This window comes from Lynx rufus, unplaced genomic scaffold (assembly GCF_022079265.1).
Source record: "Lynx rufus isolate CCGP_SWC_20201006 ecotype Redwood Valley unplaced genomic scaffold, mLynRuf1.p SCAF_1, whole genome shotgun sequence".
NCBI classification, from domain to species: domain Eukaryota; kingdom Metazoa; phylum Chordata; class Mammalia; order Carnivora; family Felidae; genus Lynx; species Lynx rufus.
The window spans coordinates 141,143,252-141,194,491 of NW_025814823.1; the positions used below are offsets into that span (position 1 = coordinate 141,143,252).

Here is a 51,240-nt window from a genome sequence, read left to right on the forward strand (position 1 = left end):
CACTTGTATTACCCATGTTTCAAAATTGTTTCTATATTTTATGGTGCATTCACATCCCCAAGACTTGCAAGACATAGGGAGTGGCTGCTCTTCCCAAGGTAAGCTAATTCCTGGAGATAGCAAATAACTTGATTGTGGAATTGCCTTTGCTATGCAGACCACACCCCCATATGTGTCCTTTCATGAGTGTCCTGAAATTATTCCCCCCACCCTCCCCATCAGCTCCTTAACGATAAATCTCCACTTCTCCTTGCATCTGGAGTTGAGTCCAATCTGTTTCTTCTATTGCAGTCGTCATGGCATCTACACCTAGGACAACGGTCCTAAATAAATTCTTCCTTACAAGTGTCAGAGTAACTTTTTTCTTTTAAGAATTCCAAGCCCAGTCTATACTAGAGAACACCAATGTGCATTTTCCAGCATGAAGACAGTTTGAGGGGGCTTCTTGATTGCCTGGAGTGAATGGTGAGGGGGCCATATTAAAGCGTATACCATTTCTCCCAGTATTTCTTTGTCATTCCTTATATGAAGAACAAAGAGAAATCACATTAAAATTGGTACATGGAAAAACTTCATCAAAGAGTTAAAATAAGATGATCACAATATCCCAGCTATCATTCCATTTATGCAATAAAGTTAACTTAAATGAGGATTCTAAGATGGGGATATACTTTTCAGATAAATGACCTTGCTCCCAGAGCCCTGTGTGTTTCTGAGGGCCGCACTTACCACACTATACCCCCATAATCTCTGTCTGAGGCTCCTCCAGGCCAGGGATGGGACAGGTGGGGATAGGGAGGTGCCCACAGGATCTGGATGATCAGAACCTCCAGGCAACATTTTGTCTCCTCTGATATATTACACCTACCAGAAGTTAATTCTCAAGCAGGGGAATCTTTGGGAACTACTAATGCTTTACTGCCACCTTCTGGTCGAAATGTGTTTTGCAATATATCTTCATGTTTTTGGGGTCCCCATAAAAAGGATTTGAGAGAAGTTAAATCCCTGTCAGATCAGCAATCCTATGTTGCCAGTGGCAACCAACATGGATAGAATAGTATATAATTCTTTAAAAACTTTCCAAGGATGTGAATGCATGTATATGTCTATTTATATCACACATGCACAAATGAATTCTGTTTTGAATCCGTAAGGGAATAAACCCCAGAAAATTGTAACTGTATTTCTAGAGGTTTTTAAAAAATAATTTATAAAACACTTTCACATTTGGCCACTCTATTAATTTGAGAGACAAGTAGGCATGATTAATAAAATGATTTTACAACAATCCCTTAAAAGAAGACGGGGGATTATTGACTAGCCTTTAAATTTCCTTACAGATATTTTGTGCTATTAATCTTTTTAACTTTTCTAGAACAATTCCATATATGCTTTCTTCATTAGTAAGCTTATTTTTGCACTTAAAATATAATTTTGTTTACAAAAGTGACATATACATTTTATGAAAAGATCTATTATGTAGGAAAAAACTTTAATAATCAGCATACATATATATTAATGCCTTGTGCATCATATTCAGTTTATGGTTCAAGATAATGGTGGTGTTAGTGGTGGTGATGATGATGATGATGGTGATAATGTGCGGAGACCTGATGGCATATGGCTAAGAGCACTGCCCATGAAAGCAGATTGTCTGAATTTGAATGTCAGCTCTGGCTCTCACTGGCTGTGTTATTTTAATGAGGTTACTAAACTGTGGACTGTAATTTCTTCATCTGTAAAGTGGAGGTGGTCATGGTCAGAATAGTACCTATCCCACAGGATTGTGATGAGAAACAGGTTAATATGCGTACGGTGCTCAAAGTACTACCTAGCACATAATAGTACGTAAATAAATTCTTTTTGTAAAGTAATTAGACAATGTCTGGTACATAGCAAGCACTATGTAAACATTTATTAAAGAAAGCAATAATCATATTAATTAACATTACCATGTGCCAAGTGCTAAATTTAGCACCTTACATGCATTATTGTGTTTCATCTACCCGCCAGCCTATGTGAAGGGTATTATTTAATCTCCATTTTGGGAATTAGGAAACTGAAGTACACTGAAATAACTTGCCCAAAGTCACGCAGTTAGCATATAGCACAGCTAAAATGTAATTAACCTGTCTCTAATTTTTTTCAATGTTTGTTTATTTTTGGGACTTCAAGTGTGGTCCAAGTGTGACCCCTCATTAGAGTGACCAATGTTTATTTTGGGGGAGGAGCAGAGAGAGAGGCAGAGGATCTGAAGCTGGGTCCACACTGTCAGCACAGAGCCCAACGTGGGGCTCAAACTCACATACTGTGAGATCATGACCCAAGCCGAAGTCAGAGGCTTAACCACCTCAGCCACCCAGGCGCCCCTAACCTGTCTCTTTCTAAAAGTTACTTTACTCATCCACACATGTCCCTGTGCACTTATACCACTTCACTAATTTATCAAGTTAATCTTACACTCAAATAGTGTAACTTAGAGGTCCTCTCTAACCCTAATGAGCTGCATAAACACCAAATCTTGTCTTTCTCTTTTAGGGTTTTGGCATATATCAGATGAGCCTTAGTTTATTCATAGCTGTGTTATATCAAGATACATTTAATGCGAAACTAAATACCATGACTGTTTAATCAACATGTGATGATAACAAAGAAGTGGTTAGGCCCACATTCTGTCCTTATTCTTCCAGAGACTGTTTCAACAAATTAATGCCATGACTTTTGTGATTAAAGAATCCTTCATTGTGATCTCCCATTAAATTCTCATGGACTAAAGCAAGGCAAAAAGTACATGTACTATAATCAATGATAGGATCATGTCCAGGCCCTGTCTCAAAACATCAAGAAGGTAGATATGTATTCTTGGCACTCTGATACATCCTTTGCTTAATTTTAATTTTCTGTCTTATATTCTTAAATACTTTTAATTATTACAAGAGAAGTCAATAGCTATTGCTCTATCTTGGGGAGAGAAGAGCAGGGAGGGAAGAAGACTCTTCCGGCATCATGATGCATTCAGTCGGCAACCCACACCTCAAGGACAAGTGTGCAATGCTTCTACACATGCACTCTGCTGGGGTGTCCAGTCTAGGACCCCCTCAGTCCTCTCCCTATCCAAGGGGTTCTCGGGTGTCTTGGGAGTATTGTATGCACTGGGCAGTGAAGTGGGGAGAAGGGGTGGTCTGGAAGGCCTCCTAGGTGATCAGTGGGGAGAGAATGCAGTAGCAATGGAGTCCTCATGGATTCCAAGGGAAGACAGTTACCCGAGTCCTCTGGTGCAGGTGGTGGAGACATTCCCTTGAGTCAAAGCAGGGCAAATTACAAGTGATGATGGCTCAGTTTCCAAGCAGTTCTTGGGCCCTGTGTCCATAGCCTTCATGGTGGTCCTTCCTCGGATCTACCTGCCCAGCTCTTCCAGGCCAGTGTGCACTCTCTCTTCTAGAGCAATGTTTCCTTGCTCCCAACCCAGCCCCTAAACCTCTGCTTTAGTTTAGCTCCTTAACTTCTCTAAGGATATTTCCTTTACTTTATTTTCTCTGATAATTTTTGTCCTTTAAGCATAACTTCCATTACATTTTTAGACTTGTGGTTCTTTGGGATAAATTGCATTCAATGGATGATATGTCTCTAGTGATAGAGTAATCTTGTTTTATAATTAAACTTTTATGTGATTTCTTAAGCACTGTCTATCTCTCCCACTAGACTGTAAATGACAGTGAACTCACTCTATTTTCATTCACCATTGTACCCCCGGAGAGCCCAGTAGTGTGCCTGGAACATAGCTGGTGTTCCATAAATATTTGTTGGACAAATAGATGTTGCCCAATTTTGCCTTTAAAGCCCACCTTGATGATTTTTAAAATGTTTATTTATTTTAGAGAGAGAGAGTTGAGGAGGGGCAGAGAGAGAGAGAGGGAGAGAATCCCAAGCAGGTTCTGCTTGCACTGTCAGTGCAGAGCCCCCTGGCTCGAACTCATGAACCATGAGATCATGACTTGAGCCAAAAATCAAGAGTTTGGTGCTCAACTGACTGGGCCACCCAGGTGCCCCCATATTGAGGATTTTGTTCATATTTTAGAAATAAAGATGAAGGAGAATATTGGCTGAACCATACTAAAGACCCATGTCTTCTTCTGTGTCCCCAAAGTCTCCAGTTCTTACCCAGACAAGTTAAAGCTTTATCACACATGATTGTTTCATTGATGGGTTATGGCACCCGGAATAGTTGTGTTGAGGATTATGAAGGATAGGGAGAATAAGAAGAAAGAGAAGCGTTGAGGATTTTGAAGTCAAGCCTGGCCTCAACAGGATCCTTCTATCCTTCTGGTTTGCTTTCCTTAGGGTGTGGTGTTCATGTTCATGATTGCTTCATGGTCACAATGAAGCTGCTCTACCTCCATCATAATCACCACTTTCCAGATAGGGAGAATAAAAAGAAAGACAAGGGCAAAGACAAAAGGTTGAATCTATCATTTTTTATTGGAAAACAATAGTTTCACAGGGACCTTGCCTCTAGACTTCTAATTACACCTCATTGGTCCTAAGTATGTCACATGGTCACCCAGCTGCAAGGAAGGGTGAGAAATACAGGTATTAGGTATTGTTGCTACACTAAACAAAATTTGGGTTTTCTTGTAAGAAGAAAGGAGAATGTCTATTGGATTGACCACTAGCAGTGTCTGACACACACACAAAAAAAAACATTTTAAAGTTAAATCCAGGAAGGGTTTAAGTCCCATGATCTTTGAAGGCAACACTGTGAATGAAGTCAACATTCTGAATAGAAGTTTTTTACAGGCTCAGTCTCAGGACAAAGATGTTTATGTTCCCAGCATTAGACAATTAGACATAGTTCAGAATAGGCTGGCTTGAGTGATTTTAAAGAATTAGCCAGGCACCTTCTCACTTATGCTGTAGGATGCCTGAAAGTCACCACCAAGCAATGAACGGCCTCAAAAGAATTTAGCAGGATGCATAGTTGCTAGTTTTTGCATTTTTTATCAAATTTTAACATTAACAATTCCTGACCTGATGACCAGGTGCATTCAAAGAAGCACTGTTCAAATAGCCTAGAATAGCCTAAAATCCCTAACCTTCAACTTGCACACCTTGAAAACTATTTAAGGGGAATCATTTCATACTACCCAGCAACAGCTCAGGCATCCCTTATTCTCTCCAGTTCGCTTCCAGATTTTGTTGTATTTTACAAAAGTATCAATCTACATGGATTGGAACTTTTTTTTTAATGGTCCTTCAAAGTGGAGTTTGAGAAAGTACTGTTCCAGTCTAAAGCATTGATTTTGCATCTTGAAAACCTAGAATTGGTCCAGTGGAGACAGATTCTCCTTAGAGTCAGCATTCTGAATATCAGTGATTTGTGTGGGGAGTAGTGATTTGGGTGGAGAAGGGGCACATGGGAAAATTTACAATATGGTAATTTTTTAAAATGTTTATTTATTTATGTATTTATTTATTTTGAGAGAGCAAGAGAGAGTGAGTGCAAGCAGGGGAGGGCAGAGAGGGAGAGAGAGAATCCCAAGCAGGCTTTGCACTGTCAGTGCAGAGCCTGATGTGGGGCTCGAACTCACAAACTGCAAGATCATGACCCAAGGTGAAATCAAGAGTCAGATGCTTAACCAACTGAGCCACCCAGGCGTCCCTACAATATGGTAATTTTTAAGTTCAGGGTACAATCATAAAATGAAGGTGCAAAATGCAAGTATTTCAGTTGGGGATGGAGAAGAGGGGCCTGCCTCGTTTCCTTTGGCCTCCTTCCTTTACCATCACTCCAGTGTTTTAGTGTTACACCCACTCATTCTTTCCTTGGGTCTCCAGTGGGTGGAAATAGGTAATGGTCAATTGACCAAAAGTAATATGGAGCAATAAATTAGAACTATTGAAATGCTATGGCTCCCCAGATATTCTTGTGTGACATCAAACAGTAGGATCAGATAAGAGAGAGTTTGCTACCCATTGGATCCAAGATAAATTATGACAGGTGAATGTTCATTAAGTATAGAATTGATGACATTCTAAATGAAATTGGATATAAATCAAGTTTTACATACTTGACAATATTCTTCTGTTGCAGGATATAGGAATATCTCTGGTACTTGGACTCTAGCCTGCTGAAACTTACAGGTTCCTGGAGTGGCTCTAGATCAGGTTGAGTATCAGTTAGTTATTGCTACATAAAAAATATCCCCAAACTCAGTGGCTTCCAGTAAATATAATTTATTATTTCTCACAAGCCTGGGGTGAGGGGGGCTCTGGCTGATGTCTGCTGGGATTGCCAACTGTCTAAGGGTTTCCCGGGATCTCTGCTATAGGATGACTTAGCTGGATTATCTTAGCTGGAACGAATCTGTTCTATGTGTCATTTATCCCCCATCTAAGACCAGCAGACATACCTGAGTATGTTCCTCTCTTGGCAATGGAAGAAATCCAAGAAAGCAAGCAGAAATACTAAGGCCTCTTGAGATGTAGGCTCAGAACTAGTCCACTGTTCTGGAAATCACCTCACTCAACTAGCCAAAGCAAATCACATGGCCAAATCCAGATTCAAAGGTGGAGGGGAGTTTCTGACTCTTTAGCAAAGGGAGCATACAGCCATTCTGGAAAACAATGTGGTGGAAATGAGTGAAATGTTCTCCCTAGGAACCAGAGGTCACATGCCTTGCTACATGTTCTGAAGAAATGAATGCACAGGCCAACAAAGTGGGATGAACAAGGGTTTCCATTGTGGTATCAATGGAGAATAATTCATATCTCAATAGGAGATAACTTAGATGTTGACAACTAATGGATAAATTAAATGTGGTATACTTACACTTTGGAATACTATGGAGCACTTAGATGTATACATAGCAATATATATGAATTTTAAAAACATCTCTTAATGTGGAAAAATAAGAAACAATGTAAGATTTAAAACCAAATATGATTTATGTAAAATGAATGCACACACAAAACATATAAGGATAGATTTATATGTAAAGACATATAGGAATGCCTGGCTGGCTCAGATAGAAGAGCATGGGACTCGATCTTGGGGTCATGAATTTGAGCCCCATGTTGGGTGTAGAGATGACTAAAAAAAAAGTAAATAAAGTTGAAGACATATAGCAGACACATGAGAGTGGTTACCCATTGGCAGAAAGGAGGTAATGGGACTGGGGACTGGGGATATAGAGTGACACTAGGAACCATTCACGGGCCAATGTTGATAATGTGTCGTGAACTAAGAACTATGACTAAAATCTGAGGTACAAAATAATGACTAAGAAAAAAAACATTACAAAAGTAAAATGAAATTGTGAAGAGCATCACGTAGTATGCTTCTCTAGGGCACTGGCCCTGCCCACTATAGTAAGTAACTGTTGTTCTGAAAACTACCTGTGGTAAAAACTGATGATCAACTACTCACCATATATATTCTCTCCCATTCTTATAGAACCCTTTATTATTGGGAATAAACACAATTCCTAGCCACACTTGTAGCAAAGGTGGGTATTGAGATATAAACAGAAGTCATTGAGTGGAGCTTCAGGAACGTTCTCTTGTACCTTGCTATCTTATACAATTAATTGACTGGAAGGGTGGAAATAATGCTCTGAAACTAGCAGAGCACAGAGACAGAGCCTGGTTCCTGAAGACCTGGTAAAGCCACTATACCAGTTCTGGAAGCCTGTATCCTTACATCTTTAATGTAATAGAATAAACTCCTAGTTTGTTTACTGTAGACTAACAGCTGTTACTAACCTTAATGCAATTACTGACACACTAGGCTTCCTCTTTTTTTCTTTAAAAATGAAATTGTCATTCTTTTCTTCCAGACTAATGGTCAGAAGTTATAGAATGAGCAGCATGATGAAGCCAGAATTTAGGCTTAAATGGATTACCTTTAAGACAAACGAAAGAAACACTTTTTCAAGTTGTAGCTAATAAATATTTATTCATTCAATAGCTAATAGTTAACACTTGAAATTTCCCATCTGTAAAATGAGAACCTAGGAAGTGAGCTCTGTCTCAAAGCTACCTTATAGGTGGTATTCATGGGATTTCTTACCCCCCAAAGGTGGACAGAGTGGAAGATACAGCTTTTATTTTAAAAGGTTTTGATAAATTATTGACCAGAGTCATAATGCATTAAGGTAAGTCTGATTTTTTTTTTTTTTTTGCAGGATATCTCTATTTTACATGAGGGAGGACATACTGTGCCTTCTCACTAAATATCCTTTGATGGCTAGGATATCACTGTTACCTTGACATAGGGTGCCTTGTAGAAGGGCTCTTAGGGACTAAAGTATAATGTATGCAGGACTGAGAAAGGGGGGATCCCCACTGCAGAACTCACTGCCTGTGACTGAAGTTGTGGGCAGTGCAAGTGACAAAAAAGCACACTGAACTAGGACATCAAACGGAATTCTTTTGTTTGGCTGTGTTCAGCAAACACTTAAGGAAAGCTGCTCTGTGACAGCCACTGTGCTGGACCCTGGAAAGGACTGGCGAGGCATAGTTGCTGACCTCCAAAGGTCTCAGGCACATCCTCCTGAGCTCAGGCTGTAATTCTAATTGACCGTGGTGAAAGAAAGATACTTCAAGAGGCCCTCATCAGTTTAAAGGCTGGTGAACAAATGCCTGTTCTACACAGGTGAAGCAGCACATAAATCTGCTGAAACAGAGCATTTTTCTCTCCCGTTTTCACAGGATATAGCTGCTTATTTTCTCACCAGAGATGTTCCTCTCTGCAACTCGGCTCAGACTTAATGAATCTGCTTTCATCTCCTGGGGGCCTCAACTCACAAAATCAGCAGAAATGGTAAGTAAGCAGAGCATCCGAAAACTATTTTCTAGTCCTTGTCTGGCATTATCTCTATAAACCATGACAAATTATTTCTGGAGTTTCAGTGTTCTCATCTGTGAAATGAGGAGCTAGAAAGTGGACTCTGTGCAAAAAGCGTGAAAACTTTTTGCTCGTAGGTGAAGGGGTTTAGGACAGTTACTGCCTCCCTCCCAATATGCCACTTTGCCATGTGGATTATCCTGAGCTGAAGTCACTTGAGGCCCTGAGAGCTCGAAGAAATTTTTGTCCTTCCTTACCCACAGAAGAACCTAAATTGGGTCTTTTCCAGAATAAGGGTTATTAACAGAGATAAATTTTATCCGAGTGACCCATCTGCATGGTAGGGCAAACATCTAATTACCAAACATCTACCCATTTTATCATTCTATGGAAGTGCATTCCTTTCCTCTTAAGTCCCAGACCTCTACCTTCTTTTTAGTTCAGAATGACATAAAAACCTCATTTTGCTTATCTTTGGAATTTCCTCTTCTATGTGGATTTCCCCATACCTACGCCTATTAAATTTGATTTTTCTCTTGTTAATATGTCTCATGTGAATTTGATTCTTAGAGCAGCTACAAGGACCTTTGAGGAGACACGAATTCTTGCTCCCTGACTTAGGCAAGTGCAAAAAACGCAACCAGAGGAAGCGACCTTCAACCTAGCTTCCAGGGCCTTGCACACAGTTTCATACCGATTCTCTTCAGGCGCACAGAGAGGTTGGGTGGTAAGGTAGAGAGAATGCGCATGTGTCGTAAGGCCCTTCCCAGTTCCCGTAGTTTCCTTTTAGGCTTTGGCCCCGCCCACCACCAGCGTTTCCGGCTCGGCCCAGGAAGCTTCCGAGTTTCTGGCCACTGCTCTTTTGGCCGACCATTTCGCTTTCGCCATCGTCTTTTTCAGCTTTTTCGGTTGTGGGGAAGGTAGCTGCCAATAAAGTTTCCCCGTTTCAAAGTCTGGCGGATTGGGCCGGGCTCATCCTCTGTCCCCTTGCTTATTGCCCGCAGTCTTTCTAGGCTACTGGCAAGGAGCTTTAAGGTGTCATGGCCAGGGGCCGATCGGGCCCGGCCGGTCTGAGGCCAACTTCGGTTGCCCGCGGGCTCTCATGGCTTTTGGTCCCTCCGGCGACCACCTCAGCGTGAGCGCAGTCCCTCCACGCCCGCGGGCCGCCTTGCGCAAGACTCCATGGCCTCCGAGGCTCCGTCGCCTTCGCTGTCGCCGTCGTCACCACCCTCCCCCGAGCCTGAACTGGCCCAGCTGAGGCGGAAGGTGGAGAAGTTGGAATGCGAGTTGCGGAGCTGCAAGCGGCAGGTGCGGGAGATCGAGAAGCTGCTGCATCACACGGAGCGGCTGTACCAGAGCGCAGAGAGCAACAACCAGGAGCTCCGCACCCAGGTGCGCGGTCTGCTTCCAGCCTCGTGCCCCATTCCACCCAAGGCGATGCCTCCGGAGCCTTTGATAGCCTTGGAAGGGCTGCCTGGCAGGGACCCAGAACTGCTTTATAGAGTTACCTGAAATAAAAGTTCAGTGCTGTTACAAATCCAAGTACTTTTGGAACTAGCCTAAGAGTTTGGGTTCCTCGATTTAGACAAGTGCGTGAGCTGATGGTGGGAAGTGAACTTCCATTACCTTAGTTTTTGTTCTCATTTGTAACGTTCCCTTGGCGTTAGGAACATTTATACTATTTTTTCTAGATCGTTTTTGAGTTTGTTAAAGCTCTGGCCTTGAAGTAGGATCCCATTTATCACTTGGTGTGAACTGATGTTGAGCCTCGGTTGGCCATAAAATGAGAATGTTGGTACCACACAAGCAAATTAAGCGTGAGCAAATGGTTTTAGAGTTTTACACACTGTTGAACGCTATATATTTGCCAGGTTGTTATTCTGGGCATTTACCATCTTGAGTTTTCTGGTGAAAGTAGGGAGGCCCAAACTGTCTTTGTTAGAGACTTTAACCAGCTGACTTCATTTCCATAAAATGGAGTAAGCATAAATATTTAAGCAGTCACACTTCTTTTTTTCTCACTTTTAAAAACGAGCATATTTTTTTCCCTCAGCTTGGTTTGTTGGGTAGTTACACTCTCCCAACAAGTTATTTCCCTTTAATTATTAATGTCAGTTAAATTGTCTAGTTCTTTGTGATATACTGGTACATTTCCCAAAATTGCACATAAAGGTTCTACATGAAATGGTAGCAAACTTTGTTATGCTTTGTTATCAAATGATCTGTGAAAATAACGGCCGAGATGCAGTGACTTGTGTGTCCGTTGTATAGGTTGTTGATAGGACATTATAGAAAATATATTTGTTTGCTCAGTAACTAGTTCTTGAACACTTAACATGAATGCATAAGGACTATGCTAGGAGATTACTCAAATGGTTAAAATATGAGGGAAGGGGAGCAAAAGATGACAGCCTTAAAAAAAAAACCTTTTATAATTATAAATTGTTAAAGTACAGCTTGTTACAGAGATCTAAAAGAACATTTTTTAGTCTTCGAAGAGCCAGCATTTTGTTACTAGTATTAATTTGATATGGTGGTCTTAACATGAAAATTGGAATGCATAAAAAACCTTCAGTCTACTGTTGATAGTAACTCCTCTTTACCCTCCTCCTAGTGAGCCTCCCCTGGTGGTGGGTATGGTTTCAATGTTAACGGTCATCCCAAATCACTAGTGTTTTATTTGGAGTGGCTTGAGAATTGAGGGTGAACTGATAAACATAATACAGGTTTGGGAGTCAAAAGAACTTTGTGCAAATTACTTTGTTCAGATTTCTCATGCAAAATGGTGATTAGGATCACTATTTTGTAAGGTTTTTGGAAGAAATAATGAGAGTACTAAGTTCAGTGCCAAGGATGTAGCAAATACTAAGTAAATTATCTAGTAATAGTGGTAGTAGCCAGAGCCAGGACTGGGGCAAGGCAATCAGTAACCCAGGGCAAAAAATTTAAGGAGTACTCATTGTCTGGTACAGACCCTCTACTTCTGTGAAACTGAGAATGAGTGCCTCCTTAAATTTTGTGGTCTTGGTGCCTTGTTTGGTTCACTCTAGTTCCACTGGGTGGTACTAATAGGATCTGATAACTAATGAGGTGGCTAGATAATCTGTGTGTAATCAGATTACCACCTTTCGCCTTTTAAGCTTTATGTGTCATTAAATATTTAACTTTTTCATTTTTTCTTTTTGTTTTTTAGTTTTATGCCTATAATAGACGTTGTGTCACACTGGGATCTTTCCCAAATGAGATGTATTTATGGGATTGCTTCTCATCTGCTTATGGGTGTTTCCATACTGCTGCTGTGACCTTGGCATTCAGTGAGGCACAGGAGGATAGATAGCCCCCTGAGGCACACCTCCATTCCCTTTTGCTGCAGTTACTTAGTCATGAGACTGTTTAAAGAACAGACTGTTTAAAGAACATGTCTGCTGTTTAAAGAAAAAAAGTGCATTAAAGCATATGAGTATTAATATATTTAGGTGAATGGTTAATTCCGGGTGGAGGACACTGAATGATACTAGATAGCTTCATCTGATGAGTAAGAATTAATGTTTTTTTAAATTAATTCTTTAGGGAGAACTGATTAAAATTTTAGTATAAAAACATTTGTATTGTTAGAAATAAGGGATCCTTTTTGAAAAGTCCTGTTAATTTAATTCATCTGATTTTTGGAGGAAATATTTTGAGATTTGGCAAGAGAGTATAAGAATAAAAACATCTCTGGACTGCCTGGCTGGCTCAGTCGGAAGAACTTGTGACTCTTGGTCTTGGAGTTGTGAGTTCAAGCCCCATATTGGGTATAGAGATGACTTAAATAAAAAAAATTTTAAAAACCTAAAAAAAAGAAAACATTTCCCTATGCAAATGTGAAAGGTGAAAGAAAGTCAGTTATAGCATTTTTTATTTTTATGAAAAGGGGACTAGCAGCTTTGGTGCTTCTCTAAAACTTTTACCAAGAAATACAATTCTTATAATTTCAGGAGCATGGTGTGTATATTATTAGGTTGCTATATGATTTATTTTCCTTAAGTCTTGTTTTCTTTTAGGTAGAAGAGCTCAGTAAAATACTTCATTGTGAGAGAAACGAGGATAATAAAAAGTCTGATGTAGAAGTACAAACGGAGAACCACCCTCCTTGGTCAATCTCAGGTATTCAGCTTATAATGAAGTTATCTTAATGCTGTTACATTCACATCCTGCTAAGGCAGAGTTTTCTTTAAACTTAAAATAGACAAATATCGAAATAAACATGAGAACTGTTACATTGACTTCTCTCCATATGATTTGATGTTTTCAGGTAATCTGTATGCTGCTCTGGTGGGAAAATAGAAATGTCATTCCTGTAAATATGTAGTATTGCTAATATGTTTTCAGTGGCACATTAACTGAGTAATGTTTGCCATGCTGTGAACCATCTACTCATATCTGGCCTTCCTTGTGACCAGGCACATGTGTTTTCTTGTTGATGCATTCCACTTAGTGTTGTGTTCAGTGCCATTCTCTTAGGCTCTTGTGAGAGTGATGAGCTCACTGCTATGACCTCATCAATGACATTGTGAGGCAAAATAACTGAGCAACTGAGTTTTAATAAATACGGATCACAAGAAATGATCTTTGCTTTAAGTTTTGCTTTTTTTTAATTCAGTATGTGATTTGACTAAATTGTTAAACACAGCAGCAGAATTGACATTACATATATGCATGATATATATATATCATATATAATATGATCACACGTATTATATATATATGACATACAATATAACGTATGTAACATGATCATATATATATACATATATATACACACACACACACACACACACACACATTTAAGTCAGCATCATGAAAGAAACTTGACCAAAAAAAATCAGCTTGATCTTTATCCCATGATCATTTGATAGGCAACTATATTAAGGTCGTACGTGATGAGAAGCTCATTTCTTTTGACAACACGACCTATATACCTTTTTTCTTTTTTTACTTTTGCTATGGAAAAATCCAAATCTACCACTTTTTTTCCTTTTTAGTTTGACAGCAGGGGTACTGAAGGTGATGTTACAATCAAAGATACCTACTTCTGCAGATTTATCTGCACTATCCATTTTAATCTGTTAAATTGTATACAGTTATAAAAATACATTATGTTTGCCTTGTGTGCTGTTTTGTGTTCAGTGCCAGTGGTTTGGAATTAACTTCTTTTATATATGTTTTTCTAATATGATATAACCTAATTTGTTTTTGCTACAGATTATTATTATCAGACATACTATAAGGATGTTAGTCTTCCAAATAAAGTGACTGAACTCTCAGTTCACCAAGATCAGGATATTGAAGCTTCTACTTTTAATTCTGAAGACCAGTCACAAGTAGAAAATGATGCTTATGCTGGTACTGATATAACAGAACATGTTAAATGTATGGAAGACCATTTTGCCTCAAATTCACAGGTAACGTTTAGCGTGAAACTGTTGATGGGGCATCTGGCTGTCTCAGTTGGCTGTGAGTTTGAGTCTCATGTTGGGTGTAGAGACTACTTAAGTAAATAAAACTTAGAAAAGAAAAAAAAAAACTGTTGATGCCTGAAACATATCTTTCTCTGTTGTTATTATATAGAAAAATAGACTTCTTTGGTCCCTTATGACACATATCAGAGTTATAAAAATTCTATGCATAGTTATGCAGTGAATACTAACAGTTTTTGGGAAACAAAAATTGGAACTTGTTAATATATATAATTGTTTTTCTACTCTATTGTGTTCTAAAAATTTGTGATATAAATAAGCTAAAAGAAAATTTATCACTATATTTTGACCCAACCAAAAAATTTTGGGCAATGGCCACAATATCTTGTTCACACTAAAAATTTTTTTTTAAGATTTTATTTTTTAAGTGATCTTGCCACCCAGTGTGGGGCTTAAACTCACAACTCCGAGATCAAGAGTCACATGCTCCACCAACTAAGCCAGCCAGGCACCCCCATACTAAAATTATTTTAATTCTTATTTAATGTCAAATATCTTCCCACTATTGCCTGAGTGTCATAGAAATGTGTTTCTTCACTTTCAATCAGGATCCCAGGATCCGAAGATATTCTTAAAGAATATATCAGAGTCTATATTTTGTAGATTATTACCCTATAGTATCAGGCAATATTTTTGAGTAATGGTCACTCACTCACTTCTAGTATCTTCAAAACTGGGTCAAAATTGAATTAACTAAAACACTAGTAACTATTTTTTACACTGGACCACACTGTAATTGATAGCCATTTCTTTCTATTGCAGAAATTGAAGTCTTACTATTTAAAATTGCTTTAAGTCTATTTTTTTCTAATTCTGCCAACTTCTTTTTTTTTTTTTTTTTAATTTTTTTTTTTTCAACGTTTATTTATTTTTGGGACAGAGAGAGACAGAGCATGAACGGGGGAGGGGCAGAGAGAGAGGGAGACACAGAATCGGAAACAGGCTCCAGGCTCTGAGCCATCAGCCCAGAGCCTGACACGGGGCTCGAACTCACGGACCGCGAGATCGTGACCTGGCTGAAGTCGGACGCTTAACCGACTGCGCCACCCAGGCGCCCCTAATTCTGCCAACTTCTAAATTGACACAAGGAAGTATTGGTCTTACTTGACATGAATGTATCTTACCTAGGAGCCAGCGTCCGTATTAGCAACAGAAGATACATCCTTAGAAGGTTCTTCTTTAGCTGAAAGTTTGAGAGCTGCAGCAGAAGCTGCAGTGTCTCAGACTGGATTTAGCTATGATGAGAACACCGGACTGTATTTTGATCACAGCACCGGCTTCTATTATGATTCTGTAAGTATCTCCGACCTTTCAGTGTTGTATGGTTGTGTCCTTGCTGCTCGATACCAAGTATTCAGCCTTAAACTGAATTAAGAAAAGCAAGAGGCTGTGTTTAAATTCAAAACTGTTTGATTCAAAGCTATTTAACATGAGTAAAGAGTTGTAGAATAGCTTATGATTATACATTTCTATTTTCTTAACTAAATAAGTTAATTGTGGTTATTATAGATTAATATTTCCGAAAGGTCTAATAACCTTTTATATGTCAAGTAACATGCAGAGATGTTAGGGTATCAATACACTTGATCTTAGCCAAAAGGCCAAGAAGCGATCTTAGAGTATTAATAAAAACAGTTAACTATATTGTTGTACAATGTTTAAAAACCTAAACTAATATTTTTTCATAGAATTGATAAGGAAGTGACATTGTTAATGCTAGGCGTGGCCTGAGATACTTTAGAGTTGTTTCAAATACTTAATCCGTTTGAGCCCCAAAGGGAGTCTTTTTCTGGAATTCTCAATACCATGTTTATTATTAGTTTAAAACTTCTTTGGCTTTTAAGCATTTCTTTTTATTTTTTTCATTTTTATTTTTTTAATTTTATTTCTGAGAGAGAGAGCATGAGCAGGGGAGGGGCAAAGAGAGAAGGAGAGAGAGAGAATCCTAAGCAGGCTCCACATTGTCAGCACAGAGCCTGACATGGGGCTTGATCCCATGAACTGTGAGATCATGACCTAAGCCGAAATCAGTAGCCAGACACTTAACTGATGGAGCCACGCAGGTGCCCCAGCATTTCACTTGGTTTAAAAATCAATGTTAACAGTGAGAACTAGGGATTTAGTATGGAATCAGACATGTTATGCGTGTAATGGACCACTGACCAGGACAGAACGAGAAAACAAAGTTCATGATTTATAATTCAGTATTATGGCTGTTGCTGTCTGGTACTTGAAATGGGATTTCATTTAGGATTTGATGAAAATGATGATGGCAGTTCCATATGTATATACCTCAACCTCAGTGGCTTAGGCATGTGATCTCCTCAGGAATTATAGAATGTGGTACCCCAAAGTGGAGCAGATGTTCACCATTCCAATCACTGGAATTATTGTTAGCTAATTGAAGGAACATAATGATAATACTAAATAGTTAGATGAAAGATTTCATTAGCTTGTCAGTTTGCTCTTGGTTTTCTTTGTAAATCCCTTATGAAGAAAGGGTTTTCTTCCACAGAGGTATGCTAATTGACAATGCTAATTAATACCCAAAAAATTAATGTTTTTTATTACCAAAGAGAGTAGCTGATTAAATATTTATTTGGTTTTGAGGAGATTACAGAGTTTGTACGTATATGATGTTAGTCTTCATCATTCATCTACCTTCCTTTCTGTCTCTTTCCTCCTACATTTCTTCTATAAGTGGTTATGTGTAACATTGTGTAGGTTGTGTTTTAGTAAATTAGGGACATCATTGTTTTGCCCTTTTTATTGTACCAGTTTTCATTTTATTTTTTTATTTTAATTTTCATTTTTCTTCTATTTTTGAAAATGTGTTTTGGACTGGAAGACACGAGATTAAATAGGTTTGAGTTATAAAAGTTTTATTATCATCACTTCCATTCAGTTTTTTAGTTTCAGGAAAGATAGTGAGAATTCTAAGTATTTTTGTAAGAGATCCGCAAAGTGAATTAAACACAATAAATTGCAGTAATATCAACTCTTAGAAAATAGTCTTTTCCAGGCAGGTTTAGTTGGTTAACCTTAGTATATTGTAAGATGTTTCCAACTCTGATCTATATAGGTTTATGATGTAAATAAAACATAGATTGTTCCATTAAATCTTAATTATAAAATATGGGCCAGTATCTAATAAATATAGATGATTATATAAATTAATCATTGTGGTTTTTATCCATAATTTGCCAAAATTCATTTTTGCATAGCTCTTTTACTTAATTGCTTACGGTAGAATTAGTAAAGACAGTTATTTATCACTTTCTTTATATAAACTATTATGTTGTATTTATGAGCTTAATTTTTGTAAGTTTGAGGGTTTGTTTTGTTTTGTGAGAGAGAGAGAGAGAGCAAGCAAGCACAAGCTGGGGAGAAGGACAGAGAGAGAGAATAGATCCCACAACCCTGGGATTATTACCTGAGCTGAAATCAAGAGTTGGATGTTCAACTGACTGAGCCACCCAGGCACCCCAGATCTTAATTTTAATTTCAGTTTTTCTTCAGAGCTTTTAGTCGTGAACACTAAAAGGCAGATGTTTGTTTCATGACATTGAGAGAATGGTTGGGGGTTTTATACTACCAAACCATTATTGGGTAATCATAAGGATAATAAGTCTGGAATTGCTTTTATGGTCAGCTGTTTTTGATGCATGCCTTAGTTTTCATGACTTCTGAAAGGTTTTTTTGTTGTCATTTTTCATTAATGTATTAAGTTGAACCATATGAAATTCCTGTTTTTGTAAATGTGAAAATGGTCAAATATTGCCAGTTTTACGAGATTCAGTTTAATATTTAAATGTATTCGTTTTTCGTACTAAGAAAATCACTGCAAATATTGCATGGCAAAGTATTTTGGAAAATTATAAGCATTTTCCTATCTGTCATCTTTACTCATTATCTTCAGAAAATACTAGAAACATTTATTAAAAAAAAAAAAAGAAACCTTTACTATTTTTGAATGTATTTGGTTTATGTTGTTTATTTTTAAATTTTATTTCATCTTACCTGATTAGAACTTACTGTTTTCTTGTCTTTGAAAGGAAAATCAACTATATTATGATCCTTCCACCGGAATTTATTACTACTGTGATGTGGAAAGTGGTCGATACCAATTTCATTCTCGAGTTGATTTGCAACCTTATCAGACTTGTGGCACAAAACAAAGTAAGGATAAAAAATTGAAGAAGAAAAGAAAGGATCCAGATTCTTCTATAACAAATGAGGAAAAGGTAATGTCTTCATAATTTTAAAAATTTATATAATGATGTAATTCTGTCAAAGTTTTTGATGAAACTGAAAATCATAATTCAGTAACTATATTTCAAGCATATCAAGATAACAAGATATCAGAATCTATCAACCAAGGAGCATTCACATGGGGGCGAACATATACTTTTTCACAAATTCTCAGCCACTACAAATAGAAGGAATTTCTTAAAGTTTGAAGGAGGTAGATATAGGGCAGATAAAATATTCATGTGTTACATAATTTGGAAGAAGAGCAGTCAGACCCTCAGTCAATTGTGTAATTGCACAATTTACAATAAAAGAAAAGCACAGATTGTATGTAGGTGTAGATAAAAGTTCAACTTCTTAATCATGTTGAGCTATTTCTTACCTGTTATGTTAGCAAACATTAAATCAGTTGCTAGCAAATACAGGGTAGTTACATATTTATTAGAAGTGGAAATTGGCGTGTTTGGGGAAAGTAGATGGGCCCTTTGTATCAATCACCATAAAAATGTTCATATTCTTTAACTGGAAAATCTCATTTCTAGTAATTTTCAAAATCCAAAGGAAGAAAAATACTTTGTTATATAGCAGTATATTTTTTTTAAGTTTATTTATTTTGAGAGAGACAGAGACAGCATGAACAGGAGAGGAGCAGAGAGAGAGAGAGAGAGAGAGAGAGAGAGAGAGAGAGAATCCCAAGCAGGCTCCATACTGTCCATGCAGAGCCCGACACAGCGCTCGAATTCACAAAACCGTGAGGTCGTGACCTGAGCCGAAACCAGGAGTTGGATGCTTAACTGACTGAGCCACCCAAGTGCCCCTATATAGCAATATTTTTAGGAACAGAAAAAAATGAAGAGTTCATATGGCCTGCAAGATCCTGGTTAAGAAAATGATAGTATGTTTGATTGAAAAAACATTCTTTAGGTCTTAAAATGGTAATATATAAAGACAGAGGGGAACTTTAAAAATGCTTGTGATACTAGGGGCGCTTGGGTGTCTCAGTCAGTTAAGTCTCCAACTTCCGCTCAGGTCATGATCTCACAGCTCGGGAGTTCAAGCCCCAATTTGGGCTTTGTGCTGACAGCTCAGAGCCTGGAACCTGCCTCAGATTCTGTGTCTCCCTCTCTTTATGCCCCTCCCCAACTCTCCTACTTGAGTGTGCTCACGTTCATTAATCATTTTATAGTGATAAAATGTTATTTATATATAATAAATGATAAGATTTTGTAGATACTAGGTAGATAAAATAATAAAATGAATTTCACCTGCTTTTACCTTTTTACTGTGGTTTCTAGGAAAATTTAAAGTATATACACGGCTTATATTATATTTTTGTTGGACAGCAGTGGTCTAGGCTGTCGCATGGTCTAAGCAATATGTGATAAGAGCCTGTACTAGGACAAATGATAAGGAGAGAGAATTGGGATAAAGTATAAACATAGTCCATAGCACTTGGTAATTGATTCCATGTAATAGTGAAGGGGATGTCAAAGATAACTATACGATTTTTGATGTGGATGGTAATGTCATTAAGCAAGAAAGGGAACATGAGAGGAAGAGGGGTTATAGGTAAGAGCTGTTGTTATTTCATATATAATGTACGTATATCTTCACTAATTCATTGAAACATTTGGCATTAAACATTAGAAGATGGTCGTGTTTAAGACATTTTTCTCTGTTCCTACCTCCCTACCTACCTCTTTCCAGGATTTGAATTCAGAAGATCAAAAAGCATCCAGTGTTGAACATATAGGCTGCAATGAGGGAGAAGATTTTGCAAATGTGAAAAAGAAAGCCAAAATGGACATTCATTACAAAAACAGTCCCACCAAATTCACTGTTCCAGTTAGTGGAAAGACTGTAGAATCTTCTCTTAATGAAAACATTTATAATTCAATGTCATTTAAAGATGAGAAAATCGTGGAGACTGATAGTGAGCCAGAAGAAGGTGAAATTACAGACTCTCAGACAGAGGACAGTTATGATGAAGACATTACCAGTGAGGACAATGTAACTGCAGAAGATACTGAGGATGAAGGTGAATAAATAACCATTGTTTACTTTTCTATAAAGAACCCAGTTTGGTCATTGTAAAAGAGCAAGATGTTAAAAATGTTAGAAACGCATGTAATGTATCTGCCAAAAAATAAACTGTTTGAAGCTGATTATTTTAATGATAGTGTTGAAAATTATGTGGGCTACCACTTGGTTATTTTTAGAGGGAAGGATTTGAATACATGACTAATACTTGGACCTTTAAAGTTTTATTGCATCGAATGGCCTAATCAGTAGAACAAAACCAAGTTACATATATTCTAACCCTAAAGATACATGTGTTGTCTGTCTGAGTGGGCTAGATCTTTGGAGGCCACTTATGAAATTGAAGGGAAAAAATAAATTGCCTTTAAAAACATGTAGTCCATAAATTAAGCTACGTAAGTATTAGGGTAAGTCTTAACGTTTCTTAACTTGAGGTCATAAAGGCATACTTTTAAAACCCAAGATTTCATATTAGGCCATATGAACTTATTTTCTTCTTGAAAATAGTCACCCCCTCCCCTTTTTTTTTTTAAAGGAGGACTCAGTTTTTGTATATTAACTTACTCAGTGTAAGTTAATATAAGAATTCTTGGGGCGCCTGGGTGGCGCAGTCGGTTAAGCGTCCGACTTCAGCCAGGTCACGATCTCGCGGTCCAGGAGTTCGAGCCCCGCGTCGGGCTCTGGGCTGATGGCTCAGAGCCTGGAGCCTGTTTCCGATTCTGTGTCTCCCTCTCTCTCTGCCCCTCCCCCGTTCATGCTCTGTCTCTCTCTGTCCCAAAAATAAATAAACGTTGAAAAAAAAAAAATTAAAAAAAAAAAAGAATTCTTGTTTAGGAGAAATTTGTTGTTGTTTTTGTTTTGAGAGAGTGCTAGCTGGGGAGGGGCAGAGAGAGAGGGGGGACAGAGGATCTGTAGCAGGCTCTGTGAGGACAACAGAGAGCCTCATGCAGGACTTGAACCCACAAACCTTCTTAAGATCGTGACCTGAGCCTAAATCAAGAGTCCGATTCTTAACTGACTGAGACACCCAGGTGCCCCTAGGTTGATCCCTTTAAATCTTAAGTGTTAAAGCCTTACTTATTATGTATGTCATATAGCAGAATTTAAGAAGGTGGTTTCAAACAGAATTAAGATTTTGATCAATACATTTTATTTTATGGATGCTTCTTATTCCTGCCTAGAAGTTAGACATCTCTAACTTTTTCCTATAGCATTTGGATTAATACTTTACCGATTTTTTTCTTTAACAGATGAGGAAAAAATTTGGCCCCCATGTATTAGAGTAATTGTTATTAGATCACCAGTGTTGGAGACAGGATCACTTTTTATCATTACAGCTGTTAATCCTGCTACAATTGGAAGGTAAAAATGTTTAATGTTACTATGTTTGTATATTTATCTTATTCCAGTGGATTGTACATTACTCAAGCTGTTACCTTGAAATGTGCAAACACTTTTTGCCGGGCAGACACTTAATGACATCCATGTTCCTCCCTCTTCCACTCAGAAAATATTGTTGATACTTAGGTTTTCTCACAGAGATTTTGTCATTTTCTTAACTTTTTAGGTTTAAATTACTTACTTAAATACAGTGTTCGTCTGGTATTTAATCTTCCTCCTCTGTTTCTTTGTGACTCATAACCAGCTTGGTAGAGAGGTAGGTTTCAATCATGAGTAGGATAATTTCATTTTTTGCCAACCGGAAAGAAAAATCTATTCTTAATTCAGATTCTATATAGTATCTTAACTTTAAATTCTTGAGAATAGTATGGTCCTTTTATATGCAGTAATAGAAGTGGCAAATAGTCAACAGATTTGGAATAGGTGATTGATACTAGTACATAGGATATGTTGTCCCACTGGATGTTTTATTATTATTTTTAAAAATTTTTGTTTTGGGAGTGTGTGTGCATGAGCGTGGTGGAGGGGCAGGGAGAGAGGGGGAGAGAGAATCCCAAGCAGGTTCCACACTCAATGCAGAGCCCCACGTGGGACTCCATCTCAGAATCATCAGATGGTAAACTGACCCGATATCAAGAGTCAGATGCTTAATGGACTGAGCCACCCAGGTGTCCTACTGGATGTTAATATTAACTTGGGGTAGATGTTTCAAAAAGTAAAAGTGATCCTGGAACTTCCTTTCAAATAGGAAATTTAGAGTAGGATTAAGGAAACTGGACTTAGTATAATAGAAAGGCTTGTTTTTTAACATTATATTTTAAAACAACAATGACAGAATCTTAAAAAAAAAAAATTGTTGGGGTGCCTGGGTGACTTAGTTGGTTAAGCATGTGACTTTGGCCTAGGTCATGATCTCACAGTTGGTGAGTTTGAGCCCTGTGTCGGGCTCTGTGCTGACAGCTCAGAGCCTGGAGCCTGATTCGGCTTCTGTGTCTCCTTCTCTCTCTGCCTCTCCCCTTCTCATGTGCATGCACCTGCTCTCTCTCTCTCTTTCTCTCTCTCTCTCTCTAAATAAATATTAAATTGTTTCTTTGTTAACTATAAGTGCTTAATCTATATATATGGTTCAAAAATTGTTAAAGACATCTTACTTTGCAGAGAGAAAGATATGGAGCATACTCTCCGAATCCCTGAAGTTGGTGTTAGTAAGGTAAGCTCTTTGGCTTTTCAAATGTGTAGCTTCATAGATATTGATTTTATGAATCTTCATTAGGGCAGAAAACTTAGGGGCTTTTTCATTTAGTAGAAATTTAATAGTTTAGGGAGTGATGGTAATGAAAACAATTTAGATTTGTTTATTCCACTGCTTGAGAAAATAATGTTTTATCAAAATTTGAGTAAACAAAATTATATTTAATTTTTAACAGTTTGGAGCAGGAGTAGAAATGTGGATTAATTTAAGTATTAAAGTAACACCCATTTAACAAACATTTATTAAATGAAATAAATGTGCTAGATATGATTGTAGTTTAAAAATGAATCAGACCTGGATTCAGGCTACGTTATTAGACGGTTGCGATTCAGGCTGTTACTAGACGGTTGTGTTTGAGTCCAGAGTATTTTACAACTCCAGAACAATCTGTCCTCCACCACCCAAGGCTCTCCATTTATAACTCTTCCTAGTTGCTCCTGTAATGGTTTCAGGAAAAAGAACACTTGGGTTTTCAAATGACACAGTAAGAACAGAGTTACAATTTTAGTTACAAGAAGAAAAACAAAAGATTTTGCTACTGAGACTCTGTATAGTTGATATTATCTTCTTGTGTATTTTCTGTTGTTTTCTGCTTCTCTTTTATGGTTGTTATCTTTTTTCTTTTTCTGATCTTTCATAATCACCATTTTGTTTCTATTTAGTAGAATGTAATATGGATTTAAAGTATATATTTTATGTGATTTTTGTCTTGTGGGGATGAAACTTGTTTTCCATTATTTGTTCAAAAGTGTACTTTTTACTTTGTTTTGACTCATTTAGAAGGGAGGAAATTTTCATAATTTTAACCCTGAGCAAATTATCTTGCTTTTTTACTTTACTATGACTCTTAATTCTTCTGCCTCCAAAGAAAACTGTGATTTAAATAGCAAAGAAGTCCTTCTCCCACTCTATCTAAAATATAGGTAGTTGTGTGGTGGCGTTTCTGCCTTTTCTTTCTTTCTTTTAAACTAAGGTGTTCAGTGATGGGGTAAATAGTTTCTTGCTGTGTGAAATCAGTTTGACAGTATATATCACACATTTCCAAGTTGATGAAAAAATTTTAAAAAACCCACACACTTAATATTAGGGGAAAAAATAGAAACACATATTTAACCACTGGATAGGAGAAGAACTTCTAAGTTTAGAAAAAGGAAAAAATCACAGAAGACAAGATAATTTTGAATAATTTAAGTTTGAAGTTCTTTTTTAAACAAATTCAAAAGGCAGACTAGGTGGGGCACCTGGCTGGTTCAGTCCATAGAGCATGTGATTCGTGATCTCAAGGTCATGAGTTTGAGTCCCATGTTGGTTACTTTAAAAAATTTTTTTTTTTGTTTTGAGAGAGAGAGAGCATGAGCAGGAGAGGGGCAGAGAAAGAGGGAGACAGAGAATCTGAAGTAGGTTGCAGACTCTGAGCTGTCAGCACAGGTCCCAATGCAGGCTCAAACCTATGAACTGTGAGATCATGACCTAAGCCAAAGTCAGACACTTAACCAACCGAGCCACCCAGGCACCCCATGTAAACAAAGTACTATGGAGCAAGGAGGGAATGCTTGGTCCTGAGTATTGAAAATCTGGAAAAACTTCCCTGAGAAGTTCATCTTCAGGGGCTTCTGGCTGGCTCAGTTAGAGCATGTGACTCTCAGGGTTGTGAGTTTAAGCCCCATCTTGGGTGTAGAGATTACTTATAAAAATAAAATTTTGGGGCGCCCGGGTGGCTCAGTTGGTTAAGCATCCGACTTCAGTTCAGGTCATGATCTCACAGTTCGTGACTTTGAGTCCCACATTGGGTTCTGTGCTCACAGCTTGGCGGAGCCTGCTTCCGATTCTGTCTCCCTCTCTCTCTGCCCCATCCCCACTCATGCTCTCTCTCTGTCTTAAAAATAAATAAAAACATTAAAAAAAAATTTTTTTAAATAAAATCTTTAGGGGTGCGTGGGTGTCTCTGTTGGTTAAGCACCCAACTCTTGATTTCACCTCAGGTCGCGATCTCACATCAGGCTATGTACTGATACCACGTAGAGCCTACTTGGGATTCTGTCTTCCTCTCTCTCTGCCCCTCCCTCGCTTGCTCTGTATCGCCCTCAAAATAAGTAAAAATAAAGTTAAAACAAATAATAAAATCTTATAAGTTCACCTTGAATATTTTCAATCAACTTTTATATTAAGAATTTTCAATGATAAAGACCAATACTTACATTAGGTGAAAAATAATTTCAAATTGTTGTTGTAATATAATCTGAACTATGTTATAAAACTAGAAAATGTAAGACACACACTAAATTATTAATGGCAATGATAGACGGAATTATAAGGAACTTTTTTTCTGTAGCCGTCACATTTCTGCCAGGGGTATTACAATATTTCTGTATTCAGAAAAAAAAAGTATTAAAAATAGCAAAAGTTGGGGCACCTAGCTGGCTCAGTTGGTAGAGTTTGCAGCTCTTGATCTCGAGGTTGTGAGTTCGAGCCCCACATTGGGCCTAGAGCTTATTTAAAAACAATTTTTTTTAAATAGCTAAAGTTATCAGAGCCTTAAATCTATCTTATCCTATCATAGAGAAATTATCTGTGGTTTAAAAAGTATTAAATTTTATAATTACTTCAGGGTTTTTTTGTTTTTTTTGTTTTTTAAGTTTCATGCAGAAATTTATTTTGACCATGACTTACAAAGTTATGTCCTTGTGGATCAAGGTAGTCAAAATGGTACAATTGTTAACGGAAAACAGATTCTTCAGGTGAGTGTATATTTATTAATTACTTGCACATCAGTTTTAAAAACTGAACTGAAATTTTTATTCCTGAAGGCCATAGTTATTATACTTATCATTTGGTTCAGATTACTGTTCAAGCCCAAATGTATTACATGGAAGGGGGTTCCCAGAAACAGCTGAAAAATGTATATAATAAGTGGATACCTAACTCTTGACTTTTATCATAATTGTATATCTTATCTTATTTTAGAAATAAATGCATTTTAAAGCTATTCAGAGTAAACATTCTTACAGTAACTTTAGGGGCACTCCTTTTTTTTTGGTGTTTTTAAAAAAATTATTTTAATGGAAATACCGCTAAACTGGAAACTCCTTGAAGACAGAGGCTGTGTCTATCCAGTGAACTCTTTAAGGTGCTTATTAACACATAATAAACTATATGGAAGGGAGTGGGGAATACCTTAATTTTTAGTCTGTAAGAAAAAATGAAATAAAACTGAATTATCAGAGACAATAAGAGGAAAAAAGGGAAATGTGCCCTTATCCCCTTAACATTTTATCTTTTTGACTGTGATGGATATTTGTTTTGGTAATAGATTGTTTGATGTTTGGGTTGGGTATTTCTATAGGATTGTGCATGGAGCCAGGGAGATTAGGGGATTTGATAATATAAAAGTTAGAAGTTGCTCAGTTCAGCTTTCTTCTCCTTTAGTTGAAAGTTCTGTCATCCTCAAGTTGTGGAAATGTATGCCGTATGTGCATGTGTGTGTCTTTCTCAGTGAGAACCATCCTAAATATTTTTTTTTTAAATCAGACATTACTTAGCATAGACATAAAATAATCTCATGTAATACTTGGGTTTCTGTTTTGTAATTTTTTCTTTTAGCCTAAAACTAAATGTGACCCTTATGTACTTGAGCATGGTGACGAAGTGAAAATTGGAGAGACTGTACTGTCCTTTCACATCCACCCTGGCAGTGATACCTGTGACGGCTGTGAACCAGGACAGGTTCGAGCTCACCTTCGTCTTGATAAGAAAGATGAATCTTTTGGTACGTGAAATGTATTGTTACATGAAAGCATGATAAGTTTTTTACTTAATTCACTGGAGTGTTCTAAAATGTATCAACTACCAACTTTCATATCTACTTGATATAACACTATATTGAGATACATTTGGATTTCAGTGAATATTATCACATGAGACTAAGGAATGACATATAGTTGAAATTTGAAACCTAGACTAGTAGATTATGATTTTAGTTGATTTTTCTGTGTAACAATTTAGCTGTGCTGTTACAGCATTAGGTTGCTTTCTGACATGTAAGGTAATGATGAGCTATTTTTGTTAATCCAGTTTAGTAGGCTTTGGAGGCAGCACTGCAGTGATAGCTAAATGTCCTTCAAAAGAATAATTGTGGGGGCGCCTGGGTGGCTCAATCGGTTAAGCATCTGACTTCCACTCAGGTCATGATCTCATGGTCTGTGAGTTCGAGCCCCGCATCAGGCTCTGTGCTGTCAGTTCAGAGCCTGGAGCTTGCTTCAGATTCTGTCTCCCCCATTCTCTCTCTCTGCCCCTCCCCCACTCACACTCTGTGTCTCTCAAAAAATGAATAAACATTTAAAAAAATTTAAAAAAGAATTGTGACATAATTATAGTAAAGGTTAGTTTGCTTTTGACTTCTCTTTGGGGATATGAAGAAGTCATCCACAAACTCTGTCAGATAATAACATAGAAAATAATAGACCAGGGTATTAAGAGTTATTGGTTGATAACATTTGCTTTCCTACTTACAGTTTGTGTTGATATATCATTTGTGTATATACCATTATTTTCTTTCTTTCTTTTTTTTTTTTTAACGTTTATTTATTTTTGAGACAGAGACAGACAGAGCATGAATGGGGGAGGGACAGAGAGAGAGGGAGACACAGAATCGGAAGCAGGCTCCAGGCTCTGAGCCATCAGCCATCAGCCCAGAGCCCGATGCGGGGCTCGAACTCACGGACCGCAAGATCGTGACCTGAGCTGAAGTCGGACGCTTAACCGACTGAGCCACCCAGGTGCCCCAATATACCATTATTTTCTATAGTAACACCGTAAGAGGTTGCTATCTTGCTTTAAAATCCACTCATCCAAGGGCACCTGGGTGGCTCAGTTAAGTGTCCGACTCTTGATTTGTCTCAAGTCATGATCTCATGGTGAGTGAGATCAAGCCCTGCTGATAAGCACAGAGCCTGCTTGGGATTCTCTCTCTCTTTTTCTTCCCTTCCCTGCCTCCCCTGCTCATGTGTGCACACTTGTGTGTGTATGCATGCGCACACATGCGCTTTCTCTCTCTCAAAATAACATTAAAAAAATATCCACTAATTTAAGGTCACCCAAGGACCCCCTATTTTCTGTTTTCTGATACTAGATTATGAAAATGAGTTACAGTACATTACACAATAATATGAATCTTGGGTTCAGTGATTTTTCTTTCGAACATGCCTGTATTCCTTTGGAAAATTAACAATATTTCTCCATTTAGGATTCTATTAAAATAATATTAAAAAATTAAGATAATATTAAATATGATAATATTAAAAAATTCAATGTTTCTTTTGGTGTCCATACTGTAACATTCTTATAACTTTTGGGTTTTGGTTTATTTTCCAAGTAGATTTAGTTACCAAAATGCTGAAAGGACATCACCACAACCCAAGATTCTTTTATATTAATGCTTATTTGAACTTTTAGTTGATATGCAGGTGGATTAGTATTAATTTTATTATTAAACAACACTATTTTATGTAAAATCTGTCAGGTTTAGTTTTTTTTTTTAAAGAAACTCACTTTTTCCTTTTAGTTGGTCCAGCACTAAGTAAGGAGGAAAAAGAGTTGGAAAGGAGAAAAGAATTAAAGAAAATACGAGTAAAATATGGTTTGCAGGTAAGGATGTTAAATATTGTTACATGTATTAATTGTTCATCTGGTTCTAAGTTAAAAATGTCTTTAGGTATGTTTAGTCCATTTTATATATAAAAATAGAGCTGTTTATAATGATTTTGAGATTTATGTGATTTCTGTAAGTTGGTTACTGTTTACCTCAACAACTGTTGAGGCTAGAGTAGAAAAATGATAATAATATCCAACATTTGAATAGCCATTTCTGGTTTTTAAAAAATATGCATTAAAATGGTACCTTTGAAGGATGTTCTTGGAGGACTGGTACTGCCTGATCTCAAGACTTATTATAAACTACAGTAATTAGTACAGTATTGGAATAAAGATAAATGGATCAGGGGAACAGAATAGTGACTTGAGAAATAAATTGATAGGTAGATAGATAGATAGATAGATAGATAGATAGATAGATAAACGAACGTATGGGGGCGTAATGTGTATGATTTTTAGCAAAGGTGTGAAGGCAGTTTGGTGCAGAAAGGATGGCCTTTTTCAATAAATATGCTGGAACACTTGTACAGCCATTTGCAAAAACAAAAGAACTTTGATCTAAACCTTGTAACTTATAAAAATGAACTCACAATGGATCATAAATATAAATTTAAAACTTTAAACAATAAAGTTTCTAGAAGCATACCTTTAAGAAAAACAAGTAGTTTTGAAGATATATCTACACCAAAAGCACAGTCCATAAAAGTGCAAATTAATGAATTGCACTTCCTCCAAAATTTCTGTTCTTATTATAAGGACACTATTAAAGCAAAGATAAGCCACAGACTTCAGAAAAATATTTATAGATCATATATCTGATAAAAAAAAAATCCTAGATCTTATATCTGGAATGTATAAAGTACTCCCAAGACTCAATAAAAAAACTATTTAAAAATGAGCACATGGGGGCGCCTGGGTGGCGCAGTCGGTTAAGCGTCCGACTTCAGCCAGGTCACAATCTCGCGGTCCGTGAGTTCGAGCCCCGCGTCAGGCTCTGGGCTGATGGCTCAGGGCCTGGAGCCTGTTTCCCATTCTGTGTCTCCCTCTCTCTCTGCCCCTCCCCCGTTCATGCTCTGTCTCTCTCTGTCCCAAAAATAAATAAACGTTGAAAAAAAAATTTAAAAAAAAAAAAATAAATAAAAAAAAAAAAATAAAAATGAGCACATGGTTTGAGTAGACCCTTCAGCAATGCAAGTGTACAAATGGCAACTAAGCACATGAAAAGATGTTCAGTATTACTGGGGAATTGTAAATTAAAACCAACTAAAAAGACTATCCATACCAAGTGTTGGTAGTCATGTAGCAGAATAGGAAATTCTCATATACTGCTGGTGAGAATATAAAGTGGTTTGATTGCTTTGGAAAATAGTAGTTTCTTTAAATGTTAAATGTTCACCTACCATGTGATTAACCATTTACTCCGAGGTATTTACCCAAGAGAAAGTATATGTTCAAAGACTAGTAAGCAAATGTTTGTGACAGCTTTTTTCTTTCTTTTAAAAAACTTTTTTTTTTAATTTTTAAAATTTTTTATTGCCATAGTTGACATACAATGTTATATTAGTTTCAGGTGTACAGCATAGTGATTTGACAATTATATACATTATGTGACGCTTACCACATAAGTGGAGTTCCCATTGGTCCCCAAATAATGTTATTAAAATATTCATATTCCCTATCCTTTACTTTTCATCTCCATGGATTATTTATTTTGTGACTGGAAGTTTGTACCTCTTAATCTCCTTCACCTATTTCATGCATCCCTTACCTCCCCTCCCCTCTGGCAACCCCCAGCTTGTTCTCTATATTTATGAGTCAGTTTCTGGTTTTTGTCAGTTTGCGTTTTAATAGTCTTTATGTAAGTGAAATTGTATTGCATTTGTCTTTCTCTGACTTATTTCACTTAGCATAGTAACTTCTAGGCCCATCCATGTTGTCACAAATGGCAAGATCTCATTCTTTTTTATGGCTGAGTGATATTTGTGTGTGTGTGTGTGTGTGTGTGTGTATACCACATCTTTATCCATTCATCTATTGATGGACACTTGGGCTGCTTCCATATCTTGGCTGTTGTTACTAATGCTCCTGTAAACATAGGGGTGCATATGTCTTCTTGAAGTACTGTTTTCATTTTCTTTGGGCAAATATCCAGTAGTAGAATTCCTGGATCCTGTGGTATTTCTGTTTTTAACTTTTTGAGGAACCTTCATCCTGTTTCACACTGTGGTTGTACTAATTTACATTCCCACAAAGAGTGCATGAGGGTTCCCTTTTCTCCACATCCTCACCAGCACTTGTTATTTTTTGTCTTTTGCATATTGCCCATTCTCATTAGTGTGAAGTGGTATTTCATTGTGGTATTAGCAGCTTTTTTTCTAGTAACCAGAAACTGGAAAAGACTCATGTATCCATCATGAATGGATAAACAAATTGTAGTAAATCTATATGGTCAAATACTCTTTAGCAATAGAAAAGCATGAACTGTTGATACAGGCTGCACTACGGTAGAAACTCGAAATAATTATGCTGAGAGAAAGCAGCCAGACAACAAGAATACATACTGTATACATCCATTTATATAAAATTCTAGGAGAGTGAATTAACATATCATGACAGAATGTGTAGTGGTTGCCTGGATACAAGAGAGGAAGGATGCACAGGGAGAGTCTGCAGTGATGGATTACAAAGAAAGATGAAGATACTTCTGTGGGAGATAGATCTGTTTATTATCATGATGGTGGTGATGGTTTCATAGGTATATACAAATCTCTAAAGCACCTAATTGTATATTTTATGTGCAATTTATTATAGTTAACTGAATTGGAATAACAATTAAAAAAGGTGGTGGGGCTGTTACCATTTAATCCCATAAGTGGACCAGGAAGGTAATTAGTATTTCCAGTTTACATTTGGGAAAGTAGGCTAAGGGTCACCCAGCTGCTAAATGACAGAATTAGATGTGGGGGTTTTTTTTGTTTTTCTGAGGGAAAGCATGTGTGCGTGCGAGCAGAGGAGGGGCAGAAAGACTGGGAGAGAGAGAATCTTAAGTAGACTCCATGCCCAGCACAGAGCCCGATGTGGGGCTCGACCTCACAACTGTGAGATCATGACCTGAGGCTTAAGCCAAAATCAAGAGTCAGTTGCTTAACTGACAGCCACCCAGCTGTCTCCATTCATAAACATTTCTTGAGCAGCTGTCTAATCATATAAATGGAACACTGTTGAAGCAAAAAGCTATTATTACTGTAAAAGAGTACCACACTTTTTATATTTTTCCCTTTCAAGGAATAATGCCACACTATTTTAGGTCCTTTTGAACTTTGATTTCCTTAGAGAAAAGGAGAAAGATTTTTGCCAACCCCAGGGGTTCTACATGTTTCTTTGAATACTGTCAGTTCATATGAGACTATGAATACATAGTATTAAGTCAAGACATACAGTATTTTCACTGTATTATTTCTTATGATACATTTTATGATTTATGTATGATTTATATTATCTTCTACATACAGTTTATGTTCTACAACTTGAAATAATACAAACTTTTTTGGAGAGGAGAGAGCACACACGTGAGCAGGGAGGGGGGAGGGGCAGAGGGCAAGGAAGAGAGAGAATCTTAAGCAGGCTCCATGCCCAGTGTGGAGCCTGACACAGGACAAAATATAAGCATTTTAAAGGAGATAGAATAAAAATAGCATACTCTAACATAATTGTATCAATTTATATCATGGCCTGCTTTGTTATTTTAACAGAGACCATTTTGAACCATATTTCCAGGTAAAGCAAATATGCAGATAGTACATTTGTATGTATCAGTTTTATTTTCTTCAATGAATATTTCATGTTTATAAAGAATACAGACTATGAAGATGAAAAGGCATTGAAGAATCCAAAATATAAAGATAGAGCTGGAAAACGTAGGGAGCAGGTTGGAAGTGAAGGAACTTTCCAAAGAGATGATGCTCCTGCATCCGTTCACTCGTAAGTACTACATTTGAATTGCTTGAAACATTCTTTGTACCATAATCACATTTGTAGGGTAATATAACTTACAGGGTTGTATATTCTGATAAGTAGCCTTTAAAGGAATGGCTCATAACAAGGTGGAAGTATTCCTCTAATTAGAATTTCATTCCCTAGAAAATTGCTTAGCATATACATAAGTACACATACTTAAACATACATATATACACATAGCTAACATTTTAGCCACCCACTTGAGTAAACATATTTTTGTATACTAGATATCTAGAAGGTTGGGCTAGTAAGAAATTAGTATGGACTGGTATCTTTTATAATCATTTCAGTACTCATCCACTTTTATTCTTGTTGACCCTGAAATACTATTTGTCTTATTTTTTGATTCAGTACTGTTCTTTGGGTAAAGTAGCAGTGATAATATGAAGAATATAATTTTGAGGCCTATACAATATGACCATATTTCTGCTTTTAATATTTTATCAGCTACATTTTTTTCCTGAGAATATAAATTCAAGGTTTAGTTAGAATTTAAATCTTTCAGGTAGGACTGGCAGCTAATTATAAACTTTTATTAAATATATTTTATTAGTTCTAAGATACACTACTAGGATAGAGTTTTAGTTACATAGGACAGCAGTTTTTTTCTTTATGGTACATAAAACAGCATTGCATCTTATATCCATCAGATTTGATAGAATATAGCATTCTTAATTAGGTAGACTCAACAACATGGCACATTTTAAAGTTTAATATTTTTTGATGTAATGGCTGGAAAATATGAAGATTGTATTAAAGTAAAGGCAGAAATAAAAATGAAATACATTGGTCTGATATTGCTTGGTTTATTGTTATTGAAGAGCTAATTTAACATATTTTGTAGTACTGAAAATACAATGTCGGAACATAAAATACCCTTAAACTAGCATAAAATAAAATGATAGAACAAAATGCACACAGTGAAGGAGAGCTTTTATTTCATTTTGTTTTTACCTTTTTATTGATATATAACTTACATACCAAAGAATACACAAATTAAGTATCAATTTTAATAATATATTGTATGATTAACACATTGCAGAATACACATTTATCAAGAAATAGGAAATTATCAATAACCCCCAGAAACCTTCCCTCCTAGTGCCTCCTCCTGATAGCTATTTGTTTTTTTTCCTTTCCAAAGGCAGCCACTCTCCTGACTTCCAACAGGAACAGATTAATTTCACTTGTTTTTGAATTCTAAATGAGTAATTCACTGTTTATTTTGTGTCTGTATTCTTTTTGTCCAACATTATTTTGTTAGGTATATTTTATTTTCAATGCTCTATAATGTTCTCTTACGTGAGTATGCCACAATTTATACATATTACCATTGATAACATCTGAGTTGTTTTCAACTTGTAGTTATTATTAGATTTGCTGCAGAAACATTCTTGTACATATCTTTTTGGTGCACTACTTTCTGTTAAGTAATATGGGGAGGGGAATTTGTGTATCTTTATTAGGTAGTGCCAAACAATTGTCTTTAGTATTTGCACCAATTACTTTTATTATTAGTTTATTATAAATGTGACCTACATGTTCTTTTAGAAATCAACAACTATCTTAATTTTCTTTAAAGTGAAATTACTGATAGCAACAAAGGTCGGAAGATGTTGGAGAAGATGGGTTGGAAGAAGGGAGAGGGCCTAGGGAAGGATGGTGGAGGAATGAAAATTCCGGTAAGACTTGTGTTTTCTTTCATTCTTTATTCTTATAGCAGATATATTTACTGTGTTCCTGCTATGTGCCAGGCATTGCCTTACGTTTCAGGAATATAATATCAAACACAGACAGGATTACTGTTTTTGTGATATTCACAATTACCAAATATATATATGTGTATGTGTTCTGTTTTTAACGTTTTTTGGAAACCCGTTAGAGTTTTTTCCTTCCTCCAAGCTGGGATAGTAAATGTCATTTCCTGAGCCATAGGTTCTTCTGTGTCTTTTAGTTGTTATTAATGACTTCCATGCTATGTCTGGTACTAAATAGTGTAGGAACAATCACAGTGTTACTCTACAAACAGGCAGATTCTGTATTAGATAGATAATCTGTTTTAGATTTAAATAATCAGGTCATGTAACAAGCAGTAGAGGGAATAATGTCTGGAAGACAGTACAGTGGTTTAATTCTGCAGTCCCCATGGTTCATCAGAGGTTTAAATTTTTTTTTTTTTCCGAGACTTTTTTTAAATGTTTATTTATTTTTGAGGGAGAGAGAGAGAGAGAGACAGAGCATGAGTGGGGGAGGGGCAGAGAGAGAGGGAGACACAGAGTCTCAAGCGGGCTCCAGGCTCCAAGCTGTCCACACAGGGCCTGATGTGGGGCTCGAACTCACAAGCTGTGAGCTCATGACCTGAGCTGAAGTTGGATGCCTAACCGACTGAGCCACCCAGGGGCCCTGAAATTTAAATTATCTTTTACAAAAACCTTACAAAGTAACATGATTAAAGAACTTTCTTGGGGCGCCTGGATGGTTCAGTCGGTTAAGCGTCTGACTTCAGCTCCGGTCATGATCTCACACTCCGTGAGTTTGAGCCTCGCATCGGGCTCTGTGCTGACAGCCCAGAGCCTGGAGCCTGTTTCAGACTCTGTGCCTCCCTCTCTCTCTGACCCTCCCCCATTCATGCTCTGTCTCTGTCTCAAAAATAAATAAACATTAAAAAAAAAAAAAAAAAGAACTTTCTTGATAATTACCTGGTACCTAAAGAAGTAATGGATACATCAGTATGAGGTTTAATGTGAATTTTCTTTCTTACTGAGGTACAATGAGAAGAACATGGGTTTTGTAGTCAAACCTACACTAAATAGAATTATTTTGTTAGAATAGGTGCTCTATCACTTACTAGTTGTGTGATGTAGGGCAAGTTTGGACTTCAGTTTTCATCAGTAAAAATGGGGATTATAAGGATTGTTTTCTAAGAGGTGTCATGAAGGTAAAGTCCCAAGTGGGGTACTTGACATACAGTAGGCATTTAGTAACTAACTGGTGGCTTTTAATGGTTCTCAAAATAATGAGAAGTCCTTTCCCTCTTTTCATGAAAATAAACAATCAGGTTCTCTTTATGACTCTCTTTGTCCCTCTTTATGACTCTTAATGTTTAATCTACCCATTCACTTTCTTAGATAAGGCTAGGATGATAGTAGTATTACCTTTTCTTCTGGCTAGAGTGGGATTAATGACAGATTGTGCAGCATCTCATTGAAATTCGGTGATGGCTATTTAAGGAGCACTGTATTTTCTGTATTGAGACAGCTGTAATTATTGATAGACAGTACATAGACATTATTGATAGACAAGACATAGTAGAAAAATGAGTTCAAGTTCTGTGTATAATCATGTATGTATTTCTTTATGTATTTGATGGATTTGACAGGTTTTTATTTTGCATCAGTCTTTCTAAGTCAGAGAATTAAAGTACCACGTTAGGTACAGCAGATTTCAATGTATTTAGACTCCACAGTAAGTCATCTCACTTTTTGGTAACAGATCCAGCTTCAGCTTCGGCGAACACATGCAGGCTTGGGGACAGGAAAACCATCCTCAATTGAAGACATTCACCTTCTCCAAAACAAGAGCAAAAAGAACTGGGAGAAAGCACGCGAGAGGTTTGCCGAAAACTTCCCAGAAACTAAATCTCAAAAAGATGTGCCAGCGACCGTCCCTTGGGTCAAAGGGACTGTAGAATGAATGTCAGTCATAGAACACAATTCAAGCTTTTTTAAAAGAGTTTGGAAACTCTTACTTTATTGCAAAAGTTTTCCCTCCAAAAGAGTCCGTAACATGAGGGAACTGTATCACAATGTACCCCCTCATGATTCAGAAATGTGTAATAAAGGGTGGTTTGCAGCTTTTAAAAAACATTTTTTTAAAACTAATAAATAGTAACTGAATTAGATTATGCTGTGAGCAAACTAAAGTTCACAGGGCACGGCTGAGTTTATCAGACTTTGTTATTTTATCTTGTCATTTATAAGACCCATATAAGCAAAATTCATATAACCAGTAATTTTAAATGTACATTTGTCCTTGTCTCCATATATTCATCATTATAAGATATACAACAAGAGAAACATCGGAAGTTTATAAAAACAAGTATGATTACAAGCATCCTTGTTTATGCCCTTTAGAACCTAGGTGGAAAATGTTGAGAAAACAGGGGTAGTGGTGCATAAATTTTATTCCTAAAATATCCTAAGTAATATTGTTGAAGAACTAATGAACAGGTGATATGTTATAGAAAATTAGTCTTTCATTGTTTTCTTCTGTGAAGAATTTGTTGGTTTGTACTATACAATAAGCATTTACACTTGGTTTGTTTTATAGCTGAAATATTTAGATATGAGCAATTGAGTACAGTATTGAAATATTCCATGTGCTGGCATTTATAGTTTTGATAAATCCCATTGCTGGCAATGGAGTTGTGCCAGAGAAATCTGATTTCTATTGCAAAAGGATTGCCTAGCCCAGGCCTCAAACTCAAGATATTTATTGAAAATGTCTTCAAATGCAATAAAAACATTATAATCATAATATCAAAAAGAGTGATTCATTAAACCAATGTTTTAAATATATTGGTCTGCTTTGAACTCACGACCAGCCAGAATTTTCTCTTTAAATTGGCAGAGTAGTAACAACAGGAGAACTTCAAATATTGGAGAACTGCAGTGCAGCTTTCTGAGTGCAGATGTCCCTGCCCTGCCAGTTATCACTGTTCTTTTCCTCTCCATTTAACTTCTGTCTCAGCTTTTTGCTGGGAAATTACTGCTGGGACTTTGTCTTTCCTGGCAGTGAATATCAGCTATAGCTCCCCTCTCATCTACTATAAAGAAATATCTTCAAGATTTAGAAATAGGAAAAGAAAGTTCTGAAAAAAAGTATGTAATGGGGAAGATAATTCAGAAAGAAAGACGCCCTGTTGGAATTTCTACTCTGGATGGTACAGGGTACTTAGGAAGAAAAGAGGAGTGTGGGGAAAGAAAAATAAGTTTATCACAAAAGATGGGACATATGACCAAACAAGTTGTCAAGACCCTACATGCCTAAACTGGGATAATCAGAGGCCCTATAACTCCAGATCTGCAAAAAGTCATTTTCTGTATTGTTTCTAGCCACCTACACAACCCAGCACTTCTTTATGTACATTAGACTTGAAGGCAACAGAAGTGTTCTGCATTATTTTCTCTAAAATAGAAAACAAAAATTTACATGTGTTTCTGGCACTTGGGCCCTGTATATAGGTAAGAGTATAGGAGGCCCAAAGTAGAATTGTGGTAGATTTTACTCACTGAGTAAAGTACAACTGTGTATATAATATTTCCCATTTTTATTATTAGATTGTAGAAAACTTTTTTCATTGCTTTCTTTTGTTAAGAAAATGGAGACTTGAAAATGGTGATAAAAATGGAAATATATGTGACATTTATGTTATTAAAACCCTTTGCAAATCTAAAGTCTCAGGGCTATACTATATGGTAGATAAAGGACTGAATAATGTCTAAGTCTATTTCCATCTGTGAAATAAGAATAATATTTATCTCACGTGTCTGTCTTGAATAGAAAATGAGAAAATGTATATAAAAGCAGTTTGTACACTGTAAAAGTACAGAGATGTGAGCTTCTGTTTGTTTAGAAGCGTAGATGTGAATTATGTAGTTTGGATTACACATAAAATTGTTTTGTGTCTCATATTTTAAATTATATTCACACAGTGTAAATTAATTATGGTAGCCTTTAAGCGTTTATTTTTTTATTTTATTGAAAAAAATTTTTTTTACATTTATTTATTTTTGAGAGACAGAGAGGACAGTACGAGTGGGGGAGGGGAAGAGAGAATGAAACACAGAATCCGAAGCAGCCTCCAGCCTCTGTGCGCTGTCAGCACAGAGCCTGATGCGGGGCTATAACTCATAAACCCTGAGATCATGACCTGAGCCGAAGTTGGATGCTCAACCAACTGAGCCACCTAGGCTACCCAAAGGTTTATTTTAAGTGGAGCTACAAGTTGCTGAATTCTTTTTGCCAGAACATGAGAAGCTGGTGAAATTTGAGAAGAGAAGAAACCGTCAACATTAGAGTAAAATAAAGAAATTATTTTGTAGAATTAAATAGCTAGGTAGCACTTTTTCCTCATAATGACTTTTCTCCCTGCTTTTAAAAGTTTTTACTTGTGATGTTTCATTTTTATTCTGTTCTGAACTTAATGAAAATTAATGGCTCACCCAAATCAAACACCTTCCAACTTTTCATGTTAAAGATTATTTCTTAGGGGTGCCTAGGTGGCTCAGTTGGCTAAGCGTCTGACTTTGGCTCAGGTCATGATCTCATGGTTAGTGAGTTTAGGGCCTGCATCGGGCTCTGTGCTGCCTGGATCCTGCTTTGGATTCTGTGTCTTCCGCTCTGCCCCCACCCCACTTGTGCTCTGTCTCTCAAAAATAAATAAATGTAAAAAAAAATTTCTTTTAAAGATTATTTCTTAATTTGGTACATTTTCTTTTTTTTTTAATAGTATTGTAAACTTTATTTTCTTGTTCATCTCTTTTTTTTTTAATATATGAAATTTATTGCCAAATTAGTTTCCATACAATACCCAGTGCTCATCCCAAAAGATGCCCTCTTCAATGCCCATCACCTACCCTCCCCTCCCTCCCACCACCCATCAACCCTCAGTGTTCTCAGTTTTCAAGAGTCTCTTATGCTTTGGCTCTCTCTCCCACTCTAACGTCTTTTTTTTTTGTTTTTCCTTCCCCTCCCCCATGGGTTTCTGTTAAGTTTCTCATGATCCACATAAGAGTGAAAACATATGGTATCTGTCTTTCTCTGTATGGCTTATTTCACTTAGCATCACACTCTCCAGTTCCACCCATGTTGCTACATAGGGCCATATTTCATTCTTTCTCATTGCCATGTAGTACTCCATTGTGTATATAAACCACAATTTCTTTATCCATTCATCAGTTGATGGACATTTAGGCTCTTTCCATAATTTGGCTATTGTTGAGAGTGCTGCTATAAACATTGGGGTACAAGTGCCCCTATGCCTCAGTACTCCTGTATCCCTTGGGTAAATTCCTAGCAGTGCTACTGCTGGGTCATAGGGTAGGTCTATTTTTAATTTTTTTGAGGAACCTCCACATGGACTATTCTACTAGCTTCCCGGCTGGTCGGCTTGCAGTCACTCTGTCCTCCCTCCAGTCCATCTTCTACGCTGCAGGCACGGACAGTGTCTTCACAACCCCTCTTTCATCATTTCCTATTTAAATCCTCCTGTGGCTTTCCATTACTCTTGAGGACAGAAAACAAAATCCTAGCCCATAACATTCTACCTGGTCTAGCCACTGCCAGCTTTTCTGGTCCCTGTCAGAGCAGGAACCTTTTTTTTCAGTTCTCAAACATGCCACACCTTCTCTTACCCTAAGGCCACTTTTATTCTGGTATATCTGGAATGTTCTTCCTATACCCTTAGAGTTGACGCTGACATTTAGATCTCTGCTAATTGATTTTCTTCAGGGATGGCTCCCTTGTCCAGTAGACTGGATTGCCTTTGATAAATGTTCTTGAAAATCTGTATTTGTTTCATTTAGACTACTTATTTCAGTTCACATATATTAATGTGATTAGTATAGCGTTTGTCTGTGTAGATTCTTACATGTCATGTAGGCAAGGCCTGGGTTTTTCTCACAGTTGTATTCCTAGTACCCAGCCTGGCTTGTATACTTAAAGGCAAACAGTGAAAGAGCAAGGTGGGTTTGGGGAACTGCAAGCGGCTTGATACAGATGGGTTTTGTGTGACTGAGGAAACATGGAAGGAACTGAGGCTACATAGAGGGTATGAGGTAGTGGGTTTCAAACCATTTTGACCATGGTCCATGTTAAGAAATACAGTTTATATGACAGCTCAGTATGTGCCTTGTGTATGCATTTATAGCAAGTTTTATACACCAGTACTTAGCTGTTAGTTCACATAATGGACTCTTTATTTTGTTTTCCAAGTCACTGATTCCAGCCACTAAATTGATTGTATAATCCACTGATGGCGTGTGTCCCACAATTGGAAAAATGTGGATTTAAAGCTTGGTTTTCAGATGGTTTCACAGAATCTATGACATTGACACTGCCTTACAGAACTGCAGGTGTGTGTGTGTGTGTGTGTGTGTGTGTGTGTGAGAGAGAGAGAGAGACAGAGACAGAGACAGAGAGACAGACAGACAGAGAGAATGGGTGATGGGGGTGGGAAGGGGTTGAGGTGCCAAACTGGTGACTCTCGTTCTTGTGTTGTTACCAGAACTGGTCTACATTGACTGGTTTACAATTCAAACTTCCAGATAGATTTCATATGGAGAAAGGTTTTACCTCTTTAAGAGGAGCCAGTGGGAGGGGCACCTGGATGGCTCAGTCAATTAAGCCTCTGATACCAGCTCAAGTCATGATCTCACAGTTCTTGACTTCGAGCCCCACTTTGGGCTCTGTACTGAGAGCTCAGAGCCTGGAGCCTGCTTCAGATTTTGTCTCTCTCTCTCTGCCCCTTCCCCGCTTACATTCTCTCTTTCAAAAATAAATAAACATTAAGAAAAAACAAATTAAAAAAAAAACAAAACCAAAGAGGAGCCAGTGGGGAGGGGAACTGAAACACATACGTACAGCTATTCTCAAATATTGTGTTAAGAAATTTGGATTTTTTTGTCTCTTCATCAGTGAGGAATTCCTGGAGGATTTTAAGCAGAGAATCTAATTCTCATTATATCACTTTATAGCAAAATAGCTATGACTGACTGAAGAGGGGCAGAGTGGAGGCTGACAGACCTCTGTGAGGGCTTTTCCCCCTTTATTTGGTATTTATTGAGCACCCAATTATTGAGCTGTGCAGACCTGTGAAGGCAGGGACCTTTTTGGTCTTATTCTCTGCTGTATCTTCAGTACCTATCACAGCATTGGATGTTTAGGAGGTGTTCAGTGAGCATTTGTGGTAGGATGAATGGAACACACATTTGTGCTATGTCAAATACTGTGCTAAGCACTTAACGTATATTATCTTCTTAATTCCTGCCACTATTTTATGAGTTAGAAAACTGAGATTTGGAGACCTTTTTTTATTTTCTATGTTTTATTTATTTAAAAAAAATTTTTTTGATATTTATCTGTTCTTAGCATGAGCAGGGGAGGGGCAGAGAGAGAGGAAGACACAGAATCCGAAGCAGGCTCCAGGCTCCGAGCTGTCAGCACAGAACCTGATGGAGGGCTTGAACCCACAGACTGCGAGATTATGACCTCAGCCGAAGTCGGACACCTAACTGACTGAGCCACCCAGGCACCTCTAAAAAGTCTGTGTGGCAGAGTGGTAGAGCTTGGGTTTAAATCTTTATTCTTTTCATCCCAGTGGACTATTAAGAGCACCGGCTTATGAGTCTGACTGACCTGGATTCACATTACAGTTCAACCACTCCTGAGCTGAGTGATGTTTAAAAGTTTATTTAAGCCTGTATACTTTAATTAGTCTTCATGGAGTTACTGGGAAGTTGAGATAAGGCCTATGTCGTATTGAACACTGCCCGGTACATAATAAGTCCTCAAATATTAGCAATTTTTTGTGTTGTTATGCCTTGCTACCCCTAGCAAGGGTACAGTTTTAGGAGTAGCATTCTGGAGTGGGTATGGTGGTTATTGAAGTGAGAGCAGTGGGGCAAATAAGTGGATGGGTCATCTTCATTCCTTGAGGTGATGATAGATAGGTGTGGATAAGAAGGCTGACTCACGAGCTGGAATTCTTTCTTTCTTTTTTTAGTTATTTAATGTATTTCTTAATTTACATCCAAGTTAGCATATAGTGCAACAGTGATTTCAGGAGTAGATTCCTTAATGCCCCTTAACCCATTTAAACCATCCCCCCTCCCACAACCCCTCCAGTAACCCTCTGTTCTCCATATTTAAGAGTCTCATATGTTTTGTCCCCCTCCCTGTTGTTATATTATTTTTGCTTCTCTTCCTTATGTTCATCCGTTTTGTCTCTTAAAGTCCTCCTATGAGTGAAGTCATATGATACTTGTCTTTCTCTAATTTCACTTAGCGTAATACCCTCCAGTTCCATCCACGTAGTTGCATATGGCAAGATTTCATTCTTTTTGATTGCCGAGTAATACTCCAATGTATATATATACCACATCTTTATCCATTCATCCATTGATAGACATTTGGGCTCTTTCCATACTTTGGCTATTGTTGATAGTGCTGCTATAAACATTGGTGTGCATATGTCCCTTCGAAATAGCACACCTGTATCCCTTGGATCAATACCTTTAGTTCAACTGCTAGGTCGTAGAGTAGTTCTATTTTTCATTTTTTGAGGACCCTCCATACTGTTTTCCAGAGTGGCTGCACCAGTTTGCATTCCCACCAACAATGCAAAAGAGATCCTCTTTCTCCGCATCCTCGCCAACATCTGTTGTTGCCTGAGTTGTTAATGTTAGCTGTTCTGACAGGTGTAAGGTGGTATCTCATTGTGGTTTTGATTTGTATTTTCCTGATGATGAGTGGTGTGGAGCATTTTTTCATGTGTTGGTTGGCCATCTGGATGTCTTCTTTGGAGAAGTGTCTATTCATGTCTTTTGCCCATTTCTTCACTGGATGATTTGTTTTCTGGGTGTTGAGTTTGGTAAGTTCTTCGTAGATTTTGAATACTAACCCTTTATCTGATACATCGTTCGCAAATATCTTCTCCCATTCCGTCGGTTGCCTTTTAGTTTTGCTGATTGTTTCCTTTGCTGTGCAGGGCTTTTTATTTTGATGAGGTCCCAGTAGTTCATTTTTGCTTTTGTTTTCCCTTGCCTCTAGAGACGTGTTGAGTAAGATGTTGCTGCAGCCAAGATCAAAGAGGTTTTTGCCTGCTCTCTCCTCTAGGATTTTGATGGCTTCCTGTCTTATATTCAGGTCTTTCATCTATTTTGAGTTTATTTTTGTGTATGGTGTAAGAAAGTGGTCCAGGCTCATTTTTCTGCATGTCGCTGTCCAGTTTTCCCAGCACCACTTGCTGAAGAGACTGTCTTTATCCCATTGGATATTCTTTCCTGCTTTGTCAAAGATTAGTTGGCCATACATTTATGAGTCCATTTCTGGGTTCTCTATTCTGTTCTATTGATCTAAGTGTCTGTTTTTGTGCCAGTACCATACTGTCTTGATTACAGGAGCTGGATTTCTTTTCTCTTTTTTAAATTTTTTTAAACATTTATTATTGAGAGACAGAGACAGAGCATGAGCATGGGAGGGGCAGAGAGAGGGGGAGACACAGAATCCGAAGCAGGCTCCAGGCTCCAATCTGTCAGCACAGAGCCCAACGTGGGGCTCAGGCTCACAAACTGTGAAATTATGACCTGAGCAAAAGTTGGACGCTTTCCCGACTGAGCCACCCAGGTGCCCCCAGGAGCTGGATTTCTTAACGAGTACTGCAGAATGAGCAGGAAACTAGTAGATGATAGAGAGTGAGAAAGGGTAGAAGCTATTGTATGTGACCGTTTGAGGTCATCCTCCAAGAAGGGTGGATTCTGCATGACTTTGGGAATGAAGCTTCTGGAGAAGGTGACAGGGACATTTAGCAGGCCCACCCTGGTGTTCATTACACTCTAGAAGCAGGAGAACTATAGGGAGAACTGAAAGAGGAACTAGATTTCAGACAGTAAAAATCTTTCAACAGCACACATTCATTCAGCAGATAACCTTGGGGCACTTAATACAGGCCAGGCACTATTCTAGGCACTCAGGATACAGTAGTAAATGGGACAAGACTGTCATCTTGGAGCTTATTTTTAGATGGTATTTGTAGAATGTAAAGGCCAACTGGTCACATGAAGCCCTTGATAGTTCCTGAGTGTTAAACAAAACAGTTTCTGTTCATTTCAGAGTTTTTGCAAAAGTTCTTGGGGTGGGAGGGGAGCAATTTGTGTTTTTCAAATGTTTTCAGATCTGTCTCTAAACAGGACCTTTTTAGGGGAATCTTATCATCTCTGTCTTCAAAAAATTTGTATTCATGTTTTTGAGGGTTTTGGATATATAGACAACAGTAAAACCTTACTGAGGCTGCAGCCCTTCATTCAATTATGTATCTCCTCTGGTTACCTGAGAGTGATAGTTACTCTGCCTACTCAGACATTGGGTATGGTGGCTCTTAGTCTGAACGATAGATCATTGAAGTACCAAAAAAACAAAACAAAATTAAACAAAACTATGAATCAGGTCATTGGAAATTGGAGTTGATGGAGAACATGTAAATCAGAAAGTCCCTGGAAGATGAGAAGCAGACACCCTGGGGAGGAAGTTAATGTGAATGGAGGCATACATTGTCTTCTGCCTGCTACCTTTTTTCATCTGCGTTAAGATGCCATGGTATTTCATTGTCCAGAAAGCAAAAGACAGGGAGAAGTTGGTGGAATATTATTAAATGTATTCAAGCTAGTGACAGTGTGTTACTTAGCTTCCAATTACTAGTAGACTTCAGAGGCCAGGAAGGTTTCCAACTCATTCATCTGATCATTACTTATCTTGACCAAAGGCCCAGGAGAATATATACCGAAATAATAAAGCTTTCATTAGCACTTAATGCTTTTCCTTAAAGCCTTTATTTTAATACTATGAAATCAGATTTCAGAGAATGTCATAATTAAGATTTTCATGAAAAGAAGCATTTAATACTTTTTAAATATGTAATGACTCCCAGTGCTATCTGAATTAATTCACATCATAAACCCACTAAAGTGAGCTTTAATGTCTACTATGGCCAAGCTACCTTTATTTAACCTTAATATATAACACTATCAAGACCAATTTATGAACCACACAAAAATAATGATTGCTTTATTATAATCACACTTTATTAGCCTGAAATGTTAATCTGGTTAACCATCTACCATATTTATCAGGCTGGGTTCTGAATGACTGGCAGCTTTTTTCAAAAATCAAAATTTTCCTGGAAAGGTGAGTATTTGCCAACTTAATTATGTTTTAAAGAATGTGTCAGAGACTCTGAGAGCAACTCTAAAAGAGGAGTTCCAGAGACGTTTTAAGCATGGAAACATTTTTGGAATAACTGTTTAGTCTTTCCTTTTTTTTAATCGATTTTTTTTTCATATTTTAAATGAAATTTTGAAAGAGAGACAGAGGGAGAGAATCCCAAGCAGGCTCCACACCATCAGCACAGAACCTGTTGCAGGGCTCGAACCTGCAAACTGTGAAATCATGACCTGAGCCAAAATTGAGTCAGATGCTTAACCGATTGAAGCCACACCCAGGTGCTCCAAAACTATTTAGTCTTTCAAAGTGACTACTTTGAAGAGAAAAGCACTTAGATGGATAGATTTTGATATATTCACTTATAAGACTGTCAGACTACTTTATAGTCACAAGTCATACAGAATTTTGACTGGATTAGCTCATTTGCGATAACAGGTATGGAACTTATGTCTTGATAGAAAAGGAGTTCTGTCGTGAAGGAAAATGACTTGGCCAACTTTTGTGGCCTGTGAGCAGCTGCTCTCAGGAATCATCTGAGGGAACCTGCTCTTTCTGAGATCCTTTGGATTGGTTTTGCACTCCCATTCATGTAAGTAAGAGAGAAAGAAGGCATAGTTACTGAGTTTAAACTCTGTATCAGAATTTGCCTGAATAACATCTTACTTAGTCATTATAATAACTCTGTAAGGTATGTATTATCTCCATTCTACTGATGAGGAAGCTGGGTTTCAGAGAGGTTAAGGTGGTTGCCAAAGTGACACCTAACATACCCTGGTTGGGAACTGAGATTTTTCAAAAGTATTTCAATATTTTTCTCCATTGTAATATTTGAGTTCTCTTTCTCTTTTTTTTTTTTTTTTGAAGCTTAAATTTTAATTCATATCTGACTCCAAAGGCTTGATCAGCTCTTCACATATCACCACCTGGCCTTCCTAGTCAGCCAGATCCTAATTAGTGCTCAGATATTTAAATATTTAGTTCTCGACATTATGGAGGCCCCTGATTAACCCCCAAGGCATCCTTCACACCCACCTTTCAGGTATCTGTCTCAGAAAAGTTTGTGAGTACTCCCTGCACCTGCATGAGGCAGATTTACAAGGCAGGGAAGGTTAGGACCCCCACTAAAGTATTGATTTCTGGAGAATAGGGGCCCCCCTTCAAGCTTTGCCTTTCTTATGTACCCTCAAACCTGAGCCAGGCAGGATAATGCTGTGGTAGGCAGATAATAGACCCCCACCCTTGCCCCCCAGCAAATGTTTATGTCCTAATCCCTGGAAACGATCAATATGTTACCTGGCAGGGAAGAATTAAAGTTGTAGAAAGAATTAGGTTGTTAACCGACAGTAAGATAAGGAGAGAGTCCAGTAAATATGGAAGAGGGTAATAGAGTGATGCAATCTGAGAAAGATTGGCCCTTGCTGACCTTGAAGGTAGAAGGGGCCAGAAGCTGGAAAAGGTGGCATTCCCACCCAAGGCCTCTAGAAAGGAACACAGCCCTGCTGACATTGAGTTCCATCTCAGACTTCTGACCTGCAATTGTAATAAACTTGAGTTGTTTTTAGCCACTACGTTTGTGGTAATTTGTTACAGCTGCAGTAAGAAATTAACGCAAAGGCCAACCTCACTTCCTTAAGGCCTGGCTTACCATCAGCCCAAGAGCTTGTGGGTGGAGAGGAGCCAGCATCAACCCAAGTGTCCATAGGTGCTCTGGCCAGGATAGCACTGGTGAAGGGGTGGAGTAGAAGGGAGGCCTGGAAAGAGGTGCAGCTCTAGCCTCAGGTATGGCCGGGATCCGTGGATTGAGCTCCAACCTCCAAACTATGGTGTGAGGCCACACCCTTCAACAAGGTGAAGTGACCAGGTGAAAGACCACGTCACCTTGTTGGAGTATGTGATCTCGTTTGTAAAATATGGGCAGCTAAACCTGCCCTACCTGCAGGGTGTCATGAGGACAAAAAGAGTGGGTACAAGAGAGTGTACTCATTACTGCTGTACACATTTTCAGTTTTAGGGAGTGAGTGATAGAGTTAGTACCTCAGTACTATGGAAGAAGTTGGACCCACTAGTATTATTTTTTACTAATAGGCATGTCACTTTCAACATTTATTTCTAAATTTGCAATTAACAAGAAAATCCAGTTAAATAGAACAACTCATTGACTCAAAGGACAATTGATGTTTGACTATTTCATGGGATCATACCATGTTAGCAGCCAAAGAGGACTTGAATGATGACCTCATCCATTTTTCAGACAAAGAAACTGATTCAGGTTGTGGAAAAGTAAGAAGTTCAAACATTTAGATATATAGTTCCCTGATGAGTGGCAGCAAAACCAAAGCCCAGTCTTTATGAATTCCTTCCAAGATGTTAAAGACATGGAGTCATTTAAAATAGAAACTCAGCTCAAACCAAGCCAAGCTTTCTCCCCTTCTGCAGCTCCCAGAATGATAGCTTAGGTGTGTAAAGGGCCCTAGCTGTTTCAGCCTTGGCTGTTAGTACTGTTTTGCCTCCCCCTCCTCCCTGACAGATTTTAACTGAAAGAAGTGACTGATCACTTGTCATGGCAGGCCTTCAGGAGTTGGGTTCAGGGCATTGTGCACCCCCCTTCCAGCCACCCACCTCGCCACTGTGTGCATTGCTCTCAAAGGCAGCACCTGGATGACGCTCTTAGTAAGCCCAGGCACATAAGTCAGGGAAGCCCGGCCAATATAGGCGAGGTGTGTCCCTATCACCCATTGCCAGTGATAACTCTGTGAGCCGACTGTGTCACACACAGGCAGAGAGGCCAATGCAGGCTTATGAGTCCTGACAGCCCTCATGCTTTGCTGGACAAGCCAGCGTAAGTCCTCAAGGCCAAAGAGGCACAGTATCTATTGAGGTTAGAGTCAGGTGAACCACCATAGCTGCAGTCTTCTGATTGAGAGCAAGCCACCCTGGGGCTTCTTTTTCCCCCCTCTGTCAAATGATAGACCGGACAAGGGCTGCGTTTCTTTCTAGGCTTTTCTAGAAGTGGGGATTACATCAGTCCTTGTATTGGAGGTTTTGTTTATTTTAACTAAGGAAGTGCTTGGTATAAAAAAAGTACAACAAGGCAGAAGTATATAAAAGAGAAAGTAAAATCTCTCCCACAACCAGCACTAAGTTATCAGGCCCCTGATATTGTTCCCCCGTCCCCTAAACAGAGGCTACTGGTGCTCCCATTAGTCATCTTTCTTGAGGAGGCAGTTAAAATTCTAAAACTCAGTCTTTGCTGGTATTAACGGTTCTAACAGTTGGTGGAATAGAAGAGTAACATTGGTAGGAGCTTTTTTTCCCTTCTAAAAATTCAAATTCCTATAGTATAGCCCAACTTTCAAATCCACGTGAAGAAGTTAAATTTCAATACTTAATAGAAATAACATACTATTATTAGAATAATGTAAAAATTATGGAATACAAAAGAATAAAATACATTAAAAAGTTAACAGAAGTTTTACTGAGATGACAAGACTTTGGGGGATTGTTTTGTTTTTTTAATTTTTTTTAATGTTTATTTTTGAAGGGGAGAGAGAAGACGGCGTGAGCTGGGAAGGAAGGGGCAGAGAGAGTGGGAGACACAGAATCTGAAGCGGGCTCCAGGCTCTGATCTGTCAGCACAGAGCCTGATGAGGGGCTCAAACCCACAGACTGTGAGATCATGACCTGAGCTGGAGTCAGAGGCTTAACTGACTGAGCCACCCAGGCTCCCTGGGGGATTGTTGTTTTCTGATTTCTTCCTAGATTGGGGCATTGCATTTGCATTACTTGTGTAATGAAAAAAAAAATGTTTTAAGAAAAACATTCCTGATAATGACATACTAGTACAATTGATTGGATTCAAACCAAACAGCCCAATAATGGACACTTACATACAAAATGCCATGAACCCAGAGAAGTAAAGAATCGTCTCTAAATTAGAAATCAAGGAAAGCTACATGCAGGCAGTCAAATTTGAGCATGGTCTTTGAAATGGGTGGGATTTTTCATACTCAGAGTTTGAGGGGGCATTTTAAGTGGAGGGAAGGCCATAAGAACAGGACAGTCAGGAAGAACAAAGAGTCTAGTTTGGCTGGAGCATACAGTACATGTAGGGGAAGGGACAGATAAGATTGGCACCAGGGTGGGGGCACTTGAATGTCAGGCCACAAAGTTGAAGCTTAACGATGGGTGATGGGGCTGGGGGTGGGGGCTTTGAGCAGGAATTGTGATATAATCAATGCTGGCTTAGAACAGTTCCTTTGGCCAAGCTGAGTGTTAGGAAGGGGGCAACTGGGGAAGACAAGGATGGGAAGATGAACCCCAGATGAATGCTAAGTGAGGCTTGAGCTTAGCAGGTGGCATCAGAAGGAAGACAGGTGTGACACTTTATAGAAATAGCCTCAGTACATTAGGGGCCTAGGATTGAGTGAGATGAATTCAAACCTTTTTTCTTTTTTTCTTTTAGAGAGAGTGAGTGTGAGTGGGGGAGAGGGACAGAGGGGGAAAGAGAATTTTAAGCAGGCTCCATGCTCAGCAGAGCCCAACACAGATTCCACGGCCCTGGGATTATGACCTGAGCCAAAATCAAGAGTAGGATGCTCAACCGAGCCACCCAGGTGTCCCTCAGTGAGATGAATTCAAATCCCACTCTCCCTCATCATTACTTAGTTCCCTGAGTTTGTCTCTTCCTCTACAAAATGGGCATAAGAATAATTAGGTCATGGGGTTGCTGCCCATGCACTTATTCTAAAGCATTTGGCACAGCTCTGGCACATGGTGCCAGGATACCTGGAATTAGAGCTAGGGAGGAAACTGGTGTTCACACAGTGACTAGCAAGGGAGATAGTGCAGCAGCTAGGAACAGGGCATCTGGAGGTATAGACTGGATTTGGATCTCAAAGCTACTACTTACAACCTACTTAGCCCCTATCTCCGTTTCCTTAGCTGTAAGTGGGCACAGTATTACCTCCTCAAGGAGCTGCTGTGAGAACAGAGTCAGATGGTACATGTAACAGTGTGCAGTATATACCTAATACTTTCTCAGAGCCCCATAAATGTTATAATCGGGTGAGGGATGGGGATGTGGAACTGAAGAGATTTGCCCTTTCCATCTGCAGTGGCACGCTATACAGAGGTAGAGACACACAGCAGGGATTGGACATGAAGCCAGAACTTGGGAAGAAAACGTGAGGCTGGAGGCAGTCAGGAGTCACTGGCACAGAGGCAGATGAGCCAAGAATGAGTGCATAAATTGGCTTAAGGAAACAATC

The 51,240-nt window shown here is 38.0% G+C and overlaps 1 protein-coding gene across 1 annotated transcript; it reads left to right on the forward strand.

The window, feature by feature from the left end:
- The first annotated feature begins 9,682 nt into the window (after positions 1-9,682).
- Positions 9,683-38,698, forward strand: AGGF1 (angiogenic factor with G-patch and FHA domains 1). The gene is made up of 14 exons (XM_047088188.1): positions 9,683-10,237; positions 12,889-12,991; positions 14,090-14,289; positions 15,493-15,657; positions 18,420-18,608; positions 20,323-20,653; positions 21,906-22,017; positions 23,215-23,266; positions 25,945-26,046; positions 26,909-27,074; positions 28,869-28,951; positions 32,811-32,938; positions 34,557-34,656; positions 36,467-38,698. Exons 1-14 carry the CDS (start codon positions 10,028-10,030, stop codon positions 36,665-36,667), a joined length of 2,142 nt encoding a protein of 713 aa, XP_046944144.1. The 5' UTR covers positions 9,683-10,027; the 3' UTR covers positions 36,668-38,698.
- The last annotated feature ends 12,542 nt before the right edge of the window (positions 38,699-51,240 follow it).

Coding starts and splice junctions, on each gene's coding strand:
- AGGF1 (XM_047088188.1), top strand. CDS start 10,028: ATGGCCTCCGAGGCTCCGTCGCCTTCGCTGTCGCCGTCGTCACCACCC. Junction 18,609..20,322: donor CTATAACAAATGAGGAAAAG/GTAATGTCTTCA, acceptor ACCTCTTTCCAG/GATTTGAATTCAGAAGATCA. Junction 20,654..21,905: donor AGAAGATACTGAGGATGAAG/GTGAATAAATAA, acceptor TTTCTTTAACAG/ATGAGGAAAAAATTTGGCCC.